This window comes from Gymnoscopelus microlampas (assembly GCF_963454915.1).
Source record: "Gymnoscopelus microlampas genome assembly, chromosome: 11".
NCBI lineage: Eukaryota > Metazoa > Chordata > Actinopteri > Myctophiformes > Myctophidae > Gymnoscopelus > Gymnoscopelus microlampas.
This window is the reverse complement of record NC_139948.1, coordinates 45,556,203-45,625,470: the sequence shown is the minus strand read 5'-3', so window position 1 is coordinate 45,625,470 and position 69,268 is coordinate 45,556,203. Positions and strand designations below refer to the sequence as shown.

Below are 69,268 nucleotides of genomic sequence, written 5' to 3'. Positions count from 1 at the left end.
CAGAAGGTTACTGGTTCAAATCCAACCAGGACAGGTTTCCAACCAACACCTGACTCTTGCACCTTTATCTGATCTTTCAATGAAGTCCGTGTAAGAGACCACAGAAAGTATGTAGCATGGTGGAGCAGTGGTTAGGATTCAGGCCTTGCATACTGAAGGTCCTGAGTTCAAATCCCGCAAGGACATCTTTCTAAATTTTATCTGGGGCTTTTACCTTTATATAATCTTTCAGAAAATACCACGCAAGTCAACAGTGCAGGTAAGGACCTCTGTGGTGCAGTGGTTTAGAAACAGGACTTGCAACCGGAAGGTTCCCGGTTCGAATCCAACTGGTGCACCTTTTTTTTTCTTTCCCAAGACTCAAGACCCAAAAGAGTCTTGAGTCGAACAATTCCTCCTGCGGAGACATCGAATTTCTCTTTTGGGCCTTGAGTCCCAAGACTCAAGGCCAAAAAGAGAAATTCGATGTCTCCGCGGGAGTAATTTAAAGGCAGGCCTACAACTACATACTTATGCCTAGTAACCTCATTCATACTTTAAAATGTTCATCTTACTGTGGACATGTTTGCCTGAAAAGGAATCTTTGAAATGTTGCATAGTTTTAGAATTGTACTCCTTTAAAAGTTCAGAGATTTATAATGGAGGCGGATGGGAGGTTTAGGGACCTCAAAAAAAACACTTTCACCTAGAAACTCCATTCACAGTTCAAAAATTCCACCTTACTGTGGACATGCATGCTTGAGATTTTTTTCTTTGAAATCATTTATAGTTTGGGAGATATTTAACTTTCAGCGCCCCATGCATTGTCGATGCGGCAATGGACATTTAAAGGCAGGCTTACAACTACATACTTACGCCTAGTAACGTCATTCATACTTTAAAATGTTCATCTTACTGTGGACATGTTTGCCTGAAAAGGAATCTTTGAAATGTTGCATAGTTTTAGAATTGTACTCCTTTAAAAGTTCAGAGATTTATAATGGAGGCGGATGGAAGGTTTTGGGACCTCAAAAAAACACTTTCACCTAGAAACTCCATTCACAGTTCCAAAATCCACCTTACTGTGGACATGCATGCTTGAGATTTTTTCTTTGAAATCATTTATAGTTTGGGAGATATTTAACTTTCAGCGCCCCATGCATTGTCGATGCGGCAATGGACATTTAAAGGCAGGCTTACAACTACATACTTACGCCTAGTAACGTCATTCATACTTTAAAATGTTCATCTTACTGTGGACATGTTTGCCTGAAAAGGAATCTTTGAAATGTTGCATAGTTTTAGAATTGTACTCCTTTAAAAGTTCAGAGATTTATAATGGAGGCGGGTGGAAGGTTTTGGGACCTCAAAAAAACACTTTCACCTAGAAACTCCATTCACAGTACAAAAATTCCCCCTTACTGTGGACATGCATCCTTGAGATGTTTTACTTTGAAATGATTTGTAGTTTTTGAAATATTTAACTTTAAGCGCCCCATACATTGTCTATGGCAATGGATATTTAAAGGGAAAAGGGTACAAAGTTTTCCAGGCTAAGTTAACAGAACAAGACAGAACCTCTGCGGTGCAGTGGTTTAGATACAGGACTTGCAACCAGAAGGTTACTGGTTCAAATCCAACCAGGACAGGTTTCCAACCAACACCTGACTCTTGCACCTTTATCTGATCTTTCACTGAAGTCCGTGTAAGAGACCACAGAAAGTATGTAGCATGGTGGAGCGGTGGTTAGGATTCAGGCCTTGCATACTGAAGGTCCTGAGTTCAAATCCCGCAAGGACATCTTTCTAAATTTTATCTGGGGCTTTTACCTTTATATAATCTTTCAGAAAATACCACGCAAGTCAACAGTGCAGTTAAGGACCTCTATGGTGCAGTGGTTTAGAAACAGGACTTGCAACCGGAAGGTTCCCGGTTCGAATCCAACTGGTGCACCTTTTTTTTTCTTTCCCAAGACTCAAGACCCAAAAGAGTCTTGAGTCGAACAATTCCTCCTGCGGAGACATCGAATTTCTCTTTTGGGCCTTGAGTCCCAAGACTCAAGGCCAAAAAGAGAAATTCGATGTCTCCGCGGGAGTAATTTAAAGGCAGGCCTACAACTACATACTTATGCCTAGTAACCTCATTCATACTTTAAAATGTTCATCTTACTGTGGACATGTTTGCCTGAAAAGGAATCTTTGAAATGTTGCATAGTTTTAGAATTGTACTCCTTTAAAAGTTCAGAGATTTATAATGGAGGCGGATGGGAGGTTTAGGGACCTCAAAAAAAACACTTTCACCTAGAAACTCCATTCACAGTTCAAAAATTCCACCTTACTGTGGACATGCATGCTTGAGATTTTTTTCTTTGAAATCATTTATAGTTTGGGAGATATTTAACTTTCAGCGCCCCATGCATTGTCGATGCGGCAATGGACATTTAAAGGCAGGCTTACAACTACATACTTACGCCTAGTAACGTCATTCATACTTTAAAATGTTCATCTTACTGTGGACATGTTTGCCTGAAAAGGAATCTTTGAAATGTTGCATAGTTTTAGAATTGTACTCCTTTAAAAGTTCAGAGATTTATAATGGAGGCGGATGGAAGGTTTTGGGACCTCAAAAAAACACTTTCACCTAGAAACTCCATTCACAGTTCCAAAATCCACCTTACTGTGGACATGCATGCTTGAGATTTTTTCTTTGAAATCATTTATAGTTTGGGAGATATTTAACTTTCAGCGCCCCATGCATTGTCGATGCGGCAATGGACATTTAAAGGCAGGCTTACAACTACATACTTACGCCTAGTAACGTCATTCATACTTTAAAATGTTCATCTTACTGTGGACATGTTTGCCTGAAAAGGAATCTTTGAAATGTTGCATAGTTTTAGAATTGTACTCCTTTAAAAGTTCAGAGATTTATAATGGAGGCGGGTGGAAGGTTTTGGGACCTCAAAAAAACACTTTCACCTAGAAACTCCATTCACAGTACAAAAATTCCCCCTTACTGTGGACATGCATCCTTGAGATGTTTTACTTTGAAATGATTTGTAGTTTTTGAAATATTTAACTTTAAGCGCCCCATACATTGTCTATGGCAATGGATATTTAAAGGGAAAAGGGTACAAAGTTTTCCAGGCTAAGTTAACAGAACAAGACAGAACCTCTGCGGTGCAGTGGTTTAGATACAGGACTTGCAACCAGAAGGTTACTGGTTCAAATCCAACCAGGACAGGTTTCCAACCAACACCTGACTCTTGCACCTTTATCTGATCTTTCACTGAAGTCCGTGTAAGAGACCACAGAAAGTATGTAGCATGGTGGAGCGGTGGTTAGGATTCAGGCCTTGCATACTGAAGGTCCTGAGTTCAAATCCCGCAAGGACATCTTTCTAAATTTTATCTGGGGCTTTTACCTTTATATAATCTTTCAGAAAATACCACGCAAGTCAACAGTGCAGTTAAGGACCTCTATGGTGCAGTGGTTTAGAAACAGGACTTGCAACCGGAAGGTTCCCGGTTCGACTCCAACTGGTGCACCTTTTTTTTTCTTTCCCAAGACTCAAGACCCAAAAGAGTCTTGAGTCGAACAATTCCTCCTGCGGAGACATCGAATTTCTCTTTTGGGCCTTGAGTCCCAAGACTCAAGGCCAAAAAGAGAAATTCGATGTCTCCGCGGGAGTAATTTAAAGGCAGGCCTACAACTACATACTTATGCCTAGTAACCTCATTCATACTTTAAAATGTTCATCTTACTGTGGACATGTTTGCCTGAAAAGGAATCTTTGAAATGTTGCATAGTTTTAGAATTGTACTCCTTTAAAAGTTCAGAGATTTATAATGGAGGCGGATGGAAGGTTTTGGGACCTCAAAAAAACACTTTCACCTAGAAACTCCATTCACAGTTCAAAAATTCCACCTTACTGTGGACATGCATGCTTGAGATTTTTTCTTTGAAATCATTTATAGTTTGGGAGATATTTAACTTTCAGCGCCCCATGTGTTGTCGATGCGGCAATGGACATTTAAAGGCAGGCTTACAACTACATACTTCCGCCTAGTAACCTCATTCATACTTTAAAATGTTCATCTTACTGTGGACATGTTTGCCTGAAAAGGAATCTTTGAAATGTTGCATAGTTTTAGAATTGTACTCCTTTAAAAGTTCAGAGATTTATAATGGAGGCGGATGGAAGGTTTTGGGACCTCAAAAAAACACTTTCACCTAGAAACTCCATTCACAGTTCAAAAATTCCACCTTACTGTGGACATGCATGCTTGAGATTTTTTCTTTGAAATCATTTATAGTTTGGGAGATATTTAACTTTCAGCGCCCCATGCATTGTCGATGCGGCAATGGACATTTAAAGGCAGGCTTACAACTACATACTTACGCCTAGTAACGTCATTCATACTTTAAAATGTTCATCTTACTGTGGACATGTTTGCCTGAAAAGGAATCTTTGAAATGTTGCATAGTTTTAGAATTGTAGAGAATTGTAGAGAGCAAAGATTTATAATGGAGGCGGATGGAAGGTTTTGGGACCTCAAAAAAACACTTTCACCTAGAAACTCCATTCACAGTACAAAAATTCCCCCTTACTGTGGACATGCATCCTTGAGATGTTTTACTTTGAAATGATTTGTAGTTTTTGAAATATTTAACTTTAAGCGCCCCATACATTGTCTATGGCAATGGATATTTAAAGGGAAAAGGGTACAAAGTTTTCCAGGCTAAGTTAACAGAACAAGACAGAACCTCTGCGGTGCAGTGGTTTAGATACAGGACTTGCAACCAGAAGGTTACTGGTTCAAATCCAACCAGGACAGGTTTCCAACCAACACCTGACTCTTGCACCTTTATCTGATCTTTCACTGAAGTCCGTGTAAGAGACCACAGAAAGTATGTAGCATGGTGGAGCGGTGGTTAGGATTCAGGCCTTGCATACTGAAGGTCCTGAGTTCAAATCCCGCAAGGACATCTTTCTAAATTTTATCTGGGGCTTTTACCTTTATATAATCTTTCAGAAAATACCACGCAAGTCAACAGTGCAGTTAAGGACCTCTATGGTGCAGTGGTTTAGAAACAGGACTTGCAACCGGAAGGTTCCCGGTTCGACTCCAACTGGTGCACCTTTTTTTTTCTTTCCCAAGACTCAAGACCCAAAAGAGTCTTGAGTCGAACAATTCCTCCTGCGGAGACATCGAATTTCTCTTTTGGGCCTTGAGTCCCAAGACTCAAGGCCAAAAAGAGAAATTCGATGTCTCCGCGGGAGTAATTTAAAGGCAGGCCTACAACTACATACTTATGCCTAGTAACCTCATTCATACTTTAAAATGTTCATCTTACTGTGGACATGTTTGCCTGAAAAGGAATCTTTGAAATGTTGCATAGTTTTAGAATTGTACTCCTTTAAAAGTTCAGAGATTTATAATGGAGGCGGATGGAAGGTTTTGGGACCTCAAAAAAACACTTTCACCTAGAAACTCCATTCACAGTTCAAAAATTCCACCTTACTGTGGACATGCATGCTTGAGATTTTTTCTTTGAAATCATTTATAGTTTGGGAGATATTTAACTTTCAGCGCCCCATGTGTTGTCGATGCGGCAATGGACATTTAAAGGCAGGCTTACAACTACATACTTCCGCCTAGTAACCTCATTCATACTTTAAAATGTTCATCTTACTGTGGACATGTTTGCCTGAAAAGGAATCTTTGAAATGTTGCATAGTTTTAGAATTGTAGAGAATTGTAGAGAGCAAAGATTTATAATGGAGGCGGATGGAAGGTTTTGGGACCTCAAAAAAACACTTTCACCTAGAAACTCCATTCACAGTACAAAAATTCCCCCTTACTGTGGACATGCATCCTTGAGATGTTTTACTTTGAAATGATTTGTAGTTTTTGAAATATTTAACTTTAAGCGCCCCATACATTGTCTATGGCAATGGATATTTAAAGGGAAAAGGGTACAAAGTTTTCCAGGCTAAGTTAACAGAACAAGACAGAACCTCTGCGGTGCAGTGGTTTAGATACAGGACTTGCAACCAGAAGGTTACTGGTTCAAATCCAACCAGGACAGGTTTCCAACCAACACCTGACTCTTGCACCTTTATCTGATCTTTCACTGAAGTCCGTGTAAGAGACCACAGAAAGTATGTAGCATGGTGAAGCGGTGGTTAGGATTCAGGCCTTGCATACTGAAGGTCCTGAGTTCAAATCCCGCAAGGACATCTTTCTAAATTTTATCTGGGGCTTTTACCTTTATATAATCTTTCAGAAAATGCCACGCAAGTCAACAGTGCAGTTAAGGACCTCTATGGTGCAGTGGTTTAGAAACAGGACTTGCAACCGGAAGGTTCCCGGTTCGAATCCAACTGGTGCACCTTTTTTTTTCTTTCCCAAGACTCAAGACCCAAAAGAGTCTTGAGTCGAACAATTCCTCCCGCGGAGACATCGAATTTCTCTTTTGGGCCTTGAGTCCCAAGACTCAAGGCCAAAAAGAGAAATTCGATGTCTCCGCGGGAGTAATTTAAAGGCAGGCCTACAACTACATACTTATGCCTAGTAACCTCATTCATACTTTAAAATGTTCATCTTACTGTGGACATGTTTGCCTGAAAAGGAATCTTTGAAATGTTGCATAGTTTTAGAATTGTACTCCTTTAAAAGTTCAGAGATTTATAATGGAGGCGGATGGAAGGTTTTGGGACCTCAAAAAAACACTTTCACCTAGAAACTCCATTCACAGTTCAAAAATTCCACCTTACTGTGGACATGCATGCTTGAGATTTTTTCTTTGAAATCATTTATAGTTTGGGAGATATTTAACTTTCAGCGCCCCATGTGTTGTCGATGCGGCAATGGACATTTAAAGGCAGGCTTACAACTACATACTTCCGCCTAGTAACCTCATTCATACTTTAAAATGTTCATCTTACTGTGGACATGTTTGCCTGAAAAGGAATCTTTGAAATGTTGCATAGTTTTAGAATTGTACTCCTTTAAAAGTTCAGAGATTTATAATGGAGGCGGATGGAAGGTTTTGGGACCTCAAAAAAACACTTTCACCTAGAAACTCCATTCACAGTACAAAAATTCCCCCTTACTGTGGACATGCATCCTTGAGATGTTTTACTTTGAAATGATTTGTAGTTTTTGAAATATTTAACTTTAAGCGCCCCATACATTGTCTATGGCAATGGATATTTAAAGGGAAAAGGGTACAAAGTTTTCCAGGCTAAGTTAACAGAACAAGACAGAACCTCTGCGGTGCAGTGGTTTAGATACAGGACTTGCAACCAGAAGGTTACTGGTTCAAATCCAACCAGGACAGGTTTCCAACCAACACCTGACTCTTGCACCTTTATCTGATCTTTCACTGAAGTCCGTGTAAGAGACCACAGAAAGTATGTAGCATGGTGAAGCGGTGGTTAGGATTCAGGCCTTGCATACTGAAGGTCCTGAGTTCAAATCCCGCAAGGACATCTTTCTAAATTTTATCTGGGGCTTTTACCTTTATATAATCTTTCAGAAAATGCCACGCAAGTCAACAGTGCAGTTAAGGACCTCTATGGTGCAGTGGTTTAGAAACAGGACTTGTAACCGGAAGGTTCCCGGTTCGAATCCAACTGGTGCACCTTTTTTTTTCTTTCCCAAGACTCAAGACCCAAAAGAGTCTTGAGTCGAACAATTCCTCCCGCGGAGACATCGAATTTCTCTTTTGGGCCTTGAGTCCCAAGACTCAAGGCCAAAAAGAGAAATTCGATGTCTCCGCGGGAGTAATTTAAAGGCAGGCCTACAACTACATACTTATGCCTAGTAACCTCATTCATACTTTAAAATGTTCATCTTACTGTGGACATGTTTGCCTGAAAAGGAATCTTTGAAATGTTGCATAGTTTTAGAATTGTACTCCTTTAAAAGTTCAGAGATTTATAATGGAGGCGGATGGAAGGTTTTGGGACCTCAAAAAAACACGTTCACCTAGAAACTCCATTCACAGTTCAAAAATTCCACCTTACTGTGGACATTCAAGCTTGAGATTTTTTCTTTTAAATAATTTGTAGTTTTGGAGATATTTAACTTTAAGCGCCCCATGTTTTGTCGATGCGGCAATGGACATTTTAAGGCAGGCCTACAACTACAAACTTACACCTAGTAACCTCATTCATACTTTAAAATGTTCATCTTACTGTGGACATGTTTGCCTGAAAAGGAATCTTTGAAATGTTGCATAGTTTTAGAATTGTACTCCTTTAAAAGTTCAGAGGTTTATAATGGAGGCGGATGGAAGGTTTTGGGACCTAAAAAAAAAAACGTTCACCTAGAAACTCCATTCACAGTTCAAAAATTCCACCTTACTGTGGACATGCATGCTTGAGATTTTTTCTTTGAAATCATTTATAGTTTGGGAGATATTTAACTTTCAGCGCCCCATGCATTGTCGATGCGGCAATGGATATTTAAAGGGAATCGAGTACAGGCTACTAATCCTACATACTTACTGCTAGGAACCCCATTCATACTTTAAAATGTTCATCTTACTGTGGACATGTTTGCCTGAAAAGGAATCTTTGAAATGTTTAATAGTTTTAGAATTGTACTCCTTTAAAAGTTCAGAGATTTAGAATGGAGGCGGATGGAAGGTTAGGGTTAGGGTTAAAGTCATTTATCAATTTCAGAAGACCAAAACTATCAGTTTTAATGTGTGAACCTGGCTCAGAGTTCAAACAAAATAAGAGAAATACACTTAAACACAGAATTGATTATGAATATAAAGACAAAGGCTAATTAACTAATTGTTTATGAGTGAGTTAGTCTGCAGAATCTGTAGTGGATGCGTGTAAAGCAGTGGTTTTCAAAGTGGGGTCCAGGGGACCCTCATGGTTTCTTGAGGGGGTTCTAAATGTCCCCTTAAATTTCTGTAACTCCCGAGAGTGTACAAAATGGCCAAATGGACCCCTAATGGTCCATTTGTACACTCTCAGAGATATGGGGCTCTTTGAAATTAAAATGTCTTAGAAGTAAGGAGTTGGATGATGGATGCAAACCAAAAGACAAACAAGCCGAGGGGAGAATGAGACTCCAAAAGTAATGAAGACTGCTGTCACTATGCGAGTCAGGAGGGAGTGCAGGACAGAAAGACCAAGGCAGACTAGTTCAGATACAAGGAGTTTTCTTTTTTTTATTATGACAAAAACCAGGGAACACAAGGAGCACGAGAAGGACTAGGAGCTAGGGCACTTGCAAGTTTCACTTGTAAAAGCACAAGAAGATAGCCTACATTACATACACCGAATCAAGGAGACTAGATCAAACATTAAGATACTCACAGACAACTACATACAACAAACAGACTGGCAGTGAAGGGCAAACAAAAGCTTTGTGGAGACACAGGTGAATATGTATGGACAATCAACACACGATTGGCTAGGGCTACACAAGACACAGGTGAACAACATTTGCAAATGACAGGGTGAGACAAGACAGGTAGCAGCAAACAGGAAACACTCAAACATCACTGCAAAACAAAAGGTAAACAGGTGTAAATTAAAACTAGAACTAAGAAGATATATTTCTAAAATATGTAAAGAAACACAACTGTATTGTAAAACACCAAGTATAACTAAGAAACAAGGAACACAACAAGAAAACACAACAGTTATTGTGAAAAAACAGATCTGTTGGAACATTTTTCTCTGCACCCAGATTTACTCTTTCATTGAGATTAAACAGAGGGATGTTTGATGTCATCAAAATACAAATCTGTTATTGTCATATGTTATAGTCATTAAATAGAGTTGCATCTTCCATATTAGTGTGGCTCAGGCCAATGACGTGTTTGATGTGTTTTTGAAGAAAAAAAAAAAAAACATGTTCAGATCCCAAGATATCATTATCTGAAGATTTACAGCTCCATCCACTCCTTGTTTAACTTATAACTGAAAAAGGCTGTATCTCGCTTCCTAAGCACTTTTTTTTTTTTTTACTTCTGGCACTTAATGAGTTAATATAGCAATATAATATATCAAAATCAGTTCAACCACTTTAACCCAGCTATTTGAAATTAGAAGATCTAGAAGCTCACAACGTGTCTCAATGCGTCACGTTGTGAGCTTGCAGATCTGCTATTTTCAAAAAAAAAAGTGAAAAAATGGGATATTTTAACAACACAACATTTTAACAACACACATCTTGTATGGGGGGGGGGGGGGTCCCTATTGGCACAACATGTTTGCAGATGGGGGTCCGCGGTCACATATATTGATTTGGGGGTCCTTGACATGAACACAAGTTTAAGAACCACCGAGTTTGACCCATGAAATGCTCCTCTTTCTCAGCTCCGTTTGTTGACAGAGAAGAAGAACTGCTGGACATCCTCCTCTTCCCTCAGCTGTTCTTCATCGGCTTGTGGGACAGAGATGAAGGCCTACTGGAGACCCAGGCCCTGCAGGGCACTGCATGCTTGGATCTCCCAGGCCCGCTCCAGATAGCTGGGCAGGTCCAGCTCTCTGGTTCCAGCTGCTGGCTCTTTCTTTCTTTTTTTTTTATCTTTTAGGTGATTTAGTTTCTTATCTTTGAAATAATGTCTGAATTATCTCAAGTATTTATAACTTAAATTATATTATGTGTAAATTATGTCAACCCATTCAATCCGGGAACGCACCTGTGTCATTTTAGATTTGAGCTAAAACCATTATTTTATAATTTGGCTATTCAAAAATAGCAGATCTACAAGCTCATAGCGCGGCACAGAGTGCCACGGTACGAGCTTAGGAGATCTGCTATTTTTGAAAGATTGTAAACATTTGTACATGTGAACATCTTTGAATACATTTTTTAAAACAAATATTTTAACTCAAATCTTTGCTTCTGGGGGTCCCTGGAACAATATTGATGGGGATCGGTGGCCAAAAACATCATTTTGGGGGTCCTTGACATGAACAGTGTCACTACCTTGTCTGGGATTGGCAAATGTACACACCTGCTGCCTTCCTTAGTTGTGGTAGTCATTTCATTTTAGTCGCATGTTATCTTTTGTAGTGTTATCACTGTTCTTATATCACTTTGCTTGCATGTTTTGTAAACTATCAAGCTTCATACTTTAAGCTAGAAAGTATGTTCCTATTGGTTTGGCTTGCTTAGGACATGTGGCAGCTACCATTTGTTTGTTAGATATATTCTGTACTTTTTTTTTTTTTTTTTACATTTTTAATAAATCCCATTAGTATAAATGGGAAATGCAGAGGAGACAGATGAAATCATACAGATTGACAAAATGTGTCAAAATCTGTATGATTTCATCTGTCTCCACTGCATCATCCCAATTGTCCACAATTCTTTGACTATAGATATATTCTATACATCGAAACTTGCAACAGGGGTGGAAGCCCAGGCCAAATGTCCCTCGTGGACGATAAAGGTGACCTTGTACTTGACCTTAAGAACCTACAGCTGTACTCACTCATATGTGCTTCCTGCAGCTTGTCTTTGAGGAGACGAATATGAAGCTTTGCTTGACCACTGGTGGTGAACACGGAGCATTTATTGGCCAATCTTCATCCGTACCGACTACAGACATACCGGTAGTTGGAACAAAGTAAAACTGATGCACAGGACAAAGAATGAACTACTAAATATAGTTTATAATAAATATAAAGAAATATCCACACAGTGACACATTTAACAGCAGGATACCTCGGGCTTGTAATGACATCTGGAAGCTAACCACAGATAAACCCCTGTCCTGTAACAAGAATGTAGATGGAAAGAGTGATGGGGGGCTAGTTGTCCCTGTCTAAACCATGGTCCAAATGGACTTACCACCAGCTTCACAGTGACTCCTACTGGTCATCAGATGCACCTGCAGGACAGACAGCAGCAGCCTGAGGTGCACAGTGCGTTCAATGTGGAACTGCACAGGATGGGGATTCAAATTAATGCCATGCTGCATGTGATGATGATGATGATGGTGATGATGATGAGCCAGACAATTCACACTGATGATACCCAGACATTTTAAAGTTGTTCTTAGTTTACATTCTTAGATTTATGTTCATCAGTGCCAAAGTATTTGTAGATTAGTACCAATGTGGCAGCCATGAATATTTTGAAAGTATCAAGTTCTAAAAAGGTCTGGATAAGTGTTCCTTGCTTATTCAATCAATCCAAAAAGTAATCGATAGAATAATAATAAAGAAAATAATTAAATTGACACTTGCAGCCCTAAATAAAACAAGAGCGATGGTGAGAACGGAGGGATTGTAAGACAGATCCTTTATTTTAATTTTATTTTGGACAGTTACAGTATGACTGCAGCTATGACATTATACATATTTTAATAGTGTGGTAGCTTGGTTGTATCCTTCCAGTGTTGAAGAATGTAACAACTGTAGCTGGTTTTACTTTTTTCCCACTTTGCACAATACTATGTCAGTATTATATTTTTTTTAGGCAAAATTGTCTCTCTAGCATCAGTGTTGTGGCAAGTTGATCACTTTTTGGAGCAGGTGCATTATGGGACAGGGTGTTAAGAGCCCATAGTCTGCCCCCGGAAATAAATACAAAACAAAAAAAATCTCATGGAAACTTCAGTCATGAATGGACCTATAGTCAATATGGACTATAGGTCCATATTGATCCATAGAGCCCAACACACTCTTAGGAGTTGGCCCCGTGTGCGAGGAGTGTGAGGCTCTAGGACAGTGGTTCTCAAAGTGGGGTCCAGGGACCCTAAGGGTTCCTTGAGAGGGCTTCCAAATGGACCCTTATAGGTCTATAAGGGACCTCCATAACTCTGAGAATGTACTACTAATGGAACCAAATGGACGCTTACGGGTCCTTATGGTTCCATTTGTACACTTCTCAAAGAGATATGGAAGTCCTTTAAATTAGAAAGGTTCGAGAAACACTGCTTGTCTCGGGTGCGAGGCTCTAGGAGTTGGCCCCAGTCCGAGGCCCCCGCATGATGTGAATTCTTGCCTCGTCATCAATCTCGTCCAGGATCCTCTCCTGTCTGACTGACAGGATGGTGTAACTGACTGAAGAACTGCTGTTAAGTATAATAATGACAACAACAACAACAACAACAATAATCAAGTTCTATGTACATCAAAAAGTTTAGGTAAAAAAACGATATATTTTTAAAAAAACCTCCATTTTAACCCATTTACTAGATTCATCGGAAACACCCCTCCTTGGTTCTGGTGACTGATATTGTCCTTCTAATACGTGAGGAGACCGTGTTTTTTCAATTACTTTTTCAATTTATTTAGGGGAAAATGAAAAAAATAAAAACAAATGTTTTAATCGAAAAAACACGGCCCCCTCAGGTATTAGGAAGGCAGGATGACTCACCAGAACCAAGGACGGGTGTTTTTGATGAATCAAACAGTTTAATAGTATCTGCCGTTTGTAATCAAACGTTTTCTGTTTAAATATGACGTGTTCATTTAAAGGTTTGACGTGTAGAATGTCTGGTATTCCATGTATGCATTCCAAACACAAACATGGAACAATCGTGGAGTGGTTCATACTTCTAATTAGTAAGCTCATCCAACAATTAACTGCTGCAACTGGCGGTCAGCTGAACTAGTCATGCATCACACCCATTTGAAAGTCGTGACAGAAAACGGGCATTTAGTCAAATATTTCCACTTTTCCACAAGATCCATACAAAGAGAGAAGAGACCACAGCATTCCTCCACGCAACCTCTGGTTTCTGTATTTGGCTCTGGAGCCAAACCGGATGCGACCTGCACACCAAAAAGGCTCTATGTGCGCGGCAGCCATATTAGAAATAAATTGGGCCTCTTCCTTACTTCCTTCACAGGTGTTACCGATGATACTAATGAAGGCTCTGTTCCATTCTGGTCAAACAGAGCCAGGGTGCTGATATTGTGCATGTTGGCTCACTGGAAACACTCTGCTACACCAGTGGGTCTCAAAGTGTGGTCCAGGGACCGTCATGGTTCCTTGGGGGGGGGGGGGTCCAAATGGCCCCTGACGGGTGTGTAACTCTGAGAGTGTACAAATGGAACCAAATGGACCCCGTAAGGGTCCATTTGTACACTCTCAAGAGTTATGGTGGTCCTTGAAATTAAAACGTTTGAGAACCACTGTGCTACACTAAATGGAACATAGCCTTCATTGGAAATATTGGTAACACCTGCGAAGGAAGTAAGGAAGAGGCCCAATTTCTTTCCAATATGGCTGCTGTGCATAGAGCCTATTAACCCCAGTCTGCAGTCTGTGTACATGTTGGTTTGACATTCATACAGCAACACTAAAACACATCATGAGCTTAAAATGGGACACATTGACAGATGTGTAATTAATCACACCCGTTAATTTGAATCATCCAGTATTATTATTATTAAATGTGAAAGCATACCAATGGTGTAAAGTAACTTAAGTGCATTTACTCAAAAGTACAATTCTGAGGTATTTGTACTTTAGAGTTTCCAATTTCCAATACTTCTACTTCCACTCCACTACAGCTCAGACAGAGGCAAATATTGTACTTTTACTCCACTACAATTATTTGAAAACTTTAGTTACTAGTTACTTTGCAGATATACATTTTTACATTATAAAACAGACATTAACCACTTTAGTCCTAGGCTATTTTCAAACATTTCAGCACTTTTTACTTTTGGTACTTTAAGTACATTTTGATATTTTGTTTGATACTTTTACTCAAATACATTTTGAACACCAGACTTTTACTTGTAACAGTAGAGTACTTCTAACATTCCAGTATTGATACTTTTACTTGAGTTAAATATCGGAGTACTTTTTTTCCACTGACTGAAGGATACACATTCCAACCACAAACGTTCCTATGGCCAGTCCGGTCCAAAGGTTTCGTCTGCGGATCCTCCCCATGTTCTGCTTCCAGTAAGTGATCTCCTCTCTGCTGCGATGCAGCTGCTTCTGGGCCGCCGTGAGAGGGGCTGTTTTACCTGGACCACAGGGGTGGGGAAAGCAGTGGTTTTCAACCTTTGTCGCGTCAAGGGGACCCCCAAATTGACACAGATTAGCCCACGGACCGCCATTTAAAAAGATATGCCAGGGACTCAACCATTTAGATTTCTTGGGGGTCCCAATCTACATTGTGTCATCATCATTAGTGTTCATTTAACTCTAGAGGGTGTACAAAATGGAACCAAATGGACCCGTCAGGGTCCATTTGGGTCCACTCTCAGAGTTACAGACACATAAGGGTCAATTTGGTTCCTAACTATTCATTTGGCTGGGGACCCCCTGGAACCCCCTCAAGGACCACTGGTGGTCCCTGGACCACTGATTGAGAACCACTGGTGTAAAGTAACTAAGTACATTTTACTCAAGTACTGTACAATTCTGAGGTATTTGTACTTTACTTGAGTATTTCCAATACTTTTACTTCTACTCCACTACATCTCAGAGGCAAATAGTGTACTTTTACTCCACTACAATTATTTGAAAACTAGTTACTTTGTACATTTGGATTATTATCCCAAAAACATACATCAACCACTTCAGCCCTGCCATTTGAAAATAGCCGGTCTACAAGCTCACAAATGTAGATCGTCTATTTTCAAAATATCTTTTGGGTGCATTTTATACATTTGAAAACTTGTGGAATATAAAATAGTATATTTTGATACCAATACTTTTGTACTTTTACTCAAGTAAATTTTGAATTCCGGACTTTTACTTGTAACAGAGTATTTCTACATTGCAGCATTGATACTTTTACTCAAGTAGAACATGTAAGTATTTTTCCACCACTGACCTGGACCCTGGTCCGCCATGTGTGTGTGTGTGTCTGCTCTGTAGACGCGGTCAAACGGTCACTATTATTGTTGTTGTTGTTGTTAGCTTAGCGTCTAGCTCTGTGTATGTGATGTAAGCTGCTGCGTCTTCCTGAGTCAAAGGTTGAGTGAGAGCTGAACTGTAGCTTAGTTAGCTCATTATTGCCATCCTGTGGTAGAGAAGAGCTATTGTTTTTTTTGTGTGTGTTTTTTTTACATGTTTGTGAAAGTGGGTTTTTCTTTTCTCTTGCATTATTATGTTATCAAATAATATGCTGCTTGCTGTTTAAATGGTCTTCTGGTGTGGAACATAAACATACTGCGTTTTCACCATTTCATCCATATGCATGCTTTATGTTGGAATAGACATTGTCACATGTATTATTTACCGCCCTAATAGCACTGTTGATACGTTTGGGAAGCACTGTTAAGCACACATCTACTCTTCATACATGAGGCGACAGTGGCTCAGGTGGTAGAGCGGTCGCTTCTTCGATCCCGGCCTCCCCCAGAGTTAGTGCTGAAGTGTCCTTGAGCAAGACACTGAAGCCCTAATTGCTCCCGATGAGCAGTGGTTCCTTGCATGGTTTCCTCTGCCGTGTGAATGGGTGAATTAAATGTACATTGTTAAGCTCCTTGGATAAAGACGCCATAAAAATGCACCATTTATAGATCATTTGATATGACATGATATAACTATTGATTTTGTTTCTCCGTATAAGTTGCAATAAACACATCTTTCATAAGTCTGCACACGAGTCTTTCAATTAAGATGACATACAACAAAATAATGAGTGTTCATTTCAGTCTGGCACTTAAAAGAGCGTTTTATTTCTGAAAACAAAGGGACAATTAAGGACAACTCGTCGTTGATTCAATCCTTTCATCCGTTTCCAGTGCAAATCAGCTGATCTCAAGGCTTGATATCCGAGTCACATTTTCAGAAACAACATGAGATGATCTGAAGGCTCATTCAGGTTTTGTTTCACATTTAAGGTGCCAGATGCTAAAATGACAGTAGATGAATATTTTTGTTAGTGATGTGAAGGTGAAACAGGCCATGGTGCGGCATGGGTGGATGAGAGGACACTCTTCTCTAATCCGCTGTCCCTCTGCAAGACAGCAAATCTTCTGTGAGAGACGGAGACTGTGAATGAAATAATTCATGTTGTATGCTCTCAGCTCCAGTTCATTACAACATGTGGCACCGCTAAAAAAACACCCAATTAGGCCTACTTAATGTATGTACTTATAAATTAAACAATAAAATATAAGTGTAAAGTTTGTAAAGTGCAGGTTGCTTAAAGCTAAAATCACTGACTCCGCCACCTTTTAGGAGGTCTGGTCCTCAGTTAAAACTTTAAAAAGCAACACAGGTTCGTATGACAACTTTGAGATTTAAAAAGGCAAAAATTAAAACAGAGGCAAATTTGCAAACGAGTGAACACTGGTCTTTATTTAACTTAACCCTATTACAGCGGCATCTAAAATAGCCAAAACACAATAAAATGCCTACCTAAACAAACTAAAAAAAGGGCCCACTAACTAAAATAGTATATAACAATAAAAAGGAGAAACCAGCCAGTTGAAAGAGGAGAGGGAGGGATGGGGGACAGCAGAGTTGATGGCACCACCTTTACACACCAGTAGCTCCGATGTCTCTGTGGAGGACAAGGAGGTACAGATTCAAGGTAGCCTACTTTAACAGTTCTGTCTAGCTAGCTTAGCTCTGGAGACAACGAGTATTGTTTGTCTGATTTACCGGCAAGGCAGCTATGCTCTGCCGCTGCGGTTGTTGCACGTCAAAACTCGGGTCCTCCTTCTCTCGGTCCTCAACAGGATACGATGTGGTCCGTGGGTCATATGGGGGTCAGGGGTGTTGTATTGCCCCTCATTCTGGCTGTCCGTGTCTGTCCCCGTCTGGCTGGTCTGTTGTCTCCGTGCGTCTGTTCCCTGGCTCTGCTTCCTCTCTGTTGTGTCGCTACAAACATTTTGAACTTGGTCCAGCCTCTCGGGGGAACCCTCCCCTCTGCCTACTCGGCTCCGGATTGGCAGAAACTAGAGCTCCACACTGATCCCATATCACACGGCTGCAGTCTATTAGTGTTCTGGGTGCCGTGGTAGAAACAAAAATGCTCCAGACGTGTTCCTGTGAGCAGTAGTGAGGCGCTGTCATCAAGGAGTATGCTGTTGGCCACGGTGGCATCCACACCCTCTGCCACGGTCGTCGGTGTGGACTTGTAGCTGTGGTGGTACGGCAGAGTGGGCTCTTCCCATTGGACCTGAGCATCCTGATGTGTTGGGACACTGGAACCTGGAAGAGTTGATTCACTGGGAAACCTTTCGGTCATGTCTAACATGGGAGGAGAGAAAACAAGGCATTAAATATGAATATATACAGAATAAGAAACAACTGTATCGTCACATCACAGGTTTTTTTGTGCACATTCTATTATTATTAGTATTATTATTATTGCTGTGCAATATTTTTGCACCTGGTCCTGGTCCAGCCAACTTGGTCGCTGGTCCTTGTCGACGCCGCCCGTTCTTAACCACAGTACTCCATTCTGCCGGTGGTACGTCTGTACTCCCCGCTGGCGCTGATGCTTCCCTCAGGTCCAGTGCAGTCCCCCATGGGAGGAGAGAAAACAAGGCATTACATATGAATATATACAGAATAAGAAACAACTGTATCGTCACATCACAGGTTTTTTGTGCACATTCTATTATTATTAGTATTATTATTATTGCTGTGCAATATTTTTGCACCTGGTCCTGGTCCAGCAAACTCGGTCGCTGGTCCTTGTCGACGCCGCCCATATTCTTAACCACAGCACTCCATTCAGCCGGTGGTACATCTGTACTCCCCGCTGGCGCTGATGCTTCCCTCAGGTCCAGTGCAGTCCCTGGTGGGTCCGGTGGTGCAGTCCCTGGTGGGCCATCAGCCGGGGCAGCAGCCTGGTCCTCATGTCGCGCCGGATCAGGGGCGACAGGACGGTCTAGAGCATTCAGTCGAGCGCTGATGGCCACAGTATCAGCACGAACACTCTCACATATGTCAGCCTGGCGTCCCGATATATGTTTCAGTGCACAGACCTCGGAGTATAGCTGCTCCATTCTCCTGAGTAAGCAGGATACATCCATGCTGGAATAGGAAACTGGTGGCAGATCGTCCAGGTAGTGGGAGACAAAACGGGGAACATCCTCCCCACATTCATTCAACACCCTAAGACAGAGTTTACCATTACTGGCATCTTTGTTTTGCCCTTTGTGTGAAATGCAGCAAAGTGTAGTAGAAGGACAGACTTCAAGCAACATTTTCTTAGATGACTCTCTCTGCGGAGTCAAATGTGTTAAAGGCCGGCAACACAATGTCATCCTGGCTTTAGGTCTTGATTTTCATCGCCAAGAAGTTAAGTAGCTCATCTTCCACAATAACTTGCCCATCAGTTGTTTCATAGGTAACTGGTTTTACTCGTGAATGAACACGTTTAGCGGCCAATCCACGGCTAGCCGAGTCCGTGTCCATCACGGTACCATCCGCCATTTCACGCCCGGTTCCTGGCTAAGAATGAGCCACACCGAGGTAGGAGAGTGTTAGAGTGTTCAGGGCTCTTGTGGATGGAGTGTTCCCTGCTCTTTCATTAATCAAAGCACCTAGTCCAGCACCTAGTCCAGCCCGGTTTCTGGCTAAAGGCGAGCCACGGCGAGCTAGAGAGGAAAGTTTGTTTGTTTGTGTCCGTGGAGTTAGCCAGCAGCTAGCTACCCCCTGGTTGGCTTGTTTCGCCAGAATATCCTTAGTGGTACCGTAGAGGGTTCAGGGCTCTTATAGATGGAGAGTTCCCTGCTCTTTCGGTTACCAACAAACTAAATCCAGCCCGGTTCCTGGCTAAAGGCGAGCCACGCCGACCAAGAGAAAGTTTGTTTCTCTTAAGTTGATTAAAAATGTGTAATTAAAAACAACATGTTACATTTGATAAAAAATGTATTATCAAAAACCGCAGAGACCCCTACATCTAGGCCTACTGAAACTGGAGGCGGGGGCGAAGGCCTCGGACGCCCCGTAGACCCCGGAGACGGAAACCGCATGACTAAAGCTCAGTTGATTGAAATGTTGGTTACTGCTTTGATGGAGGTTGATGAGGATGATATAAGAATCTCCGCCCAGTTGATCTAAGCCATAGCGACTTGACGTACTGTGGAGAGGGACTACCGCTCACCACAGTTAAAAGGGTTGAGCTGAGTCAGTGGATGCAGGGGATGACATCTGCTAGCGGCCGCCATTTCGACACCGTCTTTATGGTGGGCTACAACCTGCGCGACCTGCAGGAGGACAAGCGCCGCAGGAAGGAGGACGAGAAGCGCAGGAACGAGAACGAAATCTGGGGCGACCTCATCGGCCCTGACAACCAATGATCGATTGGTAATGGGACTTTTGCCCCTAATGTAACATGTTTGATTACATTTGATTATAAAAAAATGATATGGAAATGGGACTGTTTTGCCCGGTTAGTGAGATTTACAGTAGCAGATCTGTAAATGACCCCAAGGCACTGTGCTTTTATTTTGTGAATTGATTTTGTGTGTCAGGTGCATTGCATTGATGTTAATTTCATGTTTCTTGTGAGTTGCTTTTATTTTGAAAGGGTTTGCTTGATTTAACATTATCATCATCATCACCTGTCTGCTCAGACACAGAGAGACAATTGTTTGCAGCAGCACCAGATAAGAAGAAAGGGACTGCCTTGACGTCTACTAAGAAAAAGGCTACCAAGAGAAAGGCGTCAAAGTCCCAGACCAAGGACAAGAGGAGGAAAAAGTCGTTCTGGAAGGGTTCAGTGGAGACGAAGGAGGAACTGGAGGAGCAGCAGCGGAGAGCTGCAGCGGGGCAACCAGACTCCCCAAGCCCCCCAGGGTCAGGCACGGATACCGGCGTGAACCAGAGCAGCAGCGGCAGCAGCAGCGGAAGCGAATCTGATAACAAGTAGCACTAAAATTGAGGAGCACGCCCATTCGATAATGACAGTTGACTAAGACTTTTTGCCTGCCTGATTATTCAGGCATGTTTTATTTTTGTATGTTTTACTTTTTGTCATGTTAAATTTTGTTATTAATAACAATTTAATTAAAGAGAGAGAGTTTCATTGTATTAAAAGCTGCCACTACCCCTGGGTGAAAACAGGGAAATGTTGAATTGCAATAGTGATGCTTTTATCTTTTGAGAATGCTATCAGTGTCTGCTCTTCCACAAACGATAATTTAGGCTATATAATCACCTAATTAAGTCCCAATAATAATATAGTTTACATATTTTGCAAATAATTGCAACAGGTGATTTGGGATGGGAATGAAACTATTTTGGTGTAATTTAAAAACGAACTGTTCTTAAAACCCCTTTTAACTTTCTACAGTGAATATGGTTACTTTCCGCCAGGGGGCAGTGCAGACTAGGCCCTGAATGTCCAAAACGCCAAAACACTATTAATCTCCATGTTTACAGTTCTGAGTGTCCAGACTCATAACTGGATCACTAATAACATTTGCTTCCAAGAGTTTAGTATAAATTTAACATCTGCATGTCTGCTAGTGGGGCTGGTGCTTTAGCAAACTGGTTAGTGCAGTTCCCAGTGATATGATACTTTCAGTCGGCTCAAGCTCAGTCATGCCTGGAGAAGGTGGAGATAAACACGACCGTGTGTGTGTGCCGCTCTGTCAAGTCTTTAAGTTCAATCTTCTAAAGAACAGCAACATGTCTGACCATGACCAAGCAGCACGCGGCTCCAGTGACAGTGATGTGCCACCCATTCAGGTATGCACATTGCACTACGAATCGAGTACAAAAGGACCCCAACTGAAACAAGCTATAGGCTTTTGGGGGTTTTAATCTCATTTCAAATTTGGATTTTAGTTGACCTTGTATTTGAATTGTACTTTAATGTGCTTATATCTGCAAACTTCTAAATAAAGTGTTGATTCAATTAATTCACAGCCACAGGCAGTTGACAATCCCAACGAAAATGCCGCCAACGCCCTCGAAATATTGGTATGGGCCTTGATACATTATCACGAGGACCTCCGGAGTGCTGAGCAGAACCATGCTGACGCAGTCCAAGCTTTGACCGACCTTCAGAAAGAGGGAGAAGACTTGGAGAATGCTGCAATCCAACGTGCCGAAGAAGATGTAGCTGCAGCAAAACTGCTGATGGATGCAGCTGACGCCGCCGTCGATCGGGCCCAAGAACAACTCGATGAGGCTGAAATGGCAGCCAGCTCTAGTACCCAGCTCTGATGCTTTACATTGTAAAATGTTGAAAAGTTTTGCAGATATTTTGAATTGTTAATAAAAAACTATTTAACTAAAGCGAGATGTATTTATATTAAAACGTTTTCACCAAGCTGCTTTCACCAACAATAAAAAGGAGAAACCAGCCAGTTGAAAGAGGAGAGGGAGGGATGGGGGACAGCAGCGTTGATGGCACCACCTTATACACCAGTAGCTCCGATGTCTCTGTGGAGGACAAGGAGGTACAGATTCAAGGTAGCCTACTTTAACAGTTCTGTCTAGCTAGCTTAGCATAGCTCTGGAGACAAAAAGTATTGTTTGTCTGATTTACCGGCAAGGCAGCTATGCTCTGCCGCTGCGGTTGTTGCACGTCAAAACTCGGGTCACGTCCTCCTTCTCTCGGTCCTCAACAGGATACGATGTGGTCCGTGGGTCATATGGGGGTCAGGGGTGGTCACAGTCTTATATTGCGCCTCATTCTGGCTGTCCGTGTCTGTCCCCGTCTGGCTGGTCTGTTGTCTCCGTGCGTCCGTTCCCTGGCTCTGCTTCCTCTCTGTTGTGTCGCTACAAACATTTTGAACTTGGTCCAGCCTCTCGGGGGAACCCTCCCCTCTGCCTACTCGGCTCCGGATTGGCAGAAACTAGAGCTCCACACTGATCCCATATCACACGGCTGCAGTCTATTAGTGTTCTGGGTGCCGTGGCAGAAACAAAAATGCTCCAGACGTGTTCCTGTGAGCAGTAGTGAGGCGCTGTCATCAAGGAGTATGCTGTTGGCCACGGTGGCATCCACACCCTCTGCCACGGTCGTCGGTGTGGACTTGTAGCTGTGGTGGTACGGCAGAGTGGGCTCTTCCCATTGGACCTGAGCATCCTGATGTGTTGGGACACTGGAACCTGGAAGAGTTGATTCACTGGGAAACCTTTCGGTCATCATGTCTAACATTGGAGGAGAGAAAACAAGGCATTAAATATGAATATATACAGAATAAGAAACAACTGTATCGTCACATCACAGGTTTTTTTGTGCACATTCTATTATTAGTATTATTATTATTGCTGTGCAATATTTTTGCACCTGGTCCTGGTCCAGCCAACTCGGTCGCTGGTCCTTGTCGACGCCGCCCGTTCTTAACCACAGTACTCCATTCTGCCGGTGGTACGTCTGTACTCCCCGCTGGCGCTGATGCTTCCCTCAGGTCCAGTGCAGTCCCACATGGGAGGAGAGAAAACAAGGCATTAAATTTGAATATATACAGAATAAGAAACAACTGTATCGTCACATCACAGGTTTTTTGTGCACATTCTATTATTAGTATTAATATTATTGCTGTGCAATATTTTTGCACCTGGTCCTGGTCCAGCAAACTCGGTCGCTGGTCCTTGTCGACGCCGCCCGTTCTTAACCACAGCACTCCATTCAGCCGGTGGTACGTCTGTACTCCCCGCTGGCGCTGATGCTTCCCTCAGGTCCAGTGCAGTCCCCGGTGGGTCCGGTGGTGCAGTCCCTGGTGGGCCATCAGCCGGGGCAGCAGCCTGGTCCTCATGTCGCGCCGGATCAGGGGCGACAGGACGGTCTAGAGCATTCAGTCGAGCGCTGATGGCCACAGTATCAGCACGAACACTCTCACATACAGTATGTCAGCCTGGCGTCCCGATATATGTTTCAGTGCACAGACCTCGGGAGTATAGCTGCTCCATTCTCCTGAGTAAGCAGGATACATCCATGCTGGAATAGGAAACTGGTGGCAGATCGTCCAGGTAGTGGGAGACAAAACGGGGAACATCCTCCCCACATTCATTCAACACCCTAAGACAGAGTTTACCATTACTGGCATCTTTGTTTTGCCCTTTGTGTGAAATGCAGCAAAGTGTAGTAGAAGGACAGACTTCAAGCACATTTTCTTAGATGACTGCGGAGTCAAATGTGTTAACGGCCGGCAACACAATGTCATCCTGGCTTTAGGTCTTGATTTCCATCGCCAAGAAGTTAAGTAGCTCATCTTCCACAATAACTTGCCCATCAGTTGTCTCATAGGTAACTGGTTTTACTCGTGAATGAACACGTTTAGCGGCCGATCCACGGCTAGCCGAGTCCGTGTCCATCACGGTACCATCCGCCATTTCACGCCCGGTTCCTGGCTAAGAACGAGCCACACCGAGGTAGGAGAGTGTTAGAGTGTTCAGGGCTCTTGTGGATGGAGTGTTCCCTGCTCTTTCATTAATCAAAGCACCTAGTCCAGCCCAGTTTCTGGCTAAAGGCGAGCCACGGCGAGCTAGAGAGGAAAGTTTGTTTGTTTGTGTCCGTGGAGTTAGCCAGCAGCTAGCTACCCCCTGGTTGGCTTGTTTCGCCAGAATATCCTTAGTGGTACCGTAGAGGGTTCAGGGCTCTTATAGATGGAGAGTTCCCTGCTCTTTCGGTTACCAACAAACTAAATCCAGCCCGGTTCCTGGCTAAAGGCGAGCCACGCCGACCAAGAGAAAGTTTGTTTCTCTTAAGTTGATTAAAAATGTGTTATTAATTAAAAACAACATGTTACATTTGATAAAAAATGTATTATCAAAAAACGCAGAGACCCCTACTTCTAGGCCTACTGAAACTGGAGGCGGAGGCCTCGGACAACCAATGATCGATTGGTAATGGGACTTTTGCCCCTAATGTAACATGTTTGATTACATTTGATTTAAAAAAAAAAGATGTGGAAATGGGACTGTTTTGCCCGGTTAGTGAGATTTACAGTTAGCAGATCTGTAAATGACCCCAAGGCACTGTGCTTTTATTTTGTGAATTGATTTTGTGTGTCAGGTGCATTGCATTGATGTTAATTTCATATTTCTTGTGAGGTGCTTTTCTTTTGAAAGGGTTTGCTTGATTTAACATTATCATCACCTGTCTGCTCAGACACAGAGAGACAATTGTTTGCAGCAGCACCAGATAAGAAGAAAGGGACTGCCTTGACGTCTACTAAGAAAAAGGCTACCAAGAGAAAGGTGTCAAAGTCCCAGACCAAGGACAAGAGGAGGAAGAAGTTGTTCTGGAAGGGTTCAGTGGAGACGAAGGAGGAACTGGAGGAGCAGCAGCGGAGAGCTGCAGCGGGGCAACCAGACTCCCCAAGCCCCCCAGGGTCAGGCACGGATACCGGCGTGAACCAGAGCAGCAGCGGCAGCCAATCTGATAACAAGTAGCTCTAAAATTGAGGAGCACGCCCATTCGATAATGACAGTTGATTAAGACTTTTTGCCTGCCTGATTATTCAGGCATGTTTTATTTTTGTATGTTTTACTTTTTGTCATGTTAAATTTTGTTATTAATAACAATTTAATTAAAGAGAGAGAGTTTCATTGTATTAAAAGCTGCCACTACCCCTGGGTGAAAACAGGGAAATGTTGAATTGCAATAGTGATGCTTTTATCTTTTGAGAATGCTATCAGTGTCTGCTCTTCCACAAACGATAATTTAGGCTATATAATCACCTAATTAAGTCCCAATAATAATATAGTTTACATATTTTGCAAATAATTGCAACAGGTGATTTGGGATGGGAATGAAACTATTTTGGTGTAATTTAAAAACGAACTGTTCTTAAAACCCCTTTTAACTTTCTACAGTGAATATGGTTACTTTCCGCCAGGGGGCAGTGCAGACTAGGCCCTGAATGTCCAAAACGCCAAAACACTATTAATCTCCATGTTTACAGTTCTGAGTGTCCAGACTCATAACTGGATCACTAATAACATTTGCTTCCAAGAGTTTAGTATAAATTTAACATCTGCATGTCTGCTAGTGGGGCTGGTGCTTTAGCAAACTGGTTAGTGCAGTTCCCAGTGATATGATACTTTCAGTCGGCTCAAGCTCAGTCATGCCTGGAGAAGGTGGAGATAAACACGACCGTGTGTGTGTGCCGCTCTGTCAAGTCTTTAAGTTCAATCTTCTAAAGAACAGCAACATGTCTGACCATGACCAAGCAGCACGCGGCTCCAGTGACAGTGATGTGCCACCCATTCAGGTATGCACATTGCACTACGAATCGAGTACAAAAGGACCCCAACTGAAACAAGCTATAGGCTTTTGGGGGTTTTAATCTTATTTCAAATTTGGATTTTAGTTGACCTTGTATTTGAATTGTACTTTAATGTGCTTATATCTGCAAACTTCTAAATAAAGTGTTGATTCAATTAATTCACAGCCACAGGCAGTTGAAAATCCCAACGAAAATGCCGCCAACGCCCTCGAAATATTGGTATGGGCCTTGATACATTATCACGAGGACCTCCGGAGTGCTGAGCAGAACCATGCTGACGCAGTCCAAGCTTTGACCGACCTTCAGAAAGAGGGAGAAGACTTGGAGAATGCTGCAATCCAACGTGCCGAAGAAGATGTAGCTGCAGCAAAACTGCTGATGGATGCAGCTGACGCCGCCGTCGATCGGGCCCAAGAACAACTCGATGAGGCTGAAATGGCAGCCAGCTCTAGTACCCAGCTCTGATGCTTTACATTGTAAAATGTTGAAAAGTTTTGCAGATATTTTGAATTGTTAATAAAAAACAATTTAACTAAAGCGAGATGTATTTATATTAAAACGTTTTCACCAAGCTGCTTTCACCAACAATAAAAAGGAGAAACCAGCCAGTTGAAAGAGGAGAGGGAGGGATGGGGGACAGCAGCGTTGATGGCACCACCTTATACACCAGTAGCTCCGATGTCTCTGTGGAGGACAAGGAGGTACAGATTCAAGGTAGCCTACTTTAACAGTTCTGTCTAGCTAGCTTAGCATAGCTCTGGAGACAACAAGTATTGTTTGTCTGATTTACCGGCAAGGCAGCTATGCTCTGCCGCTGCGGTTGTTGCACGTCAAAACTCGGGTCACGTCCTCCTTCTCTCGGTCCTCAACAGGATACGATGTGGTCCGTGGGTCATATGGGGGTCAGGGGTGGTCACAGTCTTATATTGCGCCTCATTCTGGCTGTCCGTGTCTGTCCCCGTCTGGCTGGTCTGTTGTCTCCGTGCGTCCGTTCCCTGGCTCTGCTTCCTCTCTGTTGTGTCGCTACAAACATTTTGAACTTGGTCCAGCCTCTCGGGGGAACCCTCCCCTCTGCCTACTCGGCTCCGGATTGGCAGAAACTAGAGCTCCACACTGATCCCATATCACACGGCTGCAGTCTATTAGTGTTCTGGGTGCCGTGGCAGAAACAAAAATGCTCCAGACGTGTTCCTGTGAGCAGTAGTGAGGCGCTGTCATCAAGGAGTATGCTGTTGGCCACGGTGGCATCCACACCCTCTGCCACGGTCGTCGGTGTGGACTTGTAGCTGTGGTGGTACGGCAGAGTGGGCTCTTCCCATTGGACCTGAGCATCCTGATGTGTTGGGACACTGGAACCTGGAAGAGTTGATTCACTGGGAAACCTTTCGGTCATCATGTCTAACATTGGAGGAGAGAAAACAAGGCATTAAATATGAATATATACAGAATAAGAAACAACTGTATCGTCACATCACAGGTTTTTTTGTGCACATTCTATTATTAGTATTATTATTATTGCTGTGCAATATTTTTGCACCTGGTCCTGGTCCAGCCAACTCGGTCGCTGGTCCTTGTCGACGCCGCCCGTTCTTAACCACAGTACTCCATTCTGCCGGTGGTACGTCTGTACTCCCCGCTGGCGCTGATGCTTCCCTCAGGTCCAGTGCAGTCCCACATGGGAGGAGAGAAAACAAGGCATTAAATTTGAATATATACAGAATAAGAAACAACTGTATCGTCACATCACAGGTTTTTTGTGCACATTCTATTATTAGTATTAATATTATTGCTGTGCAATATTTTTGCACCTGGTCCTGGTCCAGCAAACTCGGTCGCTGGTCCTTGTCGACGCCGCCCGTTCTTAACCAAAGCACTCCATTCAGCCGGTGGTACGTCTGTACTCCCCGCTGGCGCTGATGCTTCCCTCAGGTCCAGTGCAGTCCCACATGGGAGGAGAGAAAACAAGGCATTAAATTTGAATATATACAGAATAAGAAACAACTGTATCGTCACATCACAGGTTTTTTGTGCACATTCTATTATTAGTATTAATATTATTGCTGTGCAATATTTTTGCACCTGGTCCTGGTCCAGCAAACTCGGTCGCTGGTCCTTGTCGACGCCGCCCGTTCTTAACCAAAGCACTCCATTCAGCCGGTGGTACGTCTGTACTCCCCGCTGGCGCTGATGCTTCCCTCAGGTCCAGTGCAGTCCCCGGTGGGTCCGGTGGTGCAGTCCCTGGTGGGCCATCAGCCGGGGCAGCAGCCTGGTCCTCATGTCGCGCCGGATCAGGGGCGACAGGACGGTCTAGAGCATTCAGTCGAGCGCTGATGGCCACAGTATCAGCACGAACACTCTCACATACAGTATGTCAGCCTGGCGTCCCGATATATGTTTCAGTGCACAGACCTCGGGAGTATAGCTGCTCCATTCTCCTGAGTAAGCAGGATACATCCATGCTGGAATAGGAAACTGGTGGCAGATCGTCCAGGTAGTGGGAGACAAAACGGGGAACATCCTCCCCACATTCATTCAACACCCTAAGACAGAGTTTACCATTACTGGCATCTTTGTTTTGCCCTTTGTGTGAAATGCAGCAAAGTGTAGTAGAAGGACAGACTTCAAGCACATTTTCTTAGATGACTGCGGAGTCAAATGTGTTAACGGCCGGCAACACAATGTCATCCTGGCTTTAGGTCTTGATTTCCATCGCCAAGAAGTTAAGTAGCTCATCTTCCACAATAACTTGCCCATCAGTTGTCTCATAGGTAACTGGTTTTACTCGTGAATGAACACGTTTAGCGGCCGATCCACGGCTAGCCGAGTCCGTGTCCATCACGGTACCATCCGCCATTTCACGCCCGGTTCCTGGCTAAGAACGAGCCACACCGAGGTAGGAGAGTGTTAGAGTGTTCAGGGCTCTTGTGGATGGAGTGTTCCCTGCTCTTTCATTAATCAAAGCACCTAGTCCAGCCCAGTTTCTGGCTAAAGGCGAGCCACGGCGAGCTAGAGAGGAAAGTTTGTTTGTTTGTGTCCGTGGAGTTAGCCAGCAGCTAGCTACCCCCTGGTTGGCTTGTTTCGCCAGAATATCCTTAGTGGTACCGTAGAGGGTTCAGGGCTCTTATAGATGGAGAGTTCCCTGCTCTTTCGGTTACCAACAAACTAAATCCAGCCCGGTTCCTGGCTAAAGGCGAGCCACGCCGACCAAGAGAAAGTTTGTTTCTCTTAAGTTGATTAAAAATGTGTTATTAATTAAAAACAACATGTTACATTTGATAAAAAATGTATTATCAAAAAACGCAGAGACCCCTACTTCTAGGCCTACTGAAACTGGAGGCGGAGGCCTCGGACAACCAATGATCGATTGGTAATGGGACTTTTGCCCCTAATGTAACATGTTTGATTACATTTGATTTAAAAAAAAAGATGTGGAAATGGGACTGTTTTGCCCGGTTAGTGAGATTTACAGTTAGCAGATCTGTAAATGACCCCAAGGCACTGTGCTTTTATTTTGTGAATTGATTTTGTGTGTCAGGTGCATTGCATTGATGTTAATTTCATATTTCTTGTGAGGTGCTTTTCTTTTGAAAGGGTTTGCTTGATTTAACATTATCATCACCTGTCTGCTCAGACACAGAGAGACAATTGTTTGCAGCAGCACCAGATAAGAAGAAAGGGACTGCCTTGACGTCTACTAAGAAAAAGGCTACCAAGAGAAAGGTGTCAAAGTCCCAGACCAAGGACAAGAGGAGGAAGAAGTTGTTCTGGAAGGGTTCAGTGGAGACGAAGGAGGAACTGGAGGAGCAGCAGCGGAGAGCTGCAGCGGGGCAACCAGACTCCCCAAGCCCCCCAGGGTCAGGCACGGATACCGGCGTGAACCAGAGCAGCAGCGGCAGCCAATCTGATAACAAGTAGCTCTAAAATTGAGGAGCACGCCCATTCGATAATGACAGTTGATTAAGACTTTTTGCCTGCCTGATTATTCAGGCATGTTTTATTTTTGTATGTTTTACTTTTTGTCATGTTAAATTTTGTTATTAATAACAATTTAATTAAAGAGAGAGAGTTTCATTGTATTAAAAGCTGCCACTACCCCTGGGTGAAAACAGGGAAATGTTGAATTGCAATAGTGATGCTTTTATCTTTTGAGAATGCTATCAGTGTCTGCTCTTCCACAAACGATAATTTAGGCTATATAATCACCTAATTAAGTCCCAATAATAATATAGTTTACATATTTTGCAAATAATTGCAACAGGTGATTTGGGATGGGAATGAAACTATTTTGGTGTAATTTAAAAACGAACTGTTCTTAAAACCCCTTTTAACTTTCTACAGTGAATATGGTTACTTTCCGCCAGGGGGCAGTGCAGACTAGGCCCTGAATGTCCAAAACGCCAAAACACTATTAATCTCCATGTTTACAGTTCTGAGTGTCCAGACTCATAACTGGATCACTAATAACATTTGCTTCCAAGAGTTTAGTATAAATTTAACATCTGCATGTCTGCTAGTGGGGCTGGTGCTTTAGCAAACTGGTTAGTGCAGTTCCCAGTGATATGATACTTTCAGTCGGCTCAAGCTCAGTCATGCCTGGAGAAGGTGGAGATAAACACGACCGTGTGTGTGTGCCGCTCTGTCAAGTCTTTAAGTTCAATCTTCTAAAGAACAGCAACATGTCTGACCATGACCAAGCAGCACGCGGCTCCAGTGACAGTGATGTGCCACCCATTCAGGTATGCACATTGCACTACGAATCGAGTACAAAAGGACCCCAACTGAAACAAGCTATAGGCTTTTGGGGGTTTTAATCTTATTTCAAATTTGGATTTTAGTTGACCTTGTATTTGAATTGTACTTTAATGTGCTTATATCTGCAAACTTCTAAATAAAGTGTTGATTCAATTAATTCACAGCCACAGGCAGTTGACAATCCCAACGAAAACGCCGCCAACGCCCTCGAAATATTGGTATGGGCCTTGATACATTATCACGAGGACCTCCGGAGTGCTGAGCAGAACCATGCTGACGCAGTCCAAGCTTTGACCGACCTTCAGAAAGAGGGAGAAGACTTGGAGAATGCTGCAATCCAACGTGCCGAAGAAGATGTAGCTGCAGCAAAACTGCTGATGGATGCAGCTGACGCCGCCGTCGATCGGGCCCAAGAACAACTCGATGAGGCTGAAATGGCAGCCAGCTCTAGTACCCAGCTCTGATGCTTTACATTGTAAAATGTTGAAAAGTTTTGCAGATATTTTGAATTGTTAATAAAAAACAATTTAACTAAAGCGAGATGTATTTATATTAAAACGTTTTCACCAAGCTGCTTTCACCAACAATAAAAAGGAGAAACCAGCCAGTTGAAAGAGGAGAGGGAGGGATGGGGGACAGCAGCGTTGATGGCACCACCTTATACACCAGTAGCTCCGATGTCTCTGTGGAGGACAAGGAGGTACAGATTCAAGGTAGCCTACTTTAACAGTTCTGTCTAGCTAGCTTAGCATAGCTCTGGAGACAACAAGTATTGTTTGTCTGATTTACCGGCAAGGCAGCTATGCTCTGCCGCTGCGGTTGTTGCACGTCAAAACTCGGGTCACGTCCTCCTTCTCTCGGTCCTCAACAGGATACGATGTGGTCCGTGGGTCATATGGGGGTCAGGGGTAGTCCAGCCCAGTTTCTGGCTAAAGGCGAGCCACGGCGAGCTAGAGAGGAAAGTTTGTTTGTTTGTGTCCGTGGAGTTAGCCAGCAGCTAGCTACCCCCTGGTTGGCTTGTTTCGCCAGAATATCCTTAGTGGTACCGTAGAGGGTTCAGGGCTCTTATAGATGGAGAGTTCCCTGCTCTTTCGGTTACCAACAAACTAAATCCAGCCCGGTTCCTGGCTAAAGGCGAGCCACGCCGACCAAGAGAAAGTTTGTTTCTCTTAAGTTGATTAAAAATGTGTTATTAATTAAAAACAACATGTTACATTTGATAAAAAATGTATTATCAAAAAACGCAGAGACCCCTACTTCTAGGCCTACTGAAACTGGAGGCGGAGGCCTCGGACAACCAATGATCGATTGGTAATGGGACTTTTGCCCCTAATGTAACATGTTTGATTACATTTGATTTAAAAAAAAAAGATGTGGAAATGGGACTGTTTTGCCCGGTTAGTGAGATTTACAGTTAGCAGATCTGTAAATGACCCCAAGGCACTGTGCTTTTATTTTGTGAATTGATTTTGTGTGTCAGGTGCATTGCATTGATGTTAATTTCATATTTCTTGTGAGGTGCTTTTCTTTTGAAAGGGTTTGCTTGATTTAACATTATCATCACCTGTCTGCTCAGACACAGAGAGACAATTGTTTGCAGCAGCACCAGATAAGAAGAAAGGGACTGCCTTGACGTCTACTAAGAAAAAGGCTACCAAGAGAAAGGTGTCAAAGTCCCAGACCAAGGACAAGAGGAGGAAGAAGTTGTTCTGGAAGGGTTCAGTGGAGACGAAGGAGGAACTGGAGGAGCAGCAGCGGAGAGCTGCAGCGGGGCAACCAGACTCCCCAAGCCCCCCAGGGTCAGGCACGGATACCGGCGTGAACCAGAGCAGCAGCGGCAGCCAATCTGATAACAAGTAGCTCTAAAATTGAGGAGCACGCCCATTCGATAATGACAGTTGATTAAGACTTTTTGCCTGCCTGATTATTCAGGCATGTTTTATTTTTGTATGTTTTACTTTTTGTCATGTTAAATTTTGTTATTAATAACAATTTAATTAAAGAGAGAGAGTTTCATTGTATTAAAAGCTGCCACTACCCCTGGGTGAAAACAGGGAAATGTTGAATTGCAATAGTGATGCTTTTATCTTTTGAGAATGCTATCAGTGTCTGCTCTTCCACAAACGATAATTTAGGCTATATAATCACCTAATTAAGTCCCAATAATAATATAGTTTACATATTTTGCAAATAATTGCAACAGGTGATTTGGGATGGGAATGAAACTATTTTGGTGTAATTTAAAAACGAACTGTTCTTAAAACCCCTTTTAACTTTCTACAGTGAATATGGTTACTTTCCGCCAGGGGGCAGTGCAGACTAGGCCCTGAATGTCCAAAACGCCAAAACACTATTAATCTCCATGTTTACAGTTCTGAGTGTCCAGACTCATAACTGGATCACTAATAACATTTGCTTCCAAGAGTTTAGTATAAATTTAACATCTGCATGTCTGCTAGTGGGGCTGGTGCTTTAGCAAACTGGTTAGTGCAGTTCCCAGTGATATGATACTTTCAGTCGGCTCAAGCTCAGTCATGCCTGGAGAAGGTGGAGATAAACACGACCGTGTGTGTGTGCCGCTCTGTCAAGTCTTTAAGTTCAATCTTCTAAAGAACAGCAACATGTCTGACCATGACCAAGCAGCACGCGGCTCCAGTGACAGTGATGTGCCACCCATTCAGGTATGCACATTGCACTACGAATCGAGTACAAAAGGACCCCAACTGAAACAAGCTATAGGCTTTTGGGGGTTTTAATCTTATTTCAAATTTGGATTTTAGTTGACCTTGTATTTGAATTGTACTTTAATGTGCTTATATCTGCAAACTTCTAAATAAAGTGTTGATTCAATTAATTCACAGCCACAGGCAGTTGAAAATCCCAACGAAAATGCCGCCAACGCCCTCGAAATATTGGTATGGGCCTTGATACATTATCACGAGGACCTCCGGAGTGCTGAGCAGAACCATGCTGACGCAGTCCAAGCTTTGACCGACCTTCAGAAAGAGGGAGAAGACTTGGAGAATGCTGCAATCCAACGTGCCGAAGAAGATGTAGCTGCAGCAAAACTGCTGATGGATGCAGCTGACGCCGCCGTCGATCGGGCCCAAGAACAACTCGATGAGGCTGAAATGGCAGCCAGCTCTAGTACCCAGCTCTGATGCTTTACATTGTAAAATGTTGAAAAGTTTTGCAGATATTTTGAATTGTTAATAAAAAACAATTTAACTAAAGCGAGATGTATTTATATTAAAACGTTTTCACCAAGCTGCTTTCACCAACAATAAAAAGGAGAAACCAGCCAGTTGAAAGAGGAGAGGGAGGGATGGGGGACAGCAGCGTTGATGGCACCACCTTATACACCAGTAGCTCCGATGTCTCTGTGGAGGACAAGGAGGTACAGATTCAAGGTAGCCTACTTTAACAGTTCTGTCTAGCTAGCTTAGCATAGCTCTGGAGACAACAAGTATTGTTTGTCTGATTTACCGGCAAGGCAGCTATGCTCTGCCGCTGCGGTTGTTGCACGTCAAAACTCGGGTCACGTCCTCCTTCTCTCGGTCCTCAACAGGATACGATGTGGTCCGTGGGTCATATGGGGGTCAGGGGTGGTCACAGTCTTATATTGCGCCTCATTCTGGCTGTCCGTGTCTGTCCCCGTCTGGCTGGTCTGTTGTCTCCGTGCGTCCGTTCCCTGGCTCTGCTTCCTCTCTGTTGTGTCGCTACAAACATTTTGAACTTGGTCCAGCCTCTCGGGGGAACCCTCCCCTCTGCCTACTCGGCTCCGGATTGGCAGAAACTAGAGCTCCACACTGATCCCATATCACACGGCTGCAGTCTATTAGTGTTCTGGGTGCCGTGGCAGAAACAAAAATGCTCCAGACGTGTTCCTGTGAGCAGTAGTGAGGCGCTGTCATCAAGGAGTATGCTGTTGGCCACGGTGGCATCCACACCCTCTGCCACGGTCGTCGGTGTGGACTTGTAGCTGTGGTGGTACGGCAGAGTGGGCTCTTCCCATTGGACCTGAGCATCCTGATGTGTTGGGACACTGGAACCTGGAAGAGTTGATTCACTGGGAAACCTTTCGGTCATCATGTCTAACATTGGAGGAGAGAAAACAAGGCATTAAATATGAATATATACAGAATAAGAAACAACTGTATCGTCACATCACAGGTTTTTTTGTGCACATTCTATTATTAGTATTATTATTATTGCTGTGCAATATTTTTGCACCTGGTCCTGGTCCAGCCAACTCGGTCGCTGGTCCTTGTCGACGCCGCCCGTTCTTAACCACAGTACTCCATTCTGCCGGTGGTACGTCTGTACTCCCCGCTGGCGCTGATGCTTCCCTCAGGTCCAGTGCAGTCCCACATGGGAGGAGAGAAAACAAGGCATTAAATTTGAATATATACAGAATAAGAAACAACTGTATCGTCACATCACAGGTTTTTTGTGCACATTCTATTATTAGTATTAATATTATTGCTGTGCAATATTTTTGCACCTGGTCCTGGTCCAGCAAACTCGGTCGCTGGTCCTTGTCGACGCCGCCCGTTCTTAACCAAAGCACTCCATTCAGCCGGTGGTACGTCTGTACTCCCCGCTGGCGCTGATGCTTCCCTCAGGTCCAGTGCAGTCCCCGGTGGGTCCGGTGGTGCAGTCCCTGGTGGGCCATCAGCCGGGGCAGCAGCCTGGTCCTCATGTCGCGCCGGATCAGGGGCGACAGGACGGTCTAGAGCATTCAGTCGAGCGCTGATGGCCACAGTATCAGCACGAACACTCTCACATACAGTATGTCAGCCTGGCGTCCCGATATATGTTTCAGTGCACAGACCTCGGGAGTATAGCTGCTCCATTCTCCTGAGTAAGCAGGATACATCCATGCTGGAATAGGAAACTGGTGGCAGATCGTCCAGGTAGTGGGAGACAAAACGGGGAACATCCTCCCCACATTCATTCAACACCCTAAGACAGAGTTTACCATTACTGGCATCTTTGTTTTGCCCTTTGTGTGAAATGCAGCAAAGTGTAGTAGAAGGACAGACTTCAAGCACATTTTCTTAGATGACTGCGGAGTCAAATGTGTTAACGGCCGGCAACACAATGTCATCCTGGCTTTAGGTCTTGATTTCCATCGCCAAGAAGTTAAGTAGCTCATCTTCCACAATAACTTGCCCATCAGTTGTCTCATAGGTAACTGGTTTTACTCGTGAATGAACACGTTTAGCGGCCGATCCACGGCTAGCCGAGTCCGTGTCCATCACGGTACCATCCGCCATTTCACGCCCGGTTCCTGGCTAAGAACGAGCCACACCGAGGTAGGAGAGTGTTAGAGTGTTCAGGGCTCTTGTGGATGGAGTGTTCCCTGCTCTTTCATTAATCAAAGCACCTAGTCCAGCCCAGTTTCTGGCTAAAGGCGAGCCACGGCGAGCTAGAGAGGAAAGTTTGTTTGTTTGTGTCCGTGGAGTTAGCCAGCAGCTAGCTACCCCCTGGTTGGCTTGTTTCGCCAGAATATCCTTAGTGGTACCGTAGAGGGTTCAGGGCTCTTATAGATGGAGAGTTCCCTGCTCTTTCGGTTACCAACAAACTAAATCCAGCCCGGTTCCTGGCTAAAGGCGAGCCACGCCGACCAAGAGAAAGTTTGTTTCTCTTAAGTTGATTAAAAATGTGTTATTAATTAAAAACAACATGTTACATTTGATAAAAAATGTATTATCAAAAAACGCAGAGACCCCTACTTCTAGGCCTACTGAAACTGGAGGCGGAGGCCTCGGACAACCAATGATCGATTGGTAATGGGACTTTTGCCCCTAATGTAACATGTTTGATTACATTTGATTTAAAAAAAAAGATATGGAAATGGGACTGTTTTGCCCGGTTAGTGAGATTTACAGTTAGCAGATCTGTAAATGACCCCAAGGCACTGTGCTTTTATTTTGTGAATTGATTTTGTGTGTCAGGTGCATTGCATTGATGTTAATTTCATATTTCTTGTGAGGTGCTTTTCTTTTGAAAGGGTTTGCTTGATTTAACATTATCATCACCTGTCTGCTCAGACACAGAGAGACAATTGTTTGCAGCAGCACCAGATAAGAAGAAAGGGACTGCCTTGACGTCTACTAAGAAAAAGGCTACCAAGAGAAAGGTGTCAAAGTCCCAGACCAAGGACAAGAGGAGGAAGAAGTTGTTCTGGAAGGGTTCAGTGGAGACGAAGGAGGAACTGGAGGAGCAGCAGCGGAGAGCTGCAGCGGGGCAACCAGACTCCCCAAGCCCCCCAGGGTCAGGCACGGATACCGGCGTGAACCAGAGCAGCAGCGGCAGCCAATCTGATAACAAGTAGCTCTAAAATTGAGGAGCACGCCCATTCGATAATGACAGTTGATTAAGACTTTTTGCCTGCCTGATTATTCAGGCATGTTTTATTTTTGTATGTTTTACTTTTTGTCATGTTAAATTTTGTTATTAATAACAATTTAATTAAAGAGAGAGAGTTTCATTGTATTAAAAGCTGCCACTACCCCTGGGTGAAAACAGGGAAATGTTGAATTGCAATAGTGATGCTTTTATCTTTTGAGAATGCTATCAGTGTCTGCTCTTCCACAAACGATAATTTAGGCTATATAATCACCTAATTAAGTCCCAATAATAATATAGTTTACATATTTTGCAAATAATTGCAACAGGTGATTTGGGATGGGAATGAAACTATTTTGGTGTAATTTAAAAACGAACTGTTCTTAAAACCCCTTTTAACTTTCTACAGTGAATATGGTTACTTTCCGCCAGGGGGCAGTGCAGACTAGGCCCTGAATGTCCAAAACGCCAAAACACTATTAATCTCCATGTTTACAGTTCTGAGTGTCCAGACTCATAACTGGATCACTAATAACATTTGCTTCCAAGAGTTTAGTATAAATTTAACATCTGCATGTCTGCTAGTGGGGCTGGTGCTTTAGCAAACTGGTTAGTGCAGTTCCCAGTGATATGATACTTTCAGTCGGCTCAAGCTCAGTCATGCCTGGAGAAGGTGGAGATAAACACGACCGTGTGTGTGTGCCGCTCTGTCAAGTCTTTAAGTTCAATCTTCTAAAGAACAGCAACATGTCTGACCATGACCAAGCAGCACGCGGCTCCAGTGACAGTGATGTGCCACCCATTCAGGTATGCACATTGCACTACGAATCGAGTACAAAAGGACCCCAACTGAAACAAGCTATAGGCTTTTGGGGGTTTTAATCTTATTTCAAATTTGGATTTTAGTTGACCTTGTATTTGAATTGTACTTTAATGTGCTTATATCTGCAAACTTCTAAATAAAGTGTTGATTCAATTAATTCACAGCCACAGGCAGTTGACAATCCCAACGAAAACGCCGCCAACGCCCTCGAAATATTGGTATGGGCCTTGATACATTATCACGAGGACCTCCGGAGTGCTGAGCAGAACCATGCTGACGCAGTCCAAGCTTTGACCGACCTTCAGAAAGAGGGAGAAGACTTGGAGAATGCTGCAATCCAACGTGCCGAAGAAGATGTAGCTGCAGCAAAACTGCTGATGGATGCAGCTGACGCCGCCGTCGATCGGGCCCAAGAACAACTCGATGAGGCTGAAATGGCAGCCAGCTCTAGTACCCAGCTCTGATGCTTTACATTGTAAAATGTTGAAAAGTTTTGCAGATATTTTGAATTGTTAATAAAAAACAATTTAACTAAAGCGAGATGTATTTATATTAAAACGTTTTCACCAAGCTGCTTTCACCAACAATAAAAAGGAGAAACCAGCCAGTTGAAAGAGGAGAGGGAGGGATGGGGGACAGCAGCGTTGATGGCACCACCTTATACACCAGTAGCTCCGATGTCTCTGTGGAAGACAAGGAGGTACAGATTCAAGGTAGCCTACTTTAACAGTTCTGTCTAGCTAGCTTAGCATAGCTCTGGAGACAACAAGTATTGTTTGTCTGATTTACCGGCAAGGCAGCTATGCTCTGCCGCTGCGGTTGTTGCACGTCAAAACTCGGGTCACGTCCTCCTTCTCTCGGTCCTCAACAGGATACGATGTGGTCCGTGGGTCATATGGGGGTCAGGGGTAGTCCAGCCCAGTTTCTGGCTAAAGGCGAGCCACGGCGAGCTAGAGAGGAAAGTTTGTTTGTTTGTGTCCGTGGAGTTAGCCAGCAGCTAGCTACCCCCTGGTTGGCTTGTTTCGCCAGAATATCCTTAGTGGTACCGTAGAGGGTTCAGGGCTCTTATAGATGGAGAGTTCCCTGCTCTTTCGGTTACCAACAAACTAAATCCAGCCCGGTTCCTGGCTAAAGGCGAGCCACGCCGACCAAGAGAAAGTTTGTTTCTCTTAAGTTGATTAAAAATGTGTTATTAATTAAAAACAACATGTTACATTTGATAAAAAATGTATTATCAAAAAACGCAGAGACCCCTACTTCTAGGCCTACTGAAACTGGAGGCGGAGGCCTCGGACAACCAATGATCGATTGGTAATGGGACTTTTGCCCCTAATGTAACATGTTTGATTACATTTGATTTAAAAAAAAAAGATATGGAAATGGGACTGTTTTGCCCGGTTAGTGAGATTTACAGTTAGCAGATCTGTAAATGACCCCAAGGCACTGTGCTTTTATTTTGTGAATTGATTTTGTGTGTCAGGTGCATTGCATTGATGTTAATTTCATATTTCTTGTGAGGTGCTTTTCTTTTGAAAGGGTTTGCTTGATTTAACATTATCATCACCTGTCTGCTCAGACACAGAGAGACAATTGTTTGCAGCAGCACCAGATAAGAAGAAAGGGACTGCCTTGACGTCTACTAAGAAAAAGGCTACCAAGAGAAAGGTGTCAAAGTCCCAGACCAAGGACAAGAGGAGGAAGAAGTTGTTCTGGAAGGGTTCAGTGGAGACGAAGGAGGAACTGGAGGAGCAGCAGCGGAGAGCTGCAGCGGGGCAACCAGACTCCCCAAGCCCCCCAGGGTCAGGCACGGATACCGGCGTGAACCAGAGCAGCAGCGGCAGCCAATCTGATAACAAGTAGCTCTAAAATTGAGGAGCACGCCCATTCGATAATGACAGTTGATTAAGACTTTTTGCCTGCCTGATTATTCAGGCATGTTTTATTTTTGTATGTTTTACTTTTTGTCATGTTAAATTTTGTTATTAATAACAATTTAATTAAAGAGAGAGAGTTTCATTGTATTAAAAGCTGCCACTACCCCTGGGTGAAAACAGGGAAATGTTGAATTGCAATAGTGATGCTTTTATCTTTTGAGAATGCTATCAGTGTCTGCTCTTCCACAAACGATAATTTAGGCTATATAATCACCTAATTAAGTCCCAATAATAATATAGTTTACATATTTTGCAAATAATTGCAACAGGTGATTTGGGATGGGAATGAAACTATTTTGGTGTAATTTAAAAACGAACTGTTCTTAAAACCCCTTTTAACTTTCTACAGTGAATATGGTTACTTTCCGCCAGGGGGCAGTGCAGACTAGGCCCTGAATGTCCAAAACGCCAAAACACTATTAATCTCCATGTTTACAGTTCTGAGTGTCCAGACTCATAACTGGATCACTAATAACATTTGCTTCCAAGAGTTTAGTATAAATTTAACATCTGCATGTCTGCTAGTGGGGCTGGTGCTTTAGCAAACTGGTTAGTGCAGTTCCCAGTGATATGATACTTTCAGTCGGCTCAAGCTCAGTCATGCCTGGAGAAGGTGGAGATAAACACGACCGTGTGTGTGTGCCGCTCTGTCAAGTCTTTAAGTTCAATCTTCTAAAGAACAGCAACATGTCTGACCATGACCAAGCAGCACGCGGCTCCAGTGACAGTGATGTGCCACCCATTCAGGTATGCACATTGCACTACGAATCGAGTACAAAAGGACCCCAACTGAAACAAGCTATAGGCTTTTGGGGGTTTTAATCTTATTTCAAATTTGGATTTTAGTTGACCTTGTATTTGAATTGTACTTTAATGTGCTTATATCTGCAAACTTCTAAATAAAGTGTTGATTCAATTAATTCACAGCCACAGGCAGTTGACAATCCCAACGAAAACGCCGCCAACGCCCTCGAAATATTGGTATGGGCCTTGATACATTATCACGAGGACCTCCGGAGTGCTGAGCAGAACCATGCTGACGCAGTCCAAGCTTTGACCGACCTTCAGAAAGAGGGAGAAGACTTGGAGAATGCTGCAATCCAACGTGCCGAAGAAGATGTAGCTGCAGCAAAACTGCTGATGGATGCAGCTGACGCCGCCGTCGATCGGGCCCAAGAACAACTCGATGAGGCTGAAATGGCAGCCAGCTCTAGTACCCAGCTCTGATGCTTTACATTGTAAAATGTTGAAAAGTTTTGCAGATATTTTGAATTGTTAATAAAAAACAATTTAACTAAAGCGAGATGTATTTATATTAAAACGTTTTCACCAAGCTGCTTTCACCAACAATAAAAAGGAGAAACCAGCCAGTTGAAAGAGGAGAGGGAGGGATGGGGGACAGCAGCGTTGATGGCACCACCTTATACACCAGTAGCTCCGATGTCTCTGTGGAGGACAAGGAGGTACAGATTCAAGGTAGCCTACTTTAACAGTTCTGTCTAGCTAGCTTAGCATAGCTCTGGAGACAACAAGTATTGTTTGTCTGATTTACCGGCAAGGCAGCTATGCTCTGCCGCTGCGGTTGTTGCACGTCAAAACTCGGGTCACGTCCTCCTTCTCTCGGTCCTCAACAGGATAAGATGTGGTCCGTGGGTCATATGGGGGTCAGGGGTGGTCACAGTCTTATATTGCGCCTCATTCTGGCTGTCCGTGTCTGTCCCCGTCTGGCTGGTCTGTTGTCTCCGTGCGTCCGTTCCCTGGCTCTGCTTCCTCTCTGTTGTGTCGCTACAAACATTTTGAACTTGGTCCAGCCTCTCGGGGGAACCCTCCCCTCTGCCTACTCGGCTCCGGATTGGCAGAAACTAGAGCTCCACACTGATCCCATATCACACGGCTGCAGTCTATTAGTGTTCTGGGTGCCGTGGCAGAAACAAAAATGCTCCAGACGTGTTCCTGTGAGCAGTAGTGAGGCGCTGTCATCAAGGAGTATGCTGTTGGCCACGGTGGCATCCACACCCTCTGCCACGGTCGTCGGTGTGGACTTGTAGCTGTGGTGGTACGGCAGAGTGGGCTCTTCCCATTGGACCTGAGCATCCTGATGTGTTGGGACACTGGAACCTGGAAGAGTTGATTCACTGGGAAACCTTTCGGTCATCATGTCTAACATGGGAGGAGAGAAAACAAGGCATTAAATATGAATATATACAGAATAAGAAACAACTGTATCGTCACATCACAGGTTTTTTTGTGCACATTCTATTATTATTAGTATTATTATTATTGCTGTGCAATATTTTTGCACCTGGTCCTGGTCCAGCCAACTCGGTCGCTGGTCCTTGTCGACGCCGCCCGTTCTTAACCACAGTACTCCATTCTGCCGGTGGTACGTCTGTACTCCCCGCTGGCGCTGATGCTTCCCTCAGGTCCAGTGCAGTCCCACATGGGAGGAGAGAAAACAAGGCATTAAATTTGAATATATACAGAATAAGAAACAACTGTATCGTCACATCACAGGTTTTTTGTGCACATTCTATTATTAGTATTAATATTATTGCTGTGCAATATTTTTGCACCTGGTCCTGGTCCAGCAAACTCGGTCGCTGGTCCTTGTCGACGCCGCCCGTTCTTAACCACAGCACTCCATTCAGCCGGTGGTACGTCTGTACTCCCCGCTGGCGCTGATGCTTCCCTCAGGTCCAGTGCAGTCCCCGGTGGGTCCGGTGGTGCAGTCCCTGGTGGGCCATCAGCCGGGGCAGCAGCCTGGTCCTCATGTCGCGCCGGATCAGGGGCGACAGGACGGTCTAGAGCATTCAGTCGAGCGCTGATGGCCACAGTATCAGCACGAACACTCTCACATACAGTATGTCAGCCTGGCGTCCCGATATATGTTTCAGTGCACAGACCTCGGGAGTATAGCTGCTCCATTCTCCTGAGTAAGCAGGATACATCCATGCTGGAATAGGAAACTGGTGGCAGATCGTCCAGGTAGTGGGAGACAAAACGGGGAACATCCTCCCCACATTCATTCAACACCCTAAGACAGAGTTTACCATTACTGGCATCTTTGTTTTGCCCTTTGTGTGAAATGCAGCAAAGTGTAGTAGAAGGACAGACTTCAAGCACATTTTCTTAGATGACTGCGGAGTCAAATGTGTTAACGGCCGGCAACACAATGTCATCCTGGCTTTAGGTCTTGATTTCCATCGCCAAGAAGTTAAGTAGCTCATCTTCCACAATAACTTGCCCATCAGTTGTCTCATAGGTAACTGGTTTTACTCGTGAATGAACACGTTTAGCGGCCGATCCACGGCTAGCCGAGTCCGTGTCCATCACGGTACCATCCGCCATTTCACGCCCGGTTCCTGGCTAAGAACGAGCCACACCGAGGTAGGAGAGTGTTAGAGTGTTCAGGGCTCTTGTGGATGGAGTGTTCCCTGCTCTTTCATTAATCAAAGCACCTAGTCCAGCCCAGTTTCTGGCTAAAGGCGAGCCACGGCGAGCTAGAGAGGAAAGTTTGTTTGTTTGTGTCCGTGGAGTTAGCCAGCAGCTAGCTACCCCCTGGTTGGCTTGTTTCGCCAGAATATCCTTAGTGGTACCGTAGAGGGTTCAGGGCTCTTATAGATGGAGAGTTCCCTGCTCTTTCGGTTACCAACAAACTAAATCCAGCCCGGTTCCTGGCTAAAGGCGAGCCACGCCGACCAAGAGAAAGTTTGTTTCTCTTAAGTTGATTAAAAATGTGTTATTAATTAAAAACAACATGTTACATTTGATAAAAAATGTATTATCAAAAAACGCAGAGACCCCTACTTCTAGGCCTACTGAAACTGGAGGCGGAGGCCTCGGACAACCAATGATCGATTGGTAATGGGACTTTTGCCCCTAATGTAACATGTTTGATTACATTTGATTTAAAAAAAAAGATGTGGAAATGGGACTGTTTTGCCCGGTTAGTGAGATTTACAGTTAGCAGATCTGTAAATGACCCCAAGGCACTGTGCTTTTATTTTGTGAATTGATTTTGTGTGTCAGGTGCATTGCATTGATGTTAATTTCATATTTCTTGTGAGGTGCTTTTCTTTTGAAAGGGTTTGCTTGATTTAACATTATCATCACCTGTCTGCTCAGACACAGAGAGACAATTGTTTGCAGCAGCACCAGATAAGAAGAAAGGGACTGCCTTGACGTCTACTAAGAAAAAGGCTACCAAGAGAAAGGTGTCAAAGTCCCAGACCAAGGACAAGAGGAGGAAGAAGTTGTTCTGGAAGGGTTCAGTGGAGACGAAGGAGGAACTGGAGGAGCAGCAGCGGAGAGCTGCAGCGGGGCAACCAGACTCCCCAAGCCCCCCAGGGTCAGGCACGGATACCGGCGTGAACCAGAGCAGCAGCGGCAGCCAATCTGATAACAAGTAGCTCTAAAATTGAGGAGCACGCCCATTCGATAATGACAGTTGATTAAGACTTTTTGCCTGCCTGATTATTCAGGCATGTTTTATTTTTGTATGTTTTACTTTTTGTCATGTTAAATTTTGTTATTAATAACAATTTAATTAAAGAGAGAGAGTTTCATTGTATTAAAAGCTGCCACTACCCCTGGGTGAAAACAGGGAAATGTTGAATTGCAATAGTGATGCTTTTATCTTTTGAGAATGCTATCAGTGTCTGCTCTTCCACAAACGATAATTTAGGCTATATAATCACCTAATTAAGTCCCAATAATAATATAGTTTACATATTTTGCAAATAATTGCAACAGGTGATTTGGGATGGGAATGAAACTATTTTGGTGTAATTTAAAAACGAACTGTTCTTAAAACCCCTTTTAACTTTCTACAGTGAATATGGTTACTTTCCGCCAGGGGGCAGTGCAGACTAGGCCCTGAATGTCCAAAACGCCAAAACACTATTAATCTCCATGTTTACAGTTCTGAGTGTCCAGACTCATAACTGGATCACTAATAACATTTGCTTCCAAGAGTTTAGTATAAATTTAACATCTGCATGTCTGCTAGTGGGGCTGGTGCTTTAGCAAACTGGTTAGTGCAGTTCCCAGTGATATGATACTTTCAGTCGGCTCAAGCTCAGTCATGCCTGGAGAAGGTGGAGATAAACACGACCGTGTGTGTGTGCCGCTCTGTCAAGTCTTTAAGTTCAATCTTCTAAAGAACAGCAACATGTCTGACCATGACCAAGCAGCACGCGGCTCCAGTGACAGTGATGTGCCACCCATTCAGGTATGCACATTGCACTACGAATCGAGTACAAAAGGACCCCAACTGAAACAAGCTATAGGCTTTTGGGGGTTTTAATCTTATTTCAAATTTGGATTTTAGTTGACCTTGTATTTGAATTGTACTTTAATGTGCTTATATCTGCAAACTTCTAAATAAAGTGTTGATTCAATTAATTCACAGCCACAGGCAGTTGACAATCCCAACGAAAACGCCGCCAACGCCCTCGAAATATTGGTATGGGCCTTGATACATTATCACGAGGACCTCCGGAGTGCTGAGCAGAACCATGCTGACGCAGTCCAAGCTTTGACCGACCTTCAGAAAGAGGGAGAAGACTTGGAGAATGCTGCAATCCAACGTGCCGAAGAAGATGTAGCTGCAGCAAAACTGCTGATGGATGCAGCTGACGCCGCCGTCGATCGGGCCCAAGAACAACTCGATGAGGCTGAAATGGCAGCCAGCTCTAGTACCCAGCTCTGATGCTTTACATTGTAAAATGTTGAAAAGTTTTGCAGATATTTTGAATTGTTAATAAAAAACAATTTAACTAAAGCGAGATGTATTTATATTAAAACGTTTTCACCAAGCTGCTTTCACCAACAATAAAAAGGAGAAACCAGCCAGTTGAAAGAGGAGAGGGAGGGATGGGGGACAGCAGCGTTGATGGCACCACCTTATACACCAGTAGCTCCGATGTCTCTGTGGAGGACAAGGAGGTACAGATTCAAGGTAGCCTACTTTAACAGTTCTGTCTAGCTAGCTTAGCATAGCTCTGGAGACAACAAGTATTGTTTGTCTGATTTACCGGCAAGGCAGCTATGCTCTGCCGCTGCGGTTGTTGCACGTCAAAACTCGGGTCACGTCCTCCTTCTCTCGGTCCTCAACAGGATAAGATGTGGTCCGTGGGTCATATGGGGGTCAGGGGTGGTCACAGTCTTATATTGCGCCTCATTCTGGCTGTCCGTGTCTGTCCCCGTCTGGCTGGTCTGTTGTCTCCGTGCGTCCGTTCCCTGGCTCTGCTTCCTCTCTGTTGTGTCGCTACAAACATTTTGAACTTGGTCCAGCCTCTCGGGGGAACCCTCCCCTCTGCCTACTCGGCTCCGGATTGGCAGAAACTAGAGCTCCACACTGATCCCATATCACACGGCTGCAGTCTATTAGTGTTCTGGGTGCCGTGGCAGAAACAAAAATGCTCCAGACGTGTTCCTGTGAGCAGTAGTGAGGCGCTGTCATCAAGGAGTATGCTGTTGGCCACGGTGGCATCCACACCCTCTGCCACGGTCGTCGGTGTGGACTTGTAGCTGTGGTGGTACGGCAGAGTGGGCTCTTCCCATTGGACCTGAGCATCCTGATGTGTTGGGACACTGGAACCTGGAAGAGTTGATTCACTGGGAAACCTTTCGGTCATCATGTCTAACATGGGAGGAGAGAAAACAAGGCATTAAATATGAATATATACAGAATAAGAAACAACTGTATCGTCACATCACAGGTTTTTTTGTGCACATTCTATTATTATTAGTATTATTATTATTGCTGTGCAATATTTTTGCACCTGGTCCTGGTCCAGCCAACTCGGTCGCTGGTCCTTGTCGACGCCGCCCGTTCTTAACCACAGTACTCCATTCTGCCGGTGGTACGTCTGTACTCCCCGCTGGCGCTGATGCTTCCCTCAGGTCCAGTGCAGTCCCACATGGGAGGAGAGAAAACAAGGCATTAAATTTGAATATATACAGAATAAGAAACAACTGTATCGTCACATCACAGGTTTTTTGTGCACATTCTATTATTAGTATTAATATTATTGCTGTGCAATATTTTTGCACCTGGTCCTGGTCCAGCAAACTCGGTCGCTGGTCCTTGTCGACGCCGCCCGTTCTTAACCACAGCACTCCATTCAGCCGGTGGTACGTCTGTACTCCCCGCTGGCGCTGATGCTTCCCTCAGGTCCAGTGCAGTCCCCGGTGGGTCCGGTGGTGCAGTCCCTGGTGGGCCATCAGCCGGGGCAGCAGCCTGGTCCTCATGTCGCGCCGGATCAGGGGCGACAGGACGGTCTAGAGCATTCAGTCGAGCGCTGATGGCCACAGTATCAGCACGAACACTCTCACATACAGTATGTCAGCCTGGCGTCCCGATATATGTTTCAGTGCACAGACCTCGGGAGTATAGCTGCTCCATTCTCCTGAGTAAGCAGGATACATCCATGCTGGAATAGGAAACTGGTGGCAGATCGTCCAGGTAGTGGGAGACAAAACGGGGAACATCCTCCCCACATTCATTCAACACCCTAAGACAGAGTTTACCATTACTGGCATCTTTGTTTTGCCCTTTGTGTGAAATGCAGCAAAGTGTAGTAGAAGGACAGACTTCAAGCACATTTTCTTAGATGACTGCGGAGTCAAATGTGTTAACGGCCGGCAACACAATGTCATCCTGGCTTTAGGTCTTGATTTCCATCGCCAAGAAGTTAAGTAGCTCATCTTCCACAATAACTTGCCCATCAGTTGTCTCATAGGTAACTGGTTTTACTCGTGAATGAACACGTTTAGCGGCCGATCCACGGCTAGCCGAGTCCGTGTCCATCACGGTACCATCCGCCATTTCACGCCCGGTTCCTGGCTAAGAACGAGCCACACCGAGGTAGGAGAGTGTTAGAGTGTTCAGGGCTCTTGTGGATGGAGTGTTCCCTGCTCTTTCATTAATCAAAGCACCTAGTCCAGCCCAGTTTCTGGCTAAAGGCGAGCCACGGCGAGCTAGAGAGGAAAGTTTGTTTGTTTGTGTCCGTGGAGTTAGCCAGCAGCTAGCTACCCCCTGGTTGGCTTGTTTCGCCAGAATATCCTTAGTGGTACCGTAGAGGGTTCAGGGCTCTTATAGATGGAGAGTTCCCTGCTCTTTCGGTTACCAACAAACTAAATCCAGCCCGGTTCCTGGCTAAAGGCGAGCCACGCCGACCAAGAGAAAGTTTGTTTCTCTTAAGTTGATTAAAAATGTGTTATTAATTAAAAACAACATGTTACATTTGATAAAAAATGTATTATCAAAAAACGCAGAGACCCCTACTTCTAGGCCTACTGAAACTGGAGGCGGAGGCCTCGGACAACCAATGATCGATTGGTAATGGGACTTTTGCCCCTAATGTAACATGTTTGATTACATTTGATTTAAAAAAAAAAGATATGGAAATGGGACTGTTTTGCCCGGTTAGTGAGATTTACAGTTAGCAGATCTGTAAATGACCCCAAGGCACTGTGCTTTTATTTTGTGAATTGATTTTGTGTGTCAGGTGCATTGCATTGATGTTAATTTCATATTTCTTGTGAGGTGCTTTTCTTTTGAAAGGGTTTGCTTGATTTAACATTATCATCACCTGTCTGCTCAGACACAGAGAGACAATTGTTTGCAGCAGCACCAGATAAGAAGAAAGGGACTGCCTTGACGTCTACTAAGAAAAAGGCTACCAAGAGAAAGGTGTCAAAGTCCCAGACCAAGGACAAGAGGAGGAAGAAGTTGTTCTGGAAGGGTTCAGTGGAGACGAAGGAGGAACTGGAGGAGCAGCAGCGGAGAGCTGCAGCGGGGCAACCAGACTCCCCAAGCCCCCCAGGGTCAGGCACGGATACCGGCGTGAACCAGAGCAGCAGCGGCAGCCAATCTGATAACAAGTAGCTCTAAAATTGAGGAGCACGCCCATTCGATAATGACAGTTGATTAAGACTTTTTGCCTGCCTGATTATTCAGGCATGTTTTATTTTTGTATGTTTTACTTTTTGTCATGTTAAATTTTGTTATTAATAACAATTTAATTAAAGAGAGAGAGTTTCATTGTATTAAAAGCTGCCACTACCCCTGGGTGAAAACAGGGAAATGTTGAATTGCAATAGTGATGCTTTTATCTTTTGAGAATGCTATCAGTGTCTGCTCTTCCACAAACGATAATTTAGGCTATATAATCACCTAATTAAGTCCCAATAATAATATAGTTTACATATTTTGCAAATAATTGCAACAGGTGATTTGGGATGGGAATGAAACTATTTTGGTGTAATTTAAAAACGAACTGTTCTTAAAACCCCTTTTAACTTTCTACAGTGAATATGGTTACTTTCCGCCAGGGGGCAGTGCAGACTAGGCCCTGAATGTCCAAAACGCCAAAACACTATTAATCTCCATGTTTACAGTTCTGAGTGTCCAGACTCATAACTGGATCACTAATAACATTTGCTTCCAAGAGTTTAGTATAAATTTAACATCTGCATGTCTGCTAGTGGGGCTGGTGCTTTAGCAAACTGGTTAGTGCAGTTCCCAGTGATATGATACTTTCAGTCGGCTCAAGCTCAGTCATGCCTGGAGAAGGTGGAGATAAACACGACCGTGTGTGTGTGCCGCTCTGTCAAGTCTTTAAGTTCAATCTTCTAAAGAACAGCAACATGTCTGACCATGACCAAGCAGCACGCGGCTCCAGTGACAGTGATGTGCCACCCATTCAGGTATGCACATTGCACTACGAATCGAGTACAAAAGGACCCCAACTGAAACAAGCTATAGGCTTTTGGGGGTTTTAATCTTATTTCAAATTTGGATTTTAGTTGACCTTGTATTTGAATTGTACTTTAATGTGCTTATATCTGCAAACTTCTAAATAAAGTGTTGATTCAATTAATTCACAGCCACAGGCAGTTGACAATCCCAACGAAAACGCCGCCAACGCCCTCGAAATATTGGTATGGGCCTTGATACATTATCACGAGGACCTCCGGAGTGCTGAGCAGAACCATGCTGACGCAGTCCAAGCTTTGACCGACCTTCAGAAAGAGGGAGAAGACTTGGAGAATGCTGCAATCCAACGTGCCGAAGAAGATGTAGCTGCAGCAAAACTGCTGATGGATGCAGCTGACGCCGCCGTCGATCGGGCCCAAGAACAACTCGATGAGGCTGAAATGGCAGCCAGCTCTAGTACCCAGCTCTGATGCTTTACATTGTAAAATGTTGAAAAGTTTTGCAGATATTTTGAATTGTTAATAAAAAACAATTTAACTAAAGCGAGATGTATTTATATTAAAACGTTTTCACCAAGCTGCTTTCACCAACAATAAAAAGGAGAAACCAGCCAGTTGAAAGAGGAGAGGGAGGGATGGGGGACAGCAGCGTTGATGGCACCACCTTTTACACCAGTAGCTCCGATGTCTCTGTGGAGGACAAGGAGGTACAGATTCAAGGTAGCCTACTTTAACAGTTCTGTCTAGCTAGCTTAGCATAGCTCTGGAGACAACAAGTATTGTTTGTCTGATTTACCGGCAAGGCAGCTATGCTCTGCCGCTGCGGTTGTTGCACGTCAAAACTCGGGTCACGTCCTCCTTCTCTCGGTCCTCAACAGGATACGATGTGGTCCGTGGGTCATATGGGGGTCAGGGGTGGTCACAGTCTTATATTGCGCCTCATTCTGGCTGTCCGTGTCTGTCCCCGTCTGGCTGGTCTGTTGTCTCCGTGCGTCCGTTCCCTGGCTCTGCTTCCTCTCTGTTGTGTCGCTACAAACATTTTGAACTTGGTCCAGCCTCTCGGGGGAACCCTCCCCTCTGCCTACTCGGCTCCGGATTGGCAGAAACTAGAGCTCCACACTGATCCCATATCACACGGCTGCAGTCTATTAGTGTTCTGGGTGCCGTGGCAGAAACAAAAATGCTCCAGACGTGTTCCTGTGAGCAGTAGTGAGGCGCTGTCATCAAGGAGTATGCTGTTGGCCACGGTGGCATCCACACCCTCTGCCACGGTCGTCGGTGTGGACTTGTAGCTGTGGTGGTACGGCAGAGTGGGCTCTTCCCATTGGACCTGAGCATCCTGATGTGTTGGGACACTGGAACCTGGAAGAGTTGATTCACTGGGAAACCTTTCGGTCATCATGTCTAACATGGGAGGAGAGAAAACAAGGCATTAAATATGAATATATACAGAATAAGAAACAACTGTATCGTCACATCACAGGTTTTTTTGTGCACATTCTATTATTATTAGTATTATTATTATTGCTGTGCAATATTTTTGCACCTGGTCCTGGTCCAGCCAACTCGGTCGCTGGTCCTTGTCGACGCCGCCCGTTCTTAACCACAGTACTCCATTCTGCCGGTGGTACGTCTGTACTCCCCGCTGGCGCTGATGCTTCCCTCAGGTCCAGTGCAGTCCCTGGTGGGTCCGGTGGTGCAGTCCCTGGTGGGCCATCAGCCGGTGCAGCAGCCTGGTCCTCATGTCGCGCCGGATCAGGGGCGACAGGACGGTCTAGAGCATTCAGTCGAGCGCTGATGGCCACAGTATCAGCACGAACACTCTCACATACAGTATGTCAGCCTGGCGTCCCGATATATGTTTCAGTGCACAGACCTCGGAGTATAGCTGCTCCATTCTCCTGAGTAAGCAGGATACATCCATGCTGGAATAGGAAACTGGTGGCAGATCGTCCAGGTAGTGGGAGTCAAAACGGGGAACATCCTCCCCACATTCATTCAACACCCTAAGACAGAGCTTACCATTACTGGCATCTTTGTTTTGCCCTTTGTGTGAAATGCAGCAAAGTGTAGTAGAAGGACAGACTTCAAGCAACATTTTCTTAGATGACTCTATCTCTGCGGAATCAAATGTGTTAACGGCCGGCAACACAATGTCATCCTGGCTTTAGGTCTAGATTTTCATCGCCAAGAAGTTAAGTAGCTCATCTTCCACAATAACTTGCCCATCAGTTGTCTCATAGGTAACTGGTTTTACTCGTGAATGAACACGTTTAGCGGCCGATCCACGGCTAGCCGAGTCCGTGTCCATCACGGTACCATCCGCCATTTCACGCCCGGTTCCTGGCTAAGAACGAGCCACACCGAGGTAGGAGAGTGTTAGAGTGTTCAGGGCTCTTGTGGATGGAGTGTTCCCTGCTCTTTCATTAATCAAAGCACTTAGTCCAGCACCTAGTCCAGCCCGGTTTCTGGCTAAAGGTGAGCCACGGCGAGCTAGAGAGGAAAGTTTGTTTGTTTGTGTCCGTGGAGTTAGCCAGCAGCTAGCTACCCCCTGGTTGGCTTGTTTCGCCAGAATATCCTTAGTGGTACCGTAGAGGGTTCAGGGCTCTTATAGATGGAGAGTTCCCTGCTCTTTCGGTTACCAACAAACTAAATCCAGCCCGGTTCCTGGCTAAAGGCGAGGAGGAAGAAGTCGTTCTGGAAGGGTTCAGTGGAGACGAAGGAGGAACTGGAGGAGCAGCAGCGGAGAGCTGCAGCGGGGCAACCAGACTCCCCAAGCCCCCCAGGGTCAGGCACGGATACCGGCGTGAACCAGAGCAGCAGCAGCAGCGGAAGCGGCAGCGAATCTGATAACAAGTAGCTCTAAAATTGAGGAGCACGCCCATTCGATAATGACAGTTGATTAAGACTTTTTGCCTGCCTGATTATTCAGGCATGTTTTATTTTTGTATGTTTTACTTTTTGTCATGTTAAATTTTGTTATTAAAAACAATTTAATTAAAGAGAGAGAGTTTCCACTACCCCTGGTTGGCTTGTTTCACCAGAATATCCTTAGTGGTATCGTAGAGGGTTCAGGGCTCTTATAGATGGAGAGTTCCCTGCTCTTTCGGTTACCAACAAACTAAATCCAGCCCGGTTCCTGGCTAAAGGCGAGCCACGCAAGTAGCTCTAAAATTGAGGAGCACGCCCATTCGATAATGACAGCTAGTTGACTAAGACTTTTTGCCTGCCTGATTATTCAGGCATGTTTTATTTTTGTATGTTTTACTTTTTGTCATGTTAAATTTTGTTATTAAAAACAATTTAATTAAAGAGAGAGTTTCCACTACCCCTGGTTGGCTTGTTTCGCCAGAATATCCTTAGTGGTACCGTAGAGGTTAATACTTTTTTAGGTTAGGTTAATACTTTTTGTCATGTTAAATTTTGTTATTAAAAACAATTTAATTAGAGAGAGAGAGAGTTTCCACTACCCCTGGTTGGCTTGTTTCGCCAGAATATCCTTAGTGGTACCGTAGAGGGACTTCTACCTGCCGTGTCAGAAAGAGCCCCACCGCCTGCTCGTGGAAGCTAGGGACAACGTCGACTCTGCAAAAGCTGAATTGGCCGAGATGAAGCACCGCGTAGCTGCTCTAGAAGAGAAGCTCGCTGCAGCTAAGATACCAGAAGTTGAGGCCATAGCAGTTTTCGAAGATGCTCTCAAAGTCACTGAGTAGCCAGAATTGTTCAAATGTCAAATAAATACATTTGCAAAGAAAAGTTGTACATTTCAATTGTTAATAAAAAACAATTTGACTAAAGCGAGATGTATTTATATTAAAACGTTTCGAGTACAAAAGGACCCCAATTGAAACAAGCTATAGGCTTTTGGGGGTTTTAATCTTATTTCAAATTTGGATTTTAGTTGACCTTGTATTTGAATTGTACTTTAATGTGCTTATATCTGCAAACTTCTAAATAAAGTGTTGATTCAATTAATTCACAGCCACAGGCAGTTGACAATCCCAACGAAAACGCCGCCAACGCCCTCGAAATATTGGTATGGGCCTTGATACATTATCACGAGGACCTCCGGAGTGCTGAGCAGAACCATGCTGACGCAGTCCAAGCTTTGACCGACCTTCAGAAAGAGGGAGAAGACTTGGAGAATGCTGCAATCCAACGTGCCGAAGAAGATGTAGCTGCAGCAAAACTGCTGATGGATGCAGCTGACGCCGCCGTCGATCGGGCCCAAGAACAACTCGATGAGGCTGAAATGGCAGCCAGCTCTAGTACCCAGCTCTGATGCTTTACATTGTAAAATGTTGAAAAGTTTTGCAGATATTTTGAATTGTTAATAAAAAACAATTTAACTAAAGCGAGATGTATTTATATTAAAACGTTTTCACCAAGCTGCTTTCACCAACAATAAAAAGGAGAAACCAGCCAGTTGAAAGAGGAGAGGGAGGGATGGGGGACAGCAGCGTTGATGGCACCACCTTTTACACCAGTAGCTCCGATGTCTCTGTGGAGGACAAGGAGGTACAGATTCAAGGTAGCCTACTTGAACAGTTCTGTCTAGCTAGCTTAGCATAGCTCTGGAGACAACAAGTATTGTTTGTCTGATTTACCGGCAAGGCAGCTATGCTCTGCCGCTGCGGTTGTTGCACGTCAAAACTCGGGTCACGTCCTCCTTCTCTCGGTCCTCAACAGGATACGATGTGGTCCGTGGGTCATATGGGGGTCAGGGGTGGTCACAGTCTTATATTGCGCCTCATTCTGGCTGTCCGTGTCTGTCCCCGTCTGGCTGGTCTGTTGTCTCCGTGCGTCCGTTCCCTGGCTCTGCTTCCTCTCTGTTGTGTCGCTACAAACATTTTGAACTTGGTCCAGCCTCTCGGGGGAACCCTCCCCTCTGCCTACTCGGCTCCGGATTGGCAGAAACTAGAGCTCCACACTGATCCCATATCACACGGCTGCAGTCTATTAGTGTTCTGGGTGCCGTGGCAGAAACAAAAATGCTCCAGACGTGTTCCTGTGAGCAGTAGTGAGGCGCTGTCATCAAGGAGTATGCTGTTGGCCACGGTGGCATCCACACCCTCTGCCACGGTCGTCGGTGTGGACTTGTAGCTGTGGTGGTACGGCAGAGTGGGCTCTTCCCATTGGACCTGAGCATCCTGATGTGTTGGGACACTGGAACCTGGAAGAGTTGATTCACTGGGAAACCTTTCGGTCATCATGTCTAACATGGGAGGAGAGAAAACAAGGCATTAAATATGAATATATACAGAATAAGAAACAACTGTATCGTCACATCACAGGTTTTTTTGTGCACATTCTATTATTATTAGTATTATTATTATTGCTGTGCAATATTTTTGCACCTGGTCCTGGTCCAGCCAACTCGGTCGCTGGTCCTTGTCGACGCCGCCCGTTCTTAACCACAGTACTCCATTCTGCCGGTGGTACGTCTGTACTCCCCGCTGGCGCTGATGCTTCCCTCAGGTCCAGTGCAGTCCCTGGTGGGTCCGGTGGTGCAGTCCCTGGTGGGCCATCAGCCGGTGCAGCAGCCTGGTCCTCATGTCGCGCCGGATCAGGGGCGACAGGACGGTCTAGAGCATTCAGTCGAGCGCTGATGGCCACAGTATCAGCCCGAACACTCTCACATATGTCAGCCTGGCGTCCCGATATATGTTTCAGTGCACAGACCTCGGAGTATAGCTGCTCCATTCTCCTGAGTAAGCAGGATACATCCATGCTGGAATAGGAAACTGGTGGCAGATCGTCCAGGTAGTGGGAGTCAAAACGGGGAACATCCTCCCCACATTCATTCAACACCCTAAGACAGAGCTTACCATTACTGGCATCTTTGTTTTGCCCTTTGTGTGAAATGCAGCAAAGTGTAGTAGAAGGACAGACTTCAAGCAACATTTTCTTAGATGACTCTATCTCTGCGGAATCAAATGTGTTAACGGCCGGCAACACAATGTCATCCTGGCTTTAGGTCTTGATTTTCATCGCCAAGAAGTTAAGTAGCTCATCTTCCACAATAACTTGCCCATCAGTTGTCTCATAGGTAACTGGTTTTACTCGTGAATGAACAAGTTTAGCGGCCGATCCACGGCTAGCCGAGTCCGTGTCCATCACGGTACCATCCGCCATTTCACGCCCGGTTCCTGGCTAAGAACGAGCCACACCGAGGTAGGAGAGTGTTAGAGTGTTCAGGGCTCTTGTGGATGGAGTGTTCCCTGCTCTTTCATTAATCAAAGCACCTAGTCCAGCACCTAGTCCAGCCCGGTTTCTGGCTAAAGGTGAGCCACGGCGAGCTAGAGAGGAAAGTTTGTTTGTTTGTGTCCGTGGAGTTAGCCAGCAGCTAGCTACCCCCTGGTTGGCTTGTTTCGCCAGAATATCCTTAGTGGTACCGTAGAGGGTTCAGGGCTCTTATAGATGGAGAGTTCCCTGCTCTTTCGGTTACCAACAAACTAAATCCAGCCCGGTTCCTGGCTAAAGGCGAGGAGGAAGAAGTCGTTCTGGAAGGGTTCAGTGGAGACGAAGGAGGAACTGGAGGAGCAGCAGCGGAGAGCTGCAGCGGGGCAACCAGACTCCCCAAGCCCCCCAGGGTCAGGCACGGATACCGGCGTGAACCAGAGCAGCAGCAGCAGCGGAAGCGGCAGCGAATCTGATAACAAGTAGCTCTAAAATTGAGGAGCACGCCCATTCGATAATGACAGTTGATTAAGACTTTTTGCCTGCCTGATTATTCAGGCATGTTTTATTTTTGTATGTTTTACTTTTTGTCATGTTAAATTTTGTTATTAAAAACAATTTAATTAAAGAGAGAGAGTTTCCACTACCCCTGGTTGGCTTGTTTCACCAGAATATCCTTAGTGGTATCGTAGAGGGTTCAGGGCTCTTACAGATGGAGAGTTCCCTGCTCTTTCGGTTACCAACAAACTAAATCCAGCCCGGTTCCTGGCTAAAGGCGAGCCACGCAAGTAGCTCTAAAATTGAGGAGCACGCCCATTCGATAATGACAGTTGACTAAGACTTTTTGCCTGCCTGATTATTCAGGCATGTTTTATTTTTGTATGTTTTACTTTTTGTCATGTTAAATTTTGTTATTAAAAACAATTTAATTAAAGAGAGAGTTTCCACTACCCCTGGTTGGCTTGTTTCGCCAGAATATCCTTAGTGGTACCGTAGAGGGACTTCTACCTGCCGTGTCAGAAAGAGCCCCACCGCCTGCTCGTGGAAGCTAGGGACAACGTCGACTCTGCAAAAGCTGAATTGGCCGAGATGAAGCACCGCGTAGCTGCTCTAGAAGAGAAGCTCGCTGCAGCTAAGATACCAGAAGTTGAGGCCATAGCAGTTTTCGAAGATGCTCTCAAAGTCACTGAGTAGCCAGAATTGTTCAAATGTCAAATAAATACATTTGCAAAGAAAAGTTGTACATTTCAATTGTTAATAAAAAACAATTTGACTAAAGCGAGATGTATTTATATTAAAACGTTTCGAGTACAAAAGGACCCCAATTGAAACAAGCTATAGGCTTTTGGGGGTTTTAATCTTATTTCAAATTTGGATTTTAGTTGACCTTGTATTTGAATTGTACTTTAATGTGCTTATATCTGCAAACTTCTAAATAAAGTGTTGATTCAATTAATTCACAGCCACAGGCAGTTGACAATCCCAACGAAAACGCCGCCAACGCCCTCGAAATATTGGTATGGGCCTTGATACATTATCACGAGGACCTCCGGAGTGCTGAGCAGAACCATGCTGACGCAGTCCAAGCTTTGACCGACCTTCAGAAAGAGGGAGAAGACTTGGAGAATGCTGCAATCCAACGTGCCGAAGAAGATGTAGCTGCAGCAAAACTGCTGATGGATGCAGCTGACGCCGCCGTCGATCGGGCCCAAGAACAACTCGATGAGGCTGAAATGGCAGCCAGCTCTAGTACCCAGCTCTGATGCTTTACATTGTAAAATGTTGAAAAGTTTTGCAGATATTTTGAATTGTTAATAAAAAACAATTTAACTAAAGCGAGATGTATTTATATTAAAACGTTTTCACCAAGCTGCTTTCACCAACAATAAAAAGGAGAAACCAGCCAGTTGAAAGAGGAGAGGGAGGGATGGGGGACAGCAGCGTTGATGGCACCACCTTTTACACCAGTAGCTCCGATGTCTCTGTGGAGGACAAGGAGGTACAGATTCAAGGTAGCCTACTTTAACAGTTCTGTCTAGCTAGCTTAGCATAGCTCTGGAGACAACAAGTATTGTTTGTCTGATTTACCGGCAAGGCAGCTATGCTCTGCCGCTGCGGTTGTTGCACGTCAAAACTCGGGTCACGTCCTCCTTCTCTCGGTCCTCAACAGGATACGATGTGGTCCGTGGGTCATATGGGGGTCAGGGGTGGTCACAGTCTTATATTGCGCCTCATTCTGGCTGTCCGTGTCTGTCCCCGTCTGGCTGGTCTGTTGTCTCCGTGCGTCCGTTCCCTGGCTCTGCTTCCTCTCTGTTGTGTCGCTACAAACATTTTGAACTTGGTCCAGCCTCTCGGGGGAACCCTCCCCTCTGCCTACTCGGCTCCGGATTGGCAGAAACTAGAGCTCCACACTGATCCCATATCACACGGCTGCAGTCTATTAGTGTTCTGGGTGCCGTGGCAGAAACAAAAATGCTCCAGACGTGTTCCTGTGAGCAGTAGTGAGGCGCTGTCATCAAGGAGTATGCTGTTGGCCACGGTGGCATCCACACCCTCTGCCACGGTCGTCGGTGTGGACTTGTAGCTGTGGTGGTACGGCAGAGTGGGCTCTTCCCATTGGACCTGAGCATCCTGATGTGTTGGGACACTGGAACCTGGAAGAGTTGATTCACTGGGAAACCTTTCGGTCATCATGTCTAACATGGGAGGAGAGAAAACAAGGCATTAAATATGAATATATACAGAATAAGAAACAACTGTATCGTCACATCACAGGTTTTTTTGTGCACATTCTATTATTATTAGTATTATTATTATTGCTGTGCAATATTTTTGCACCTGGTCCTGGTCCAGCCAACTCGGTCGCTGGTCCTCGTCGACGCCGCCCGTTCTTAACCACAGTACTCCATTCTGCCGGTGGTACGTCTGTACTCCCCGCTGGCGCTGATGCTTCCCTCAGGTCCAGTGCAGTCCCTGGTGGGTCCGGTGGTGCAGTCCCTGGTGGGCCATCAGCCGGTGCAGCAGCCTGGTCCTCATGTCGCGCCGGATCAGGGGCGACAGGACGGTCTAGAGCATTCAGTCGAGCGCTGATGGCCACAGTATCAGCCCGAACACTCTCACATATGTCAGCCTGGCGTCCCGATATATGTTTCAGTGCACAGACCTCGGAGTATAGCTGCTCCATTCTCCTGAGTAAGCAGGATACATCCATGCTGGAATAGGAAACTGGTGGCAGATCGTCCAGGTAGTGGGAGTCAAAACGGGGAACATCCTCCCCACATTCATTCAACACCCTAAGACAGAGCTTACCATTACTGGCATCTTTGTTTTGCCCTTTGTGTGAAATGCAGCAAAGTGTAGTAGAAGGACAGACTTCAAGCAACATTTTCTTAGATGACTCTATCTCTGCGGAATCAAATGTGTTAACGGCCGGCAACACAATGTCATCCTGGCTTTAGGTCTAGATTTTCATCGCCAAGAAGTTAAGTAGCTCATCTTCCACAATAACTTGCCCATCAGTTGTCTCATAGGTAACTGGTTTTACTCGTGAATGAACACGTTTAGCGGCCGATCCACGGCTAGCCGAGTCCGTGTCCATCACGGTACCATCCGCCATTTCACGCCCGGTTCCTGGCTAAGAACGAGCCACACCGAGGTAGGAGAGTGTTAGAGTGTTCAGGGCTCTTGTGGATGGAGTGTTCCCTGCTCTTTCATTAATCAAAGCACCTAGTCCAGCACCTAGTCCAGCCCGGTTTCTGGCTAAAGGTGAGCCACGGCGAGCTAGAGAGGAAAGTTTGTTTGTTTGTGTCCGTGGAGTTAGCCAGCAGCTAGCTACCCCCTGGTTGGCTTGTTTCGCCAGAATATCCTTAGTGGTACCGTAGAGGGTTCAGGGCTCTTATAGATGGAGAGTTCCCTGCTCTTTCGGTTACCAACAAACTAAATCCAGCCCGGTTCCTGGCTAAAGGCGAGGAGGAAGAAGTCGTTCTGGAAGGGTTCAGTGGAGACGAAGGAGGAACTGGAGGAGCAGCAGCGGAGAGCTGCAGCGGGGCAACCAGACTCCCCAAGCCCCCCAGGGTCAGGCACGGATACCGGCGTGAACCAGAGCAGCAGCAGCAGCGGAAGCGGCAGCGAATCTGATAACAAGTAGCTCTAAAATTGAGGAGCACGCCCATTCGATAATGACAGTTGATTAAGACTTTTTGCCTGCCTGATTATTCAGGCATGTTTTATTTTTGTATGTTTTACTTTTTGTCATGTTAAATTTTGTTATTAAAAACAATTTAATTAAAGAGAGAGAGTTTCCACTACCCCTGGTTGGCTTGTTTCACCAGAATATCCTTAGTGGTATCGTAGAGGGTTCAGGGCTCTTACAGATGGAGAGTTCCCTGCTCTTTCGGTTACCAACAAAGTTAATCCAGCCCGGTTCCTGGCTAAAGGCGAGCCACGCAAGTAGCTCTAAAATTGAGGAGCACGCCCATTCGATAATGACAGCTAGTTGACTAAGACTTTTTGCCTGCCTGATTATTCAGGCATGTTTTATTTTTGTATGTTTTACTTTTTGTCATGTTAAATTTTGTTATTAAAAACAATTTAATTAAAGAGAGAGTTTCCACTACCCCTGGTTGGCTTGTTTCGCCAGAATATCCTTAGTGGTACCGTAGAGGTTAATACTTTTTTAGGTTAGGTTAATACTTTTTGTCATGTTAAATTTTGTTATTAAAAACAATTTAATTAGAGAGAGAGAGAGTTTCCACTACCCCTGGTTGGCTTGTTTCGCCAGAATATCCTTAGTGGTACCGTAGAGGGACTTCTACCTGCCGTGTCAGAAAGAGCCCCACCGCCTGCTCGTGGAAGCTAGGGACAACGTCGACTCTGCAAAAGCTGAATTGGCCGAGATGAAGCACCGCGTAGCTGCTCTAGAAGAGAAGCTCGCTGCAGCTAAGATACCAGAAGTTGAGGCCATAGCAGTTTTCGAAGATGCTCTCAAAGTCACTGAGTAGCCAGAATTGTTCAAATGTCAAATAAATACATTTGCAAAGAAAAGTTGTACATTTCAATTGTTAATAAAAAACAATTTGACTAAAGCGAGATGTATTTATATTAAAACGTTTTGAGTACAAAAGGACCCCAATTGAAACAAGCTATAGGCTTTTGGGGGTTTTAATCTTATTTCAAATTTGGATTTTAGTTGACCTTGTATTTGAATTGTACTTTAATGTGCTTATATCTGCAAACTTCTAAATAAAGTGTTGATTCAATTAATTCACAGCCACAGGCAGTTGACAATCCCAACGAAAACGCCGCCAACGCCCTCGAAATATTGGTATGGGCCTTGATACATTATCACGAGGACCTCCGGAGTGCTGAGCAGAACCATGCTTGATTTGATTTTATTTTGGATCCCCATTAGCTGTTGCACATGGCAACAGCTATTCTTCCTGGGGTCCACACAGAGCAATTAACATACAATTTACAAAACAATTAAAAAAAGAACATGTTTACAAATATCAATATAAAAATACTTGATGGTACAGTGAAATATACACAATTAAAATGACATTACAAGAAAATGCTTTAGTCTTTTCTTAAAATGCCTTTTATCCTTAATTTCTGTGATGCATACTGGTAGAGAGTTCCAGAAGGTCATTGCCCTGTACATGACTGTATTCTTCATTGCATTCGTTTTTGGCTTGGGTGCTGTGAATCGACCCATTGCTACATGTCTTGTATTATATTGGTGTCTATCACAGGTATAATGAATATTTTTATATAGGCAATTTGGTTTTTTATTTAAACAAATGTTCCTAAAAAATACAGCCAGACTGGCAGTTAGTCTTTGCTCCACCAACAGCCATGACAGATTCTGATGAATTAATAGTGTATTAGATCTAATATTACAATTAAGGGCAAGGCGAGCTGCCTTGTTCTGGGCTATTTGTAATTTATGCTGATCCTTTTTAGCTGCATTGGACCACACAACTGGACAGTAGTCAAGATGGGATATGACTAGTGCCTGGATAACCTGGACAGCCGATGTTGGAGTTAAAAACTCAGCACATCTCCTTATCATGGACAGACCCCCTCCCATTTTCTTCGTTATATTGTCAATATGAGTAGACCATGTTAGATGACTGTCTAACGTTACACCCAGTAGTTTTACTTCATCTACCTGCTCAATTTCTAACTCCCTCAAATATAAATTCAGTTTGGGTTTTGACTTTAGCATATACTGTGATCCAAATACAATTGATTTTGTCTTTGATATGTTCAGGATCATCTTATTGTTCACCACCCACTCTGATATGCATTGTAGCTCCTTGTTAAGAGCTACAGACAGGTCTTCTACATTTGTAGCAGACATATATAAAGTGGTATCGTCAGAATACATGGCTATATTGGCCCTGTCTAAGACCAGTGGCATGTCATTTGTAAATATGGTGAACAACAAAGGACCCAAACAGCTCCCCTGTGGAATTCCACAATGAATATGTTTAACATCTGAGAGACTTCCATTATAGAATACCCTCTGCGATCTGTTGGACAAATAGCTTTTTATCCACCTTACCGCAGATGGTGTAAAACCATAACAAGAAAGTTTGTCAAGCAGCAGATTGTGATCTATGATATCAAACGCAGCACTAAAATCCAACAATATAGACCCCACTAGTCTCTTAGTATCTGCATTCATTAGACATTCATCAACTAACTGTGTCAGCGCTGTACATGTTGAAAGCCCATTTCTATAGGCATGTTGAAAGTCAGTATTTAATGCATTCACAGAAAAATATGATTGAATTTGGTTAAAAACAATTCTTTCCATTAGTTTAGCAAGAACTGGCAGAATGCTTATGGGGCGACTGTTGACCCCTGTAATGTTTGTTTTAGAATTTTTGGGAATTGGAATAATTTTTGCTTGCTTCCATACTTGTGGACAAACATCCCACTTCAAACTCTGATTAAAAATGTGAGTAATTGGTTTAGTTACCAGGTGTACAGCGATCTTCAGTAACTTGCCATCCAGGTTGTCCAGGCCTGCAGATTTGTCACAGTGTATTGACTTTAAAAGTTTCTCCACCTCCTCACAGCTAATGGGTTCAAAACCAAACATACAGACCTTACTTTTCATAATTGTGTCTGATATAGAGGAAACATGATGCACATAATTACAAGACATATCCCTTCTTAACCTGTCTACTTTACTGGTGAAGAAGTCATTAAAATACTGAGCTATGTCAAATGGCTTTGTAATAAAAGCCCCATCAACTTCAATGAAGGAGGAAGCCCTATTAGAACCCCTACCCAGAGCATTGTTAAATGTTTTCCACAGCAGTTTACTGTCAGTTCTTACTTCATTTATCCTTGTTCGATAATAGCATTTATTTTTCTTTCTGTTCATTTTTGTCACATTATTCCTTAATTTACAGTATATCTGCCAGTCTGCAAGACTTCCAGATTCACTTGACTTTTGCTTTGCAGCATTTCTTAAGGTCATGCTGTTCTTAATTTCATTGTCAATCCAAGGTGATCTTACAGATTTAACAGTTTGTTTTCTGACTGGAGCATGCTTGTCAGCTATTGACAAAAATAACTGCATAAACAAATTCAAAGCCAACTCTGGATTCTCCTCTTCACTTACAGTAAACCACGGTATGTTTTCCAGTTCTTCTAAAAATGAGCCCTCATTGAAGTTCTTATAAAATCTTTTATGAATTACTTTTGGAACAGCTTTTTGAATTTTTGCCTTTCTAGTAAAAGCCACTATATTGTGGTCAGTGCACCCAAATGCAACTGAAATCACCTTTGAGCATAGATCAGCTGAATTTGTAAAGATATGATCAATACAGGTAGAGGATATGCCATTTATGGTAGTTTTAATTCTGGTTGGCTGGTTAACTAACTGCCTTAAATGACATGTATCGGCTATAGCATGGAGCGTTTTCTTAAGTGAGCATGTTGGAGAGAACCAGTTGATATTCAGATCTCCCATTATATACAATTCCTTGTTACTATCTGATGCTCTATCCAACATTTCACATACAGTTTTTAAGTATTGAGCATTGGAATCAGGTGGTCTATAGCAGCAACACATTAATATAGGTTTAATGTTAGGCAAATGGACTTGTACCCATAGGGCTTCAATGTCACTAATCATAAGGTCTTCCCTCTTCTTTACTGGAATATCATTTAAGATATAAAAAGCTACACCACCACCATAAATATTTCTGTCTTTCCTATAGATATTATACCCACTAACAATTAATTCCTTGTCACATGTTTCATCTAGATGTGTCTCAGATATAGCAAGTATGTGAACATTGTTAGACAACAGCAGAGACTCAATTTCATGCACTTTGTTACGAAGACTGCAGATGTTAATATGTGCAATCTTTAACCCCTTCTTAGGTATATTCAGTGCTATTGAATCACCTGACTGCATGTCTTTGGCTTAATATCCATCGCATACACACACACAGCTATTCTAAAAGAGCCAAGGGGTCACCTCTGAGTCCCTGTAGAGTTGTCCATTTATATACAGCTTGTCGACTGATAGTGCCACTTTATGTTCCAGGGCCCAATTCTCTCTCATTATTGGTCTCAGTTTTTTCCTCCTGTCATTGATCTCTGCTGGAAAATGTTCATTTAACCAAAATGAGGACCCTTTCAGCTCCTTACCTCGGCTCTTCACCAACTCTTTCTGCTTGTAATGCTCAAAACGAGCTATTATTGGACGTGTTTTGCCATCCACAGGTCTCCCCAATCTGTGGACCCTGGAGAAGGTTATGTCTCGCACAACCTCCGGGGGCATTTTGAGGTTTTTGGTCATAAAGTGTCTTACAGTGTCTTCAGAGTTGTCATTATCCTCCTTGATGCCAGAGAATATCAGATTGTCCCTCATCTCTCTGCACTGTATGTCCAACAATGTCTCTTTCATTTTCTTGTCATCCAAGGTGATAGAAGCAGCAGATCTTTGCACCTCTTCCACCACACCTTTAAGTATGGCATTTTCCTTTGTCAGGTCTTCAATCTGCTTTTGACTAAACTCAAGGCTGGTTTTCAACTCACGGATGTCTTCTTGTAGTGAGTCAAGCATATCCAACTTGCTTAGTCTGGCATTGATTGATTCCAACAGAGATGCATCCACCTCCATGACACCACCTGGCTCACTCATATCCTCAGACCAAGGTTGTTGGGATCTGAGATTTTTCTTGAGCACAGGCTTATCCGCAGCCTTTTCAGCAGCCACCTTGTCAACACCTTTAGGCATCCTGCTGCAGGCTAGAGGGCTTGGGCAGTAGGCCTCAGGTAGGCCCTGGCTTGAGCTGGGGAGACCTCAGGTAGGCCCCGAACTGAATCCTCCAAATATCTCCTCCAGCAGTTGTTGGTCCACAGCCACTTCTTGCCCAAGTCCACTTAACTACTAATATCAATATATTGAGGTATATATTGACCAGAAATATATAAAAAAGGTGGAAATATCATTAAAAAAAAAAAAAAAAAAAAAAAAAAAAAAGGAAAAAAAAAAAAACAAAAACAAAAAAAAAAAAAATGCTCCAGACGTGTTCCTGTGAGCAGTAGTGAGGCGCTGTCATCAAGGAGTATGCTGTTGGCCACGGTGGCATCCACACCCTCTGCCACGGTCGTCGGTGTGGACTTGTAGCTGTGGTGGTACGGCAGAGTGGGCTCTTCCCATTGGACCTGAGCATCCTGATGTGTTGGGACACGGGAACCTGGAAGAGTTGATTCACTGGGAAACCTTTCGGTCATCATGTCTAACATGGGAGGAGAGAAAACAAGGCATTAAATATGAATATATACAGAATAAGAAACAACTGTATCGTCACATCACAGGTTTTTTTGTGCACATTCTATTATTATTAGTATTATTATTATTGCTGTGCAATATTTTTGCACCTGGTCCTGGTCCAGCCAACTCGGTCGCTGGTCCTTGTCGACGCCGCCCGTTCTTAACCACAGTACTCCATTCTGCCGGTGGTACGTCTGTACTCCCCGCTGGCGCTGATGCTTTCCTCAGGTCCAGTGCAGTCCCCCATGCGAGGAGAGAAAACAAGGCATTAAATATGAATATACGTATACAGAATAAGAAACAACTGTATCGTCACATCACAGGTTTTTTGTGCACATTCTATTATTATTAGTATTATTATTATTGCTGTGCAATATTTTTCCACCTGGTCCTGGTCCAGCAAACTCGGTCGCTGGTCCTTGTCGACGCCGCCCATATTCTTAACCACAGCACTCCATTCAGCCGGTGGTACGTCTGTACTCCCCGCTGGCGCTGATGCTTCCCTCAGGTCCAGTGCAGTCCCTGGTGGGTCCGGTGGTGCAGTCCCTGGTGGGCCATCAGCCGGTGCAGCAGCCTGGTCCTCATGTCGCGCCGGATCAGGGGCGACAGGACGGTCTAGAGCATTCAGTCGAGCGCTGATGGCCACAGTATCAGCCCGAACACTCTCACATATGTCAGCCTGGCGTCCCGATATATGTTTCAGTGCACAGACCTCGGAGTATAGCTGCTCCATTCTCCTGAGTAAGCAGGATACATCCATGCTGGAATAGGAAACTGGTGGCAGATCGTCCAGGTAGTGGGAGTCAAAACGGGGAACATCCTCCCCACATTCATTCAACACCCTAAGACAGAGCTTACCATTACTGGCATCTTTGTTTTGCCCTTTGTGTGAAATGCAGCAAAGTGTAGTAGAAGGACAGACTTCAAGCAACATTTTCTTAGATGACTCTATCTCTGCGGAATCAAATGTGTTAACGGCCGGCAACACAATGTCATCCTGGCTTTAGGTCTTGATTTTCATCGCCAAGAAGTTAAGTAGCTCATCTTCCACAATAACTTGCCCATCAGTTGTCTCATAGGTAACTGGTTTTACTCGTGAATGAACACGTTTAGCGGCCGATCCACGGCTAGCCGAGTCCGTGTCCATCACGGTACCATCCGCCATTTCACGCCCGGTTCCTGGCTAAGAACGAGCCACACCGAGGTAGGAGAGTGTTAGAGTGTTCAGGGCTCTTGTGGATGGAGTGTTCCCTGCTCTTTCATTAATCAAAGCACCTAGTCCAGCACCTAGTCCAGCCCGGTTTCTGGCTAAAGGTGAGCCACGGCGAGCTAGAGAGGAAAGTTTGTTTGTTTGTGTCCGTGGAGTTAGCCAGCAGCTAGCTACCCCCTGGTTGGCTTGTTTCGCCAGAATATCCTTAGTGGTACCGTAGAGGGTTCAGGGCTCTTATAGATGGAGAGTTCCCTGCTCTTTCGGTTACCAACAAACTAAATCCAGCCCGGTTCCTGGCTAAAGGCGAGGAGGAAGAAGTCGTTCTGGAAGGGTTCAGTGGAGACGAAGGAGGAACTGGAGGAGCAGCAGCGGAGAGCTGCAGCGGGGCAACCAGACTCCCCAAGCCCCCCAGGGTCAGGCACGGATACCGGCGTGAACCAGAGCAGCAGCAGCAGCGGAAGCGGCAGCGAATCTGATAACAAGTAGCTCTAAAATTGAGGAGCACGCCCATTCGATAATGACAGTTGATTAAGACTTTTTGCCTGCCTGATTATTCAGGCATGTTTTATTTTTGTATGTTTTACTTTTTGTCATGTTAAATTTTGTTATTAAAAACAATTTAATTAAAGAGAGAGAGTTTCCACTACCCCTGGTTGGCTTGTTTCACCAGAATATCCTTAGTGGTATCGTAGAGGGTTCAGGGCTCTTATAGATGGAGAGTTCCCTGCTCTTTCGGTTACCAACAAACTAAATCCAGCCCGGTTCCTGGCTAAAGGCGAGCCACGCAAGTAGCTCTAAAATTGAGGAGCACGCCCATTCGATAATGACAGCTAGTTGACTAAGACTTTTTGCCTGCCTGATTATTCAGGCATGTTTTATTTTTGTATGTTTTACTTTTTGTCATGTTAAATTTTGTTATTAAAAACAATTTAATTAAAGAGAGAGTTTCCACTACCCCTGGTTGGCTTGTTTCGCCAGAATATCCTTAGTGGTACCGTAGAGGTTAATACTTTTTTAGGTTAGGTTAATACTTTTTGTCATGTTAAATTTTGTTATTAAAAACAATTTAATTAGAGAGAGAGAGAGTTTCCACTACCCCTGGTTGGCTTGTTTCGCCAGAATATCCTTAGTGGTACCGTAGAGGGACTTCTACCTGCCGTGTCAGAAAGAGCCCCACCGCCTGCTCGTGGAAGCTAGGGACAACGTCGACTCTGCAAAAGCTGAATTGGCCGAGATGAAGCACCGCGTAGCTGCTCTAGAAGAGAAGCTCGCTGCAGCTAAGATACCAGAAGTTGAGGCCATAGCAGTTTTCGAAGATGCTCTCAAAGTCACTGAGTAGCCAGAATTGTTCAAATGTCAAATAAATACATTTGCAAAGAAAAGTTGTACATTTCAATTGTTAATAAAAAACAATTTGACTAAAGCGAGATGTATTTATATTAAAACGTTTCGAGTACAAAAGGACCCCAATTGAAACAAGCTATAGGCTTTTGGGGGTTTTAATCTTATTTCAAATTTGGATTTTAGTTGACCTTGTATTTGAATTGTACTTTAATGTGCTTATATCTGCAAACTTCTAAATAAAGTGTTGATTCAATTAATTCACAGCCACAGGCAGTTGACAATCCCAACGAAAACGCCGTCAACGCCCTCGAAATATTGGTATGGGCCTTGATACATTATCACGAGGACCTCCGGAGTGCTGAGCAGAACCATGCTGACGCAGTCCAAGCTTTGACCGACCTTCAGAAAGAGGGAGAAGACTTGGAGAATGCTGCAATCCAACGTGCCGAAGAAGATGTAGCTGCAGCAAAACTGCTGATGGATGCAGCTGACGCCGCCGTCGATCGGGCCCAAGAACAACTCGATGAGGCTGAAATGGCAGCCAGCTCTAGTACCCAGCTCTGATGCTTTACATTGTAAAATGTTGAAAAGTTTTGCAGATATTTTGAATTGTTAATAAAAAACAATTTAACTAAAGCGAGATGTATTTATATTAAAACTTTTTCACCAAGCTGGGTTGCAAACAGCAAATGTGATTTCTGAAAGGTGAGCCATTTAATTAATATAACGACATTACACACATCTTTAAATTTGTTTTAAGTCAGAGACCCCACTCACCCCAGATATAATGAACATGAGCAAATGCAAATGTTTGCTTTGTGTGGTACAACTGGTCAGGGACATAGAAGTATCTCAGATTAGTAGCCTGACTAGGTTATACATTTTTCATTTTTAGGAAGTGGGCATAGATTTACCCTATATTTTAGCGATCATCAATCGATCATGCAGGCAGGAAAACATTATGCAGAAACAAGCACAAGCACCTCCCTCTGTGGTAGAGGGTAAAATGGTGGGTTAATTTAATAATTCAACCATTGGGTTGACACTAT

General features: G+C 44.1%; 9 protein-coding genes across 9 annotated transcripts; 8 read left to right on the top strand and 1 right to left on the bottom strand.

Moving 5' to 3' along the window:
- Positions 1–12,251: 12,251 nt before the first annotated feature.
- coa3b (cytochrome C oxidase assembly factor 3b) lies at positions 12,252–15,906 on the bottom strand. Its single transcript, XM_084072964.1, has 3 exons — positions 15,771–15,906; positions 14,812–14,955; positions 12,252–13,032 (listed from the first exon to the last, which is right to left on the bottom strand). Exons 1-3 carry the CDS (start codon positions 15,787–15,789, stop codon positions 12,926–12,928), a joined length of 270 nt encoding a protein of 89 aa, XP_083929090.1. The 5' UTR covers positions 15,790–15,906; the 3' UTR covers positions 12,252–12,925.
- A 5,561-nt stretch (positions 15,907–21,467) lies between these two features.
- Positions 21,468–22,078, top strand: LOC311054797 (uncharacterized protein; the record flags this gene model as incomplete). The annotated part of the gene is made up of 2 exons (XM_084070801.1): positions 21,468–21,598; positions 21,779–22,078. The coding sequence occupies exons 1-2, from the start codon at positions 21,539–21,541 to the stop codon at positions 22,076–22,078; spliced, it is 360 nt and encodes a 119-aa protein (XP_083926927.1). The 5' UTR covers positions 21,468–21,538.
- A 3,870-nt stretch (positions 22,079–25,948) lies between these two features.
- LOC311055878 (uncharacterized protein) lies at positions 25,949–26,605 on the top strand. Its single transcript, XM_084072145.1, has 2 exons — positions 25,949–26,079; positions 26,260–26,605. The coding sequence occupies exons 1-2, from the start codon at positions 26,020–26,022 to the stop codon at positions 26,557–26,559; spliced, it is 360 nt and encodes a 119-aa protein (XP_083928271.1). The 5' UTR covers positions 25,949–26,019; the 3' UTR covers positions 26,560–26,605.
- Positions 26,606–30,699: 4,094 nt separating this feature from the next.
- Positions 30,700–31,356, top strand: LOC311056247 (uncharacterized protein). Its single transcript, XM_084072718.1, has 2 exons — positions 30,700–30,830; positions 31,011–31,356. Exons 1-2 carry the CDS (start codon positions 30,771–30,773, stop codon positions 31,308–31,310), a joined length of 360 nt encoding a protein of 119 aa, XP_083928844.1. The 5' UTR covers positions 30,700–30,770; the 3' UTR covers positions 31,311–31,356.
- Positions 31,357–33,396: 2,040 nt separating this feature from the next.
- LOC311055029 (uncharacterized protein) lies at positions 33,397–34,053 on the top strand. The gene is made up of 2 exons (XM_084071100.1): positions 33,397–33,527; positions 33,708–34,053. The coding sequence occupies exons 1-2, from the start codon at positions 33,468–33,470 to the stop codon at positions 34,005–34,007; spliced, it is 360 nt and encodes a 119-aa protein (XP_083927226.1). The 5' UTR covers positions 33,397–33,467; the 3' UTR covers positions 34,008–34,053.
- A 3,823-nt stretch (positions 34,054–37,876) lies between these two features.
- On the top strand, positions 37,877–38,533 carry LOC311055208 (uncharacterized protein). Its single transcript, XM_084071324.1, has 2 exons — positions 37,877–38,007; positions 38,188–38,533. The coding sequence occupies exons 1-2, from the start codon at positions 37,948–37,950 to the stop codon at positions 38,485–38,487; spliced, it is 360 nt and encodes a 119-aa protein (XP_083927450.1). The 5' UTR covers positions 37,877–37,947; the 3' UTR covers positions 38,488–38,533.
- A 2,040-nt stretch (positions 38,534–40,573) lies between these two features.
- On the top strand, positions 40,574–41,230 carry LOC311055037 (uncharacterized protein). The gene is made up of 2 exons (XM_084071104.1): positions 40,574–40,704; positions 40,885–41,230. Exons 1-2 carry the CDS (start codon positions 40,645–40,647, stop codon positions 41,182–41,184), a joined length of 360 nt encoding a protein of 119 aa, XP_083927230.1. The 5' UTR covers positions 40,574–40,644; the 3' UTR covers positions 41,185–41,230.
- A 3,826-nt stretch (positions 41,231–45,056) lies between these two features.
- LOC311055253 (uncharacterized protein) lies at positions 45,057–45,713 on the top strand. Its single transcript, XM_084071376.1, has 2 exons — positions 45,057–45,187; positions 45,368–45,713. Exons 1-2 carry the CDS (start codon positions 45,128–45,130, stop codon positions 45,665–45,667), a joined length of 360 nt encoding a protein of 119 aa, XP_083927502.1. The 5' UTR covers positions 45,057–45,127; the 3' UTR covers positions 45,668–45,713.
- A 3,827-nt stretch (positions 45,714–49,540) lies between these two features.
- Positions 49,541–50,197, top strand: LOC311054923 (uncharacterized protein). The gene is made up of 2 exons (XM_084070945.1): positions 49,541–49,671; positions 49,852–50,197. Exons 1-2 carry the CDS (start codon positions 49,612–49,614, stop codon positions 50,149–50,151), a joined length of 360 nt encoding a protein of 119 aa, XP_083927071.1. The 5' UTR covers positions 49,541–49,611; the 3' UTR covers positions 50,152–50,197.
- The last annotated feature ends 19,071 nt before the right edge of the window (positions 50,198–69,268 follow it).

Bases quoted from the DNA above. Each gene is read 5' to 3' on its own strand.
- coa3b (XM_084072964.1), bottom strand. The intron at 13,033-14,811 runs GTATCCTTCAGT...GCAGTTCTTCAG, and splicing joins AACGTTTGTGGTTGGAATGT to TCAGTTACACCATCCTGTCA.
- LOC311055878 (XM_084072145.1), top strand. From the start codon at position 26,020: ATGTCTGACCATGACCAAGCAGCACGCGGCTCCAGTGACAGTGATGTG. The intron at 26,080-26,259 runs GTATGCACATTG...ATTAATTCACAG, and splicing joins GTGATGTGCCACCCATTCAG to CCACAGGCAGTTGAAAATCC.
- LOC311056247 (XM_084072718.1), top strand. From the start codon at position 30,771: ATGTCTGACCATGACCAAGCAGCACGCGGCTCCAGTGACAGTGATGTG. The intron at 30,831-31,010 runs GTATGCACATTG...ATTAATTCACAG, and splicing joins GTGATGTGCCACCCATTCAG to CCACAGGCAGTTGACAATCC.
- LOC311055029 (XM_084071100.1), top strand. From the start codon at position 33,468: ATGTCTGACCATGACCAAGCAGCACGCGGCTCCAGTGACAGTGATGTG. The intron at 33,528-33,707 runs GTATGCACATTG...ATTAATTCACAG, and splicing joins GTGATGTGCCACCCATTCAG to CCACAGGCAGTTGAAAATCC.
- LOC311055208 (XM_084071324.1), top strand. From the start codon at position 37,948: ATGTCTGACCATGACCAAGCAGCACGCGGCTCCAGTGACAGTGATGTG. The intron at 38,008-38,187 runs GTATGCACATTG...ATTAATTCACAG, and splicing joins GTGATGTGCCACCCATTCAG to CCACAGGCAGTTGACAATCC.
- LOC311055037 (XM_084071104.1), top strand. From the start codon at position 40,645: ATGTCTGACCATGACCAAGCAGCACGCGGCTCCAGTGACAGTGATGTG. The intron at 40,705-40,884 runs GTATGCACATTG...ATTAATTCACAG, and splicing joins GTGATGTGCCACCCATTCAG to CCACAGGCAGTTGACAATCC.
- LOC311055253 (XM_084071376.1), top strand. From the start codon at position 45,128: ATGTCTGACCATGACCAAGCAGCACGCGGCTCCAGTGACAGTGATGTG. The intron at 45,188-45,367 runs GTATGCACATTG...ATTAATTCACAG, and splicing joins GTGATGTGCCACCCATTCAG to CCACAGGCAGTTGACAATCC.
- LOC311054923 (XM_084070945.1), top strand. From the start codon at position 49,612: ATGTCTGACCATGACCAAGCAGCACGCGGCTCCAGTGACAGTGATGTG. The intron at 49,672-49,851 runs GTATGCACATTG...ATTAATTCACAG, and splicing joins GTGATGTGCCACCCATTCAG to CCACAGGCAGTTGACAATCC.